This window comes from Gymnoscopelus braueri, assembly GCF_963280865.1.
Source record: "Gymnoscopelus braueri genome assembly, chromosome: 15".
Taxonomy (NCBI): Eukaryota; Metazoa; Chordata; class Actinopteri; order Myctophiformes; family Myctophidae; genus Gymnoscopelus; species Gymnoscopelus braueri.
In genome coordinates this window covers 39,951,848-40,023,936 of record NC_137620.1, presented here as the reverse complement: position 1 = coordinate 40,023,936, position 72,089 = coordinate 39,951,848, and the positions used below count along the sequence as shown (strand labels likewise).

The 72,089-nt window shown below is 39.3% G+C and overlaps 2 protein-coding genes and 1 long non-coding RNA gene across 5 annotated transcripts; 1 reads left to right on the top strand and 2 right to left on the bottom strand.

The window, feature by feature from the left end:
* The first annotated feature begins 10,307 nt into the window (after positions 1–10,307).
* On the top strand, positions 10,308–11,044 carry LOC308101691. The gene is made up of 3 exons (XR_013934537.1): positions 10,308–10,414; positions 10,568–10,615; positions 10,948–11,044. It is a non-coding gene; the product is annotated as an uncharacterized lncRNA (long non-coding RNA).
* A 10,705-nt stretch (positions 11,045–21,749) lies between these two features.
* Positions 21,750–29,211, bottom strand: LOC308101999 (molybdopterin synthase catalytic subunit-like). 3 transcript variants are annotated; one of them, XR_013934598.1, is made up of 7 exons: positions 29,064–29,211; positions 26,537–26,658; positions 25,834–25,974; positions 24,467–24,696; positions 24,193–24,312; positions 23,601–23,724; positions 21,750–22,688 (listed from the first exon to the last, which is right to left on the bottom strand). XR_013934598.1 is itself a non-coding variant. In XM_080451573.1 (7 exons), exons 4-7 carry the CDS (start codon positions 24,660–24,662, stop codon positions 22,614–22,616), a joined length of 549 nt encoding a protein of 182 aa, XP_080307699.1. In that variant the 5' UTR covers positions 24,663–24,696; positions 25,834–25,974; positions 26,537–26,658; positions 29,064–29,211; the 3' UTR covers positions 21,750–22,613. The 3 variants fall into 3 exon arrangements, 2 of the variants coding, with proteins under 2 accessions (XP_080307699.1, XP_080307700.1); XM_080451573.1 differs by having other exon boundaries at positions 24,159–24,312; XM_080451574.1 differs by having other exon boundaries at positions 24,159–24,312; positions 26,537–27,056; positions 29,064–29,153.
* A 1,331-nt stretch (positions 29,212–30,542) lies between these two features.
* cnpy3 (canopy FGF signaling regulator 3) lies at positions 30,543–42,069 on the bottom strand. Its single transcript, XM_080450727.1, has 6 exons — positions 41,834–42,069; positions 38,033–38,162; positions 35,937–36,033; positions 34,905–35,027; positions 33,513–33,630; positions 30,543–32,648 (listed from the first exon to the last, which is right to left on the bottom strand). The coding sequence occupies exons 1-6, from the start codon at positions 41,955–41,957 to the stop codon at positions 32,356–32,358; spliced, it is 885 nt and encodes a 294-aa protein (XP_080306853.1). The 5' UTR covers positions 41,958–42,069; the 3' UTR covers positions 30,543–32,355.
* Positions 42,070–72,089: the final 30,020 nt, after the last annotated feature.

Below are 72,089 nucleotides of genomic sequence, written 5' to 3'. Positions count from 1 at the left end.
GGAAAACAATTGAAAATCTTTGAATAGAGTATATATATATATTTTAACCCAAATCTTTGCTTCTGGGGGTCCCTGGAACAACATATTTTGAGATGGGTTCGGCGGCCAAATACATATCATTTTGGGGGTCCTTGACATTAAAAAGGTTTGAGCAGATAGCAACATACATTTTACAGAAAACAAAGACATTTGTAGAATCGGCCTCTGGTCTTAATGGTTTAATACGATACAACTTACATATACAATTGTGCAGTGGTGGAAAGTAACCAAGTACATTTACTTAAGTACTGTACTTAAGTACAATTTTGAGGTGTTTGTACTTTACTTGAGTATTTCCAATTTCCAATACTTTTACTTCTACTCCTTCTACATCTCAGAGGCAAATATTGTACTTTTACTCCACTACATTTACTTGAAAACTTCAGTTACTAGTTACTTTTCAGATATAAATTATGATATGATGAAACATACATGAACCACTTTAAACCTATTTTAAACCTAGGCTATTTGAAAATAGCAGATCTACAAGCTCACAACGCGTCGCATCGCGACGCATTGTGAGCTTGTAGATCGGCTATTTTCAAATATTTAGTACTTTTACTTTTGGTACTTTAAGTACATTTTGATGCCAATACTTTTACTCAAGTAAATTTGTAATTCTGGACTTTTACTTGTAAGGGCGCGCTCCCACCAAGAGTTGGCTGGCCGCTGTTTGCAGAATCTGCCAATGCATTGTCAATGCAAATGCGTTGATTCACGCAAGAGCAGATTTTTCCGCTAGTCGCGCAGACCTTGCGTTTATCTGCTCTCCGCGACTAAGCATAAAACTGCTGGAGGCAGGCGCTGATTTTCTCCCTCTGTCCAATCGGGTGAGTCGAAGGCGGACCGTCTCAAGACTCAGGAAGCACCATGGTGCTCAAGGCAGCAGGCACAGGCGGTGCGGTCTACGGGGAGGCTCCTGAAAGTGAGTGACAGGCGCGACACTCCCGTTTTTTAGAATCCTCTGGCTGCAAAAAACTGTGGCCGCGCACAACCTGCGTTTAACAGCGGCCAGCCAACTCTTGGTGGGAGCGCGCCCTAACAGAGTATTTTTATATTGCAGTATTGGTACTTTTACTTAAGTAAAGAATTTGAGTACTTTTTCCACCACTGCAACTGTGGTGGTTGTATTTGGTCTCCCTGCTCTTCTATTGAGACATTAGATCCTGTGTCTGGTTTGACCTGACTGGTTGACAAGTACTTCTTGTAAATATACATTTATTATGTATTTATTGAGCTCTATTAGCTCAGTGGAAATTAAGTTCCCGTAAAGTCCCACTTTTATTTACTTTTTATTAAGGAGCAAAGTATAAAACTGCCTCTCAGCGCTCCCACTGTTGGTACAAGTAAATAAAAGGAGATCATTTATTAATAATTTATTAGGCCTGTGCTTCCTTCTCTCCTACAATCAAAGTATGATGCTGTTGTTTACTGTACCTCTCTATCTGTCTCTGTCTGTCTTACAGTGGTGTAAAGTAACTAAGTACATTTACTCAAGTACTGTAAATGTAAAGTAAAAGAGATATTTTTACTTAATGGAGTATTTCCAATATCCAATACTTTTACTTCTACTGCACTACATCTCAGAGGCAAATATTATACTTTTACTCCACTACAATTATTTGAAAACTTTAGTTACTAGTTACTTTGTAGATTTTGATTATTATTACAAAACATGCACTAACCACTTGTCAGCCTTATATATATTTTGGCCATTTGAAAATAGCAGATCTACAAGCTCACAATGCACATTGTGAGCTTGTAGATCTGCTTTTTTCAAATGATTTGTTTTGGAAAACGTGTGAAATGGGACATTCTGCATAATGAGTACTTTTACTTTTGGTAATTTAAGTAAAAAAAATTATGCCAATACTTTTGTACTTTTACTCAAGTGGATTTGTAATTCCGGAACTTTACTTGTAATGGAGTATTTCTAAATTGCAGTATTGATACTTTTACTTAAAGGGGTAGTTCACCCCCCAAATAACTTTTTTTCTATTGATTACTCACCCCATGGAGCCTTGAATTCATGGATATTTTTTAGTTTTTGTCGCATTCCTTCCTTTATTATTTGATTATAATAAATTTAGCCCCATTGATTCCGGTAGGAGACACAAATGCATTTGTGTCTCCTACCGGAATCAATGGGGACACATTTATTATAATCAAATTATTGGCTTAGGAATGTGACAAAAAAAAAATCTATGAATTCAAGGCTCCAGATGGTCAGTAATCAATAGAAAAAAAGTTATTTTGGGGGTGAATTACCCCTTTAAGTAAAAAATGTAGAGTACTTTTTCCACCACTGCTTATCACAAATCTAGATTGTGACCTCCTCCATTGGTAAGAAAGAGGAAGTAAAGACAACACAACAGCCGTGGAGACTCCAGTGTGTCTCTAATGACTCTGTGAGCCACCATACTGCCAAGAGAGATGAAGAATCCTACCATCACCAGTCTCCTCTTCATCCCACTGACTTTCACAATCTGTTATGTCACTTCTCAAAGTAAGAATTTTGCTGCTAACAATAATAATAATAATACATTATATACAATAATATAAAAGCAGTGCATATGCATATACAACAATGGACAGAGGTGGGAAGTAATTTGAATAATTCAAATTGGTGTGTGAATGACTACTTTGACTTCTATTCATTATTTCAAAGTAACAATACTTTTACTTGAGTTGAGTTTTTGGCTGCTCTATACCCACCTCTGTCAACCCGAGAGAAATACATGTACAAGTAAAGAAGATAACACTGAGAAAGGTTTAAAAATAAAACTGATTTCAAATGCAAGGAAATTAATCTGCCTTGCATGGTGATATTAATGGCAAAGGTACAATACGTGTAAGGGTAACAGGATAGGCTCCAAAAATATTTGGAAATTGTTTTTAAGTTAAGTAAAGTATACAGGATTAGAACATGCTTAAACATTCGACAAGTAAGGTCTATTATTTCTACAATTGCTACAAATTGCTACAAAACTTGTATATCCAGTCATTTTGGGGGATAAACAAGAAGTTGAAGGATAAAATTAAATCTAATAATGATGTACCGTGCATGTTCACATCAAGTATACTTCACATTATTAAAGGGATTTTCACTGTATGGGGTCATGTTAATGTCTAGGCTTTTGTGAATACCCCAGACAGTTTTTAAGTTGCTAGATTCAGTATTTAGATATTTGATATTCATTTTATCAGACACACCCCCTTCCTATATAAACCCATTGTAACTTCAAACTCCATTTTAACCATGTTAGATTCATTGAAAACACCTGTCCTTGGTTCTGGTGACTGATATTGTCCTTCTAATACGTTTAGATAAAATGAATGAAAAATGTAATTGTAAAAACACACGACCCCCTCACGTATTAGAAGCACAATATCAGTCATCAGAACCAAGAACTGGTATTTTTTAATGAATCTAACATGGTTATAATTGAGTTACAATGGGTTTGTATCGGGTTTGTCTGATAAAATGAATATCAAAAGTCTACTGAATCAAGCAACTTCAAAACTGTCGGGGGTGCTCCCAACAGCCTGAATAGACATTAAAATAACCACAAACATGTTTAGTGAAATATCCTTTTAAGACAATTTTTCAATTTTTAATTTTTTTTAACATTTTGGACATACATTTTCATCAAGGTGCCCAGATGTCCCTTTTGCCCACCTATCACGTATCCCTATTGTAAGTAGGTGAACCCATGCAAAGTGTGGGGATCTTTTGCTGTGGTCGTCCGCAGTCTCCTCACGTTACATTGAAAACGCTGGAATGTGATATGCAATTAATACATAATTGTAATTTCTGTATAACTTTTTTCCAGTTCGCCATGATGTTCAGTATTTTGTGGGCTGCTCTAGTATGAACATCACTGATACAGACGTACATCTACAGCTAGCCATTGATGGCGACGAGGCATTTTATGTGGACTTCCAAAGACAAGAGGTCGTGTTCACTGCTCCCCCATTCCTTGACACCTTTGTACGTTCAATCTTTGATGTTCACCATACGCTTGTCAATGCTATGAAAAGCAAGAACGCGTGCAAGAAATGTATGGAATTAATAAACAAACTGGAGAAGAATCCACCCGAAGAACAAGGTACATTTTCAGTTTTGTTTATTTCATTACATAGCCTACTTATTTGGTTGGTTGGTTGTTTAGAGTTTCCTCCGAGGTGGAAAGACTGGTGACGCGAGGTTAGTTTAGAGTATAGCCAACTGTGGTGGACGAAGTACTCAACCCCAGTACTTGAGTAAAAGTACAGATACTAATGGTCAACTCTGCTCCACTACAAGTAAAAGTAGCTCAGTAAAAATTATTAGTACAAGCTTTTAAAAAATACTTAAGTACAAGTACAAGTAAAAGTAGGAGTACATTTTAATCAATGCATTGCTGTAATGTTTTCACAATGAATTTATAGAACCTTGTAAGCAGAGATGAAATTTGTCTTCGGTAAACATAGTAAGCATTTGAAAATGTATGTTTTTTTTTGTCTGTGTGTGCGTTTTTCATCCCTGAAATCTCAAACATGGATTTCAGATAAGGCCATGGGTGTTCTTGGAGGTTTGTCAGGCTGATTCAGCTGCTGATCAAAACTGGGTTTGGCAAAAAGTTTGATTTGTTCAGATTCTGCGGCTGCTCTGGTGGCTTTGAGAGGGGGGGGGGAATCAAAGGCACAATCTGACGTGATCTGGGAGGTTATGTGCTGTATGTGCAGGATAGAGAGAATGGGCTGCCAGGTGGTTTTTCTGTGGGTACCTGGGCACTCTGGGGTCAAGGCAGGGTAATGAAATATCTGACGGCGTGGCCAAGAAAGCGCTAAAAAATAGAAACTATAGATCTGAAGGTCCAACTAGGAAAACTTGAGTGCTTTAGCATTTGTAGAGAACAGCTAGGGATTCCAGTGGCAAAAAGAGTAGACAGAAGAGGGAAGGGGTAGGCTGTATTTTTCCGTACTACAGCCATCTATTTAAAAAAAGATGTGTGCAATGAACTCTGGGAGAAGGGATGACATTGTAATAGCCAGGCTGAGACTGGGAGGGACACTGTGGGCTAGCCAGCAGCTTAAAAATCATATAGGCAAACACCCAGACGGGCTCTGTCAGTGTGGACAGTTGGAGACAAAACAGCATGTCTTGTTCTAATATGAGAAGTACAGTAATGAGAGGAAGCATCTGTATGAGAAACTGGCAGACCAGGGGCTTAGAGTCTTCTCCTTTAAGACTATTTTTTGGTGAACTCTCAGCAAATTGGAAGAGCAGTCCTGAGCTTTCTCCACTACTACTGATCTGTATTCTAAAGTGCAGGGGAAAACAGTAAAACCCCTCGCCTGTGGAGGGCAGCATTGATAGTGTACAGCCTGCCGGAAACCAAAAAGAAGAAGAAAAAGAGGTCCTCCTGCGTGAAGATAACACCATAGATATAGAAACCTAGATACCTCATTGGCCTCTGCATTTCATTGGAGCGACATGCTTGGTATGGTGGCCACCATATTTCCGGGGGGAACGGGCACTGGCCAATCACAGCGTGTTGACTACTGGCCAACCACAGCGCGTCTTTTCCAGGACTTGTCAGAATCTAGTTGTCCCGCCCCCACCTGCGTCTGATTGGCCTACTGAACGCCCCCTTCTGTGACGCACACGGAAATTTCCAGCTGCCCCCCGGAAGCATAGAGGAAGCAGAAGTGCGTCCGAGATGCCGACGCTTCAGAGCCAGAGGAGGCGTCTACCTTTATATGTCTATGGATAACACTCTCACAGCTAGAGACATTTCATGCCAGTGCTCACGATTTCATCACCATGAAGTTTAATTATTTAAATGGCAATACGACTAAAGAGGTGAGTGTTCTTTGCTTATTGATTTTAAAACGTTTCTTAGGGCGCTTTCAAGCTTATAACTGCTAAAAGTAGCTGCTAGCTAGCCACCTGTTTCCTAGGCTGTGTGTTTTCCACTTCCTGTCGGATTTCATTGGATATCATTAGTCATCTGACCAGTTTCATTGGATTTCATTGGATCAAATCTACAGGAAGTGGAAAACACACAGGAAGTGGAAAGCCTAGGAAACAGGTGCAGCTAACTTTACCAGTCTGTGAAGAATGCCGATTTACAAGTTCACAGCGCTTTGCATCTGCATCACGGTGTGAGCTTCTAGATCCACTACTTTATTGTAGATCCACTACTTTATTGCAAGGACCAAGGAGTCAAACCACCATCATAAATTGTGTATAATATTTAAATTTGTTCTAATTGGAGTGAACCTTGGCTGCTAAAACATGAAACAGAACTTTACTCAACAGTGTTGAATTATGGTAGCCCACAGTGTAATAAATTATTGCTTTTTAACACTTTGCAGGCTATGTACCAGCATGTTGAAGATGTACTGAAAGGTAGGCCTAATACTTTGTTTCTTTACCCTTTTTAACTATTTTGAATTGAAATAAAGTGACTTTCCATTAATTTGTAGATATCTTCTGTTCTTTAGAGTGACACCAGAACCACCAAATTAATGTCACTACTGGTGATTTCCAATGTTAATCCTATCACCTCTTGTGAGGACTACATGTGATATATTAGGCCATAAACTGTCTTGTTTTGTCAATCGTGTTACAGGAACTCAAATGGCAAAGGGTGATGGACAGTTTGGTCAACACCCCCTGAGAAAAGATGTGAGTTTGGCTATATTATATTATAACCACGCTGTCATGTCCTGGATGTGGTGGATTTCAAATCATTGTGTGATAGGAACTATTTTCTTTACATTAACCACTTGAACCCTATAGCGTCCCAATTCTAAGGACAACTCAAGCCGAAAATAGCGGAGCTACAAGCTCTTGTAGATCGGCTATTTTTGGCAAAGAGAGGGGGGGAAAAAGAGCAGACTAAGTACAGAGTGATAGTTTACTAAGTATCGACGGTTTAAGTGGTTAAATGTCTGAAAATACACAGCAACATGAATCCAACGTTTATGAAAAAGCTTTTATCTGCAACACAGTTTTATGCAATATAATGGTGGGGGTCCCTGCTTCATCTCTCTCTCAGAGAGGGGGTCCTTGGGCTGAACACGTTGAAGACCCCTGGTTTAGACAGTTATACAACTAAACTCTACGGCTGTAAACACCACAAAGGTGTTTAAAACAAACATGTTATGTCTCCTTGGTAGATCAGCAAAATTGTACATTTGAATTAAACCGCTATTATAATTGTGTTTTGTGTTACATCTCAATAGTTGAGATGTAACACATTCCTACAAAGTTGGCTCATGCCAATCAGCAAGCTAATGTGCTCACAGTAACAATCAGAAATTTGTCAGTGCTAAAATTATTGTCTCATGGCGCGAGAGTATGTTTTGCACCCTGTCCATCCATCCGTCCGTCCGTGTGTGTCCATCCGTCCTTCTGTGAACAGCTAATCTCGCACACCGCTGGCTTGATCGCAGCGATCGCAGCACTCCCTGGATGCCAATTCAGAATCTCTGCCCCACATTTTTCACATGGGCCTGTTATAGCGCCACCAGGAGGCCGCCTTTTGCAAAACCAATTTTTTGACAGTACTCCTACAGATTTTGTCCAAATGTCATGCGGTACACAGTATCTCTATAGTCATTAAATTAAACCAAGCAGGTCTTTCAGATTTTTCATATTCCATCCTGATTGGCTAAGAATGGCTTCCAAAGTTTGCAGGAGTGCTCCGTTTTGAACAAAATGCCTCAAATCATGAACACAGCATGCAATGAAGAAATGCCACTTGAACATTTTCAAATCAGGCTCATGGTGGCGCTATAACAGGCCCATTTGTGTTTTTACCTGTAACTGCACTGATCTGTGTAAAACTTTGTATGTGCACTCCGTAGAGGCCAAGGAAAAACCTTTGCCCTGCATTTTTCACATCTGCTTTTTATAGCGCTTTTTGGATATTACTCTGTTAGATTTATCCAAATTTCACGCGAAATACACATGATATCTATAGTCATGTGATCAAGACGGATCTGTTTGATTTTTCACATTCCATCCTGATTGGCTAAGATTGATATCTAAAGTTTGCAGTAGTGGCCTGTGTTGAACAAAATGCCGCAAATCCGATTGCGGTGAAACTTTGCTCGCACATTCGCACTACGTTGAGGAACAAATGCCACCCTTTCAACATTGCCCTATCATAGCGCCACCAGGAGGCCCATTACTGCTAACAATTATTTTTTATATTACTCCTACAAATGTTGTCCAAACATCCCGCAAATCGGTACATAAATTCTCTTTAGTCAAGTGAGCAAGACGGATCCGTCCGATCTGTCAGTTTTTTCACATTCCAGCCTGATTGGCGAATTTCGAACATTGTTGGCCCACACTAACCACCTGACCTGGCGGAGACCTGTGCTCCGAGGAGCACTTTTTATTTCATTTTCAAGCTGTACCGTGTACACTCTAGATTACATCACCTCTGCTATTGATACTCCCAATCTTATAATTAATTAATTTGTTTATTATGTTCATTGCAGAAGCCGTTTAGACTTTGTTTGGCCAGGCTACGGAGGAACAGGGCTGTTGTGGATCCATTTACAGTGGAGTCAGTACTGCTATATGGGGCTGAGACAAGCTGTGAGAATGCTAATGACATGGTTTTCAAACAGATCACAGCAATACACTGCTTGCTCAAGTTGCCCGGAATGGACTGAGGACACAGAGATCACAAGGTATGTGGAGATGGGTTAGGAGATGACATTGAAAACATTAAGTTGGATGTGTAATTTCATTGTCTTCCACCCCCCAATAGTGAATTGTGGCTTCCGTCCGGTGCAAGCAAGAGTCAGGACTACACAATGTAGAATTTGATTTGCCATAACTGTGAGCACAATAGTTATGGTGTTAATTAAGACGTGTAATTTACTTTGTTTTCTCCTCAACAGTGTATCATAGGCGTACTCTGAGCCAAAGCACTGCCAGTACTCCACAACCACAAGGTACAACTTTATTGAGTTTCGCAGTGATATAAATGGTGAATTTGTAAGGGCAGGTACACACTATACGACTTTTAAAGTGGTCGGGGGGGTCATCTGATCGTTAAGCATTTCACACTACAGGAGTCTATTTCTTGGAATCGGCTGTCATATATCGTTGTGGCTTTCACACTATAGGTTGGTCGCCGACAAGGGATAACACACTGTTAGGATAGTTCACCAGGATGTGATCCAGACCCGATACATACATTTGTTTTTATTCCAATGCATACATTGCTTTAACCGACGTCTCATGAAAACGTGTAATAAGGCTCCCGTGATATGCACGAGACCGAGACAGGACGCTATTGATTGTTGACATTAAATAATTAGTTATCTATTTCTCTGTATGTCTCTCTGAAACAAGTCAACCAGCTTCTGCAAATATGTGCCATATTTGTGTGGATTTGAAAAATATTCCACAATTTTCAAATTCTTTCAAGACTTTTTTTTTTAAATAGCTGCGACGCATTGTGAGCTTGTAGATGGGCTATTTTCAAATATGCAATGTATGTATAGGTTTAAAGTGCTCATGTGGCCTATAGTTGCTTTTGTTGGGATTGTTTCCATAGATCTGGTTGCTTATTTCTCTCGCAAAATATGGCAACATTTCAGTCAGGCTGCTCAACACAGACGTGCGCCAGCGGCGCCACACAGACGCATACAACTCTCTCTCTCGCTCTCGCTCTCTCTCTCTCTCTGTGTGTGCAATTCATCTCAAATAAACATCCCACTTTGAGCATGCACGCTCACTCTCATTCTGTTTTATAATAATGTTTAACTTAATACAGGACTGGACGGTAATATTGCGGTAGGGACTGTTTGTTGTGGTCACGTTCAGCGACCCTACCCTACAGCCACGGTGACTCTAATGTGCTCTCATTGGCTGTAGTGTGGATCTCCTCGCAGACTCCGTTCATACTGTATATTATCTCATGTCCAGTCTGCGACAGAGCCGAATATCTAACCTGCTAGATATTTGAAACGGTCGGGAAGGCCATCGCCGAGCGTAATTATCGTGACTGTATCCTCTCGCAGAGCCTTTCACACACAGCGACCAAAACCTCGCCGATCACATTCCGATCTGCGTCAGATCGGGCGTTTTGTCGGCGAGCCCCAAAAAAGGTCCCCGACAGCATAATTGGACCAAATATCCTACAGTGTGTACGTGCCTTAAGTGAGATGAGTAAGTCCCCCCACCAAACAGAGAATCTTAGCCTTACTCCAAGATGAATTGGAGCAAAGACTACCTACACAAGGTAGATTTTGAGTCTAGGAGTGATCATAACGGTGACGATGTCTCATTTATTTCCTTTACCCCCAACAGTGAATCGAAGCCTTACTCCAGGCCTCAATGAAGACATAACGCCACAAGGTAAATTTAAATTGACTGTAGCAGTGAGCACAATGGGTTGCAATGGTGCAAGTAAGATGTTTAATTTCATTTCCTCCCCCCAACAGTATAGCAGTAATCCTCAATGGTGATGTTGCAAGTATGACATGTAATTGCCTTGTCTTTCACCAACAGGAAATCTTACCAGAACTCAGAGGAGACACAGTCACAGGATTCCAAAAGGTACATTTTGGTACAAGTTTGGACGTCATCTTACTGTGGCAATGATTTAATTGGGGAATTGATGACGTTGAACTTGTAAAACAAGTAATGTTATTTATTGAGATCTGCACCAGCCAAAGTATTGCCTCACATCCTAAATCACAGGCAGACTGTCACTAGGTTTGTTTATTTCAGTTTCTCATGTCGGAGAAAAGTCAGAATGGAAGTATTATCACTTTCCACTGTGTTAGTGTATTATATTATATTAGTCTCATATCAACATAATTGGCTTCATTGCAGGTGGGCAGAGTATGTCGTTGACAATTTAGCGTCACGTTTTCTTTTTGTTTCAGACTTTTCACCAACGGCCTGATGAGTCATTTCTACTTGCATGGTGCCGGACAGCAGAAGAGAGCTTTCAAAAGCACTGCCTTCTATCTGTCATCAATGGTAAAAAAAAAAAAAACTTTGTCAGTGCTAGTTATTTGTTGATTGCTTATTCACGTTGTACACGTGTGACTGACATACTAGATAACCTCTGTAATGTCTACTGTCAGTCTGAGAGTTATTGTCTCCGCCAGGCCGTAAGGCAGTGTAGTATGTTTTGCACCCTGTCCGTCCGTCTGTCTGTCTGTCCGTCTGTGACCAGCTAATCTCTGGCTCCGTTGGCTTGATCGCAGTGAAACTGTGCACACACACTCCCTGGATGCCAATTCAAAACCTCTGCCCCAATTTTTTTACATGGGCCTGTTATAGCGCCACCAGGAGGCCGCTTTTTGCAAAACTTTTTTTGACAGTACTCTTATAGATTTTGTCCAAACGTCACGCGAATCGGTACACAGTATCTCTATAGTCATTAAACGAAACAGGTTTTTCAGATTTTTCATATTCCATCCTGATTGGCTAAAAATGGCTTCCAAAGTTTGCAGGAGTGCTCCGTTTTGAACAAAATGCCTCAAATTATGAACACAGCATGCAATGAAGAAATGCCACTTGAACATTTTCAAATCAGGCTCATGGTTGGCGCTATGACAGGCCCATTTGTGTTTTTACCTGTAACTGCACTGATCTGTGTAAAACTTAGTATGTGCACTCCTTAGAGGCCAGGGAAAAACCTTTGCCCTGCAATTTTCACATCTGCCTTTTGTAGCGCCATCAGGAGGCCAACTTATATAAAACACTTTTTTGGATATTACTCCTTCAGATTTTATCCATATGTCACGCCAATCGGTACACATGCTCTCTATAGTCATGTGATCAAGACGGATCTGTTAGATTTTTCATATTCCATCCTCATTGACATTGACAGTTTGCAGGAGTGGCCTGTTTTGAACAAAATCTTGCAAATCATGAACGCAGCGTCCGATTGCGGTGAAACTTTGCACGCACATTTGCACTACGTTGAGGAACAAATGCCACCCTTTTAACATTGGCCTGTTATAGCGCCACCAGGAGGTCTAATATAGCAAAACAATGTTTTTGAACAAAATGCCTCAAATCATAAATGCAGTGGCCGATTGCCGTGCAAGGCCTAAGAAGAAATGCCACCCTTTTCACATTGGCCTATTGTAGCGCAACCAGGAGACCACAATAACCTACCTGACCTGGCGGAGACCTGTGCTCCGAGGAGCACTTTTTCTAGTTTTAACCACTGAACCACTGATGTGTGTACACATGTGTGTATTAGAGAAGATTCGTTTTAGTCTAATGTCATAAAATGCATACCAGTTTTTGTCATATATTAGTTATTTTTTACATGACCAAAACTATAGCAGGTTTAATCAACCAGAAGAACTATAGAAGTGTTTTGTGTAATTAAGTACACTGGCTTTCGATCGATAGATTAAAATAATTGGTGGCTATAAAGTTTCCAACTAGTTTCCCAAACGGTGTTGTATTATGACCACAGTTCCTCTTTGATAGCTGATTTAAGTTTGAGAAAATACCACTGTACGCTCATGGGATGCAGCATATCAAATCAGTGATTAATAACAGGTAGAGCCCCATACTAAATTGCATAGATTTGTTTTGTGCTATTCTAGTGACTCGGATAACAAATTAAGTAAACTGAACCCAACCACTTCCATTTTATGTAGCAATGAAGATCAATTAATTACAAAAACGGATCACAATTTAGGGCTAACGGGAACAAAGTATCAGCCTATGACATAATGTATGACTCTTAATGACATTTCTTTTTTTTACTACAGTATTGTATGACTTAATTTTTCCTGACATGATATGGTTTGGCTTTAACTACTATTCCCATGTTAATGTAGGAACTGAACTAAAATAAGCTGAATTACTTTTTGCATCAAACAGACAATTAGACAAATAAGCATACATTAATAATCATAATCTTTACAAGAAACCAAGTTTAAGTATATACATGATTATGTTTCATCTTACAAGTATAGGTACAGTAAATAGGTGTATGTTAATATTTTATCATGCTTTTGTAACGGGAGTTATTTTACATTTATTTTATTTGATGAAGTTCAGAAGAATGTACCCTAGATATTGTAGTTCATGCTATTTTCTCAATACGTTTTATGAACAACACCGCCCTCCTCTGGTGGAACTGAGCAACGGTATGCTGGTGTTTGTTACAACTCCACTCCTTGTACTCTGTTGAAAGGTGACGAATCGATGTTTGTCAAGACTCATTATGCACAAACCTTAAGACGATTTATACATAATAAAAACCCATTGTCCTCAACATATGGTGCACCACAGTTTTCATTCTTGCCTGAAGAAAAACAAAACAACGATACAAAGAAGAGGGGGGAAACTTTGAACAGTATTAGCATAATTTGTCTGGTTTGTTAATGTGCTGTTTCTTGTATAGATGTTTGAATGTTTATGAACAACAATGGAAACAAGCCTCTGGCTTTTCTGTCATTAACAATTTGGCTTTTCGCACACAGCAAAGTACAGTGGCTCACTGGGTTAAGAGCCCGCCTGGGAACTAGGAGGTTGCAGGTTTGAATCCTGGCCCTGTCAAAGTCTCCTCAACATCTTGACAAAACTGGAATACTTTGTTTTTAAAGCTCTGGCTTTTGTGTCATCATACATTTGGCTTTCAGTACCCAATATGTATGGTGGCTCACTGGGTTAAAAGCCAGTCTGAATACCAAGAGGTCGCAGGTTTGGTTCCCAGTTATTTCAAGTTATGCATGATATTTAAAGAATCTTGACAAATTTTTAATTTATTTTTAAAAGTTTTAAATAGAAATCTTTCTTATGGGAGCCCATAGGCACTACATTTCAGATTTGGGTATGCGGTCAAATTCATATCAATTTAAGGGTCCTTCTGCTCCTTCCTTCACATGAAAATGTTTGAGAACCACCGTATGATTTCAAGGGGCAGCCATAGCTCAATGGATAGAGCAGCGACATGACATTCAGAAGATCACAGATTCAACTCCCATCCTCACCAGTGTTAAAAACTTTATATTTGAAATCCTAACATTCATGTAGATGAACGGTCAAAAATGGATAAAGTGCAAACACCATGGGTTGAAGTTCATCCAGATCCAGACTGCACTATAGCGGTTTGTTTACATTCGACCACATGGATTATTTGCATAAGACGTTACCATATTGATTTTATCCCACTGTTGAGGGTTAGGGTTGTGTTTTATATATTTTGTTTAAGACTTACAGTAGGCTGCCTTGCCCCACTACAGTGACTGAATTAATAATATACTGGACCATACGTAAAATGAAGAATACCTTGTGATGTCAGTGACATTTTATTACAAATGAAAATAAAAATAAGAAACAGTGCAGTAACAATACGTTTTCGTATAGCAGCAATTTTGCATGTACAATATAAATATAAATATATATTGTCTGGCCTCATTATGGCCAAAACTGCTACTTTTCAGCATAAACATTCTGTTTATGTACATTCTGTTTTATGTACATTCTGTATGTATGTATATGTATGTATGTATGTATGTATGTATGTATGTATGTATGTATGTATGTATGTGTATATATATATATATATATATATATATATATATATATATATATATATATATATATATATATATATATATATATATATATATATATGTATGTCAGACATTTTTTATAATCTAAAAAAACCGAATATATTATCAAACATCTACAAACTATAGTGTTAACAGAGTGACAATGACATATCACATGAGTCATTGTGAAACTATTATGATTCATGGTCAAACACTATTTCAGTAATATAATTACATTGATTCTATCTTATTGTATTGATTTCATTTTATTTGAATGCAGGGTCATTCAAATGAGTCCATATACTATGCAGTAATTCAACACGTGTTGAAGTTGAATTAACTGTGGGAAAAAAAACATAGTCATGTGACTCATGAATAATAATAATAGTAATAATAATAATAATAATAATAATAATAATAATAATAATAATAATAATAATAATAATACCAGCTAACATTTTGTTGACATATTTATTTTAGCCTACTTTACATTATGTTCTTTATGGTAGTTAGTTAATAACAATCATATTTGATTTATTGAAGTGAAGGAATATATTCAACGCACTACCCCCACTGTGCGCACAACCATATGACGTCCATACAACGTTAGGTCCATTATAGTTACGATACCCATAATTCAATGTTGCTCAAATACGGCAATCTGGGAACCCATGTAAAATTTAAAAAAAGGGGAAACAGCGCCCCCTGCGACGTCGTCTGGACGTCCAAAACGGACGTCCATACGACGTCCCAGTCGGACCTCAGTCAGTCTCAGCTACTTACTGACTGAGGTCCTGACTCAGACGTCGTTTGGACGTCCGTTTTGGACGTCCATACGACGTTGCAGGGGGCGCTGTTTCCCCCTTTTTTTTATTTGTGCAACGTTGAATTATGGGTTTCGTATTGAACTTTTAAGTGTTTACATGGCTTTTCCCAACCTGTAGCCTAAGTAACTCATTTCTTCTGTATCTGTGATGCCAAAAAAAAGGTCATTACAGTGAGGTGACAAAATCCAGCCCTGAAAAAATTTAATCAATGCCAACGCACGCAATAGTTATACAACAAATTATAAAGAACACTTAGTTGTTCTTTACCTTCAGTATCGGGGTCGCCGTTACCCGCGGGGGTAACGAGGGTCCGGCCGCCAAAAGGTATAGCCTACATTTTTTTCAGGCTTGTAGATCTTCGATTTTCCGCATAATATAATATGTGTGTGTGTGTATATATATATATATATATATATATATATATATATATATATATATATATAATATATATATGTGTGTATGTATGTACAGTATGTATGTATGTATGTATATATATATATATATATATATATATATATATATATATATATATATATATATATATATATATATATATATATATGTATGTCAGAATTTTTTAATAATCTAAAAAATGTATTATCAAACATCTACAATATGAACTATAGTGTTAACAGAGTGACAATGATATATCACATGAGTAATTGTGAAACAATTATGATTCATGGTCACACACTATTTCAGTAATATAATTACATAGATTATATCTTATTGTATTGATTTCATTTTATTTGAATGCAGGGTCATTAAAATAGTCCATATACAAACACATGTGTTGAATTAACTGTGGAAAAACTTGAAGAACAAGGCACTGGATTAAGTAAGCTTGGCTGTTAGCCTGCTCCTGACCAGGCTAACTTCACAGCTAAATTGCCATGGTAACTAAGGTAGGCTTCCTTCAATTCTCTTTTGTGAAATCTAGTCATGGCTAAACTTAGCCAGGGTGAACTGGCTAAACTAATCTTCAAGATAATTCAGCTTTCATGAAACCGATTCATCCCTAATCCTGGCTAAATTAAGCCAGGATAGGTGTTAAAGCCAGGCTTTAGCTCTAATTCACCTTTCGTGAAATAGGGCCCTGTTGCTAAAGTAATTCATGAACAGCATTTATGTGATGCCAAAAAATAAGGTAATTACAGTGAGGTGACAAAACCCAGCCATTAAAATAGACACCAACACAACAATTTATTAAAAACACTTTAATAGTTGATTATGAATCTTATCTTTTGACATTGTATAATCATACACTGACTGAGCTGGCAGTGTGGCCATACAACCACATTTGACACACATTTGTTCACATTTGTTCACATTTGTTTATGTGTAAGGCCTTACACAACCTTTACAAGAAACCAAGTTTAGCTAAACTGAATTGTTGTCAAATGGATTCATTGAGCAACGGTATGCTGGTGTTTACAACTCCGCTCCTTCTACTCTCTGTTGAAAGCTGACGATGTTTGTCATTACGCACAAACTGGAAAAAAATCTCCTGTTATCGGAAGGTCTGAGGTTGGCAGGTATGCCATACAACGTTACGTCCATACGCCGTGCATAGGCCGTCCGAGTCGGACCTCACTAGTTGCAAAAACACATAAAAAAGACGTCCATACAACGTTGCGTCCATACGCTGTGCATACGCCGTCCGAGTCGTGTAGACGTCGTATGGACGGCGTGTCGGCGTTGTATAAAATGTCAAGTGTTTTTTTTTTTTTTTTTTGGTGGTTACTGAGGTCTGACCCAGCCCTATTCCACGAAAGGTGAATTAAATAAGCCTGGCCTTAAGTCAAATCCAGGCTTGACAAAGTCGGGTCCGTATAGCCTGGTTTATTCCGTTCCATGAATGCCAAGCCAGGCTGTAAAGGAGCGACTTTGTCGAGCTACACCTTGTAAAGCCAGGCTGTGTCGAGCCAGGATGGTAAAGCCAGGCTTCACGTATTCCTATAAAAGACCATGAAAGTCGATAGCAGAATCCTTGAACTTGACCAATAATGGAGCCCAAAACCAGAGCGGCGTTCTTCTCTGTGGCTGAACAGCAGCACTGCAGCAGCTCATGGAACAGTGGCGTTCCATGAGCTCAAGGCTCAAGCTGCTCTCAGAGCCCCTTTTATGCCAGGTGAGTACAGGTGATGGCCCAGACCCCCACCCCTGGCACTCCTGGTACCCCATGAATAAAGCGTCATGTCTCTCATTTTCTACAATGTATTTTATATTACCTTTATATTATTTAATAAATTATGCATTTCATCCTCTATATATTGTCCAGCAACCTTTATGATTAAGGCGAAAAAAGATAGTAGACCCGTAGGAGCCAGATTGCTCAGATGCCAAGGATCCTATGCTGGGATCCGATCCCATGACCTTGTGGTCTGAAGTCAAGAGCTCTTCCAACAGAGCTAACCAAGCACACTGACCTTTGTACATTGACATTACATGAACGTGACCAAATTAATTAAAGGCATTTGGCTCATGCACTTTACAAGTGGGCTTATTGTCAGCAACAGCCAAGAACAAGTCTATCCCTATTACAGCACTAGTAGACCCCAGGGAGACAGACACATGCTGATTTGCCATTTCCAGGATTTGAGTCTTGAGTCCCAAGACTCAAGACCCAAAAGAGTCTCGAGTCGAACGAATTACTCCCGCGGAGACATCAAATTTCTCTTTTGGGCCTTGAGTCCCAAGACTCAAGGACCAAAAGAGAAATTTGATGTCTCCGCGGGAGTAATTCGTTCGACTCAAGACCTTGAGTCTTGGGACTCAAGGCCCAAAAGAGAATGCTTGCAGTATTTATACTTTTTCCACCAAGACGTCATACTCATATTAACATCTTTGTGCAACATTGGAATTATGGTGTTTTTTTAAATGAAAATTTCCCAACCTGTTGCTAAAGTAACTCATGAACAGCATTTATGTGATGCCAAAAAATAAGGTAATTACAGCGAGGTGACAAAATCCAGCCCTGAAAAATAAAATCGACACAACAGTTACACAACAATTTATAAGAGCACTTTAATAGTTTATTATGAATCTTATCTTTTGACATGGTATAATCGTACACTGACTGAGCTGGCAGTGTGCCCAGTATTAACAGAACAGTATAATTCAAAGGTGAATGCTTTGCCAACTGAACTACCCAAGCACACTGCAATACATATACTGGTTACTGGTTTAGTGTGCTACATGGATTTAGTGAGACATTTTATTCTGTTTGTGTAGTAGGCCGGTGCTTCTCGAAGTGAGGTCCGGGGCCCCAAGGGTTCCTTTGGGGGGTTCCAGGGGGTTCCCACCAAAATATGTTAATTCTTTGTCCAGCTGAAATTTTGCTAAATCTAAAACAAATAATTATGTCAAAAGGCAATCCCAATCTTTGGTTAAAACAAATCATTCCTCTACTAGCATTGATTGGCTGGCACAGAGTTTACATGTCAAAGTACAAGAAGTATGGATGCAGCCTATTAAACTTCAGCTAGACAGAGTTCTTTCAGACATAATCCCACCTTTAGTTCTCAGGACACGGAGAGGGATCCAGTTCCCCCCCCCAATGGTCCTGCAGTAGCCTACCTTGATGGCATTGGACTTGATCCATGTGAACTGTCTGTAGCAGAGGCAATTGATCAAGCACAACACACCATTGCGCCAAGGCACCTTCTGGGCTCTCAAGCAGGTTTATTGTATTTATTTACAGCCTTAAAAATGTCACAGTACTGAACAATGAACTAACTATAAGAGGACAGGGATTTGAACATGGAACCTCTATGCTGAGTCTTATCATTACACCATCACTTACTCACTTACAACATGTCTCTTAGTACAGTTTCTTACCCATTCTTTTGTATGTTAGCCTTCAGTTAGTAGTTATAAGTTGAAATACCACAGCATTGAACTATAGAACAGGGACTTGAACATGGAATCTCCGTGCTGAGTCACTACACCATCAGTCAGTCACTCATAACAGAAGTCTCTATTGTTGAAGCGTTCTTTTGTATGTTAGCCTTCATTTAGTCAAGTTTGAAATACTCCAGAATTGAGCTATAGGAGGACTCAGTGGTGGAAAAAGTACTCAAATGTTTTACTTAAGTAAAAGTATCAATACTGTACTCAGTTACAAGTAAAAGTCCGAAATTCAAAAATAACAAAAGTATTGGTATCAAAATAAAAATATACTTAAAAGTACCAAAAGTAAAAGTACTAAAATGTTCGAAAATAGCAGATCTACAAGCTCACAACGCGTCGCGATGCGACGTGTTGTGGGCTTGTACATCGGCTACTCTACATTGTGGTATTGATACTTTTACTTAAAGAAATGTTAGTACTTTTTCCACCACTGATTTCTACATTGCAGTATTGACACTTTTACTAAAGTAATGCAAGTACTTTTTCCCACCACTGACCCCGCCTCTCCATCCAACAGAAGCTCCTGACAGTGTCCTGTATCCATCAGAGGAGGTGGAGCTGGGGAAGGAGAACAGACTCATCTGCTACGTCAGACACTTCTACCCTCCATCCATCCAGGTCAGCAGAGGTGGACACAAGTACTCAAACCAAGTACTTGACTTACTTGAGTCAAAGTATAATGTTTCATGTCAAGGACCCCCAAAATGATATGTATTTGGCCGCGGACCCCCATCTCAAAATATTTTGTTCCAGGGACCCCCCCCCCCCCAGTAGTAAAGATATTATATATATATATATATATATATATATATATATATATATATATATATATATATATATATATATATATATATATATATATATATATATTCAAAGGTTTGCAAAGATTTTTTCAAAAATAGCAGATCTACAAGCTCGTAGCGCAGCACTCGGTGCCACGCCATGAGCTTGTATATCTGCTATTTTTGAATAGCCAAAGGATAAAAGGTTAATGTGGTTAAAATTATTGTGATGCTATATTAACACATTGTGCTGGGGACGCACTTTGAGACCAATGCTGTAAGTGTGGTGAAGTAAAAGTCATCAAAAAAAGTCACCAAAAATACAAACGCTCAAGTAAATGTAATCAAAAACCACCTAAGTGGAAAAAGCGGCACTAAATAAATACTGCAAGACAGTGGCTCAGTTTCTCATTTTATCTCGCAATAAAATGAGAAACTGAGCCACGGTCTTGCAGTATTTACTTTGGAGTGCCGCTTTTTCCACTTAGGTGGTTTTTGATTTGATTTGTACACATAGCTGAGCACCCACTGACTAAACTAAGAAGGCATCCGGAGGAAGCGCACCAGTTTTTCCTTTCTTGCTCAAGTAAATGTACTTTGTTCCTCCACTGCAGGTCAGCTGGACCAGGAATGGTGAAGCGGTGAACCGCGGAGCGTCTCTGAGCCGCTACTTCCCTGACGAGGACGGAACCTTCCACCAGTTCTCCTCACTGGACTTCGTCCCCCATGAGGGAGACGAGTACAGCTGCAGCGTGACGCACCCTGCCCTGGAGAAGCCCACGGTCAGGTTCTGGGGTCAGTAGTACCAGTGGTGTGAAGTAACTAAGTACATTTACTCAAGTACTGTACTTTTAAGTACAATTTGGAGGTACTTTTACTTTACTGGAGTATTTCGAATTGTCTATACTTTTACTTCTACTCCACTACATCTCAGAGGCAAATGTTGAACTTTTACTCCACTACACTTATTTGAAAACTTTAGTTACTAGTTACTTTGCTGATATAAATTATTACATGATAAAACATCCATTAACCACTTTAGCCCTATTTCATACCGAGGCTATTTGAAAATAGCCGATCTACAAGCTCACAGCGCGTCGTGATGCGACGCGTTGTGAGCTTGTAGATCGGCTATTTTCAAACATTTTAGTACTTTTACTTTTGGTACTCTAAGTACATTTTGATACCAATACTTTTGTACTTTTACTCAAGTGAATTTTGAATTACGGGCCATTACTTGTAACGGAGTACTCCTACATTGCAGTATTGATACTTTAACTTAGGTAAAACATTTGAGTACTTTTCCGACCACTGGTCAGTACTCTGCTTTCAACATAGTATCTTATGGTCCCAAATGGACCCATTACCGCCACCACCACTCCGTGGTCTAATGCAGTGGTTCTCACCCTGTGGGTCGGGACCCCCACATGATTTTGGGGGCGGGGGGGGGGGGTCCCCAGATGGCAGTGAAGTGACAATTTAAGAACCTTTAAGACCTTTTCAATACCTAAAAAAAAGAAAGAAAGAAAAAAAGACTGCATCAAAAGTAATCAATAAACTATACTACAGTATAATATAAGAAAGAGGCAAACATTGTGAAAATAGCTGATCTGTTGTGAGCTTGTAGATCTGCTATACTCACAATATTTATCTGTGGAACCGAGTCAAACAAAATGTAACGCCTTCACTCCTACATTCCAAGTGCTTAAATATGATTATTTCGGGGGGGGTTACGACCTGAAAAGGTTGAGAACCACTGGTCTAATGCATACCAAACTGAGGGTCCTTGAAATCGACAACTTTGAGAATAACTAAACGAAACAAAGCTAGATTTAACTAATACTAAAGCAAAGTGATAGACTAAAGAAAGCACTCAAAGCAACAACAGCTCTTTCAGCCTTTTGTTGTGTGATTTGTCGTTCCTCTGCAGACGCTGAGCAGGTGGCGAGGCCCAGTTCTGGCGTGGACGTGTTCTGTGGAGTGGGCCTGACTCTGGGCACTCTGGCCGTGGTGGCAGGGGGGACGTTCCTCCTCGTCAAGAGTGGCCGCGTGTGTCCAGCAGCATCAGGGGTGTTGTGATGAGGAAGCTGTGCTGATTTTGACAGCGAGTTTTTATTCAGTTTTAGTCATAGTCTTTTGAATAAAATTCCATTTAGTTTTAGTCATATTTTAGTCATCTGAAATGTTGTAGTTTTTGTCTAGCTTTAGTCGACTAAATATCATAAGATTATTAGTCGACTAAAACGACAGTTGATTTAGTCGACTATAATGTATTTTGGCGGTGCCTTGATGGCTGATTTTACACCTGGTTGCATGCTGAAAATAGCCGATCTACAAGCTCACAACGCGTCGCAGCGCGACATTACTGTTTAAAGTATAATATTAATAGCAATAGAGATAATAGTATAATAAATTATTAAGATTATAAAATTGTAACGATAAGATGTATTGTTATTATAAGCATTGTTTTAATAATAATAATGGATCCAGATTGGATTCAGGTTCGTTTAGAGCGACCCCATGGACATTCCTGATTCTCCTTCCAGCTCGAACCATCGTCCTCATATACCTCCTGTAACACACACACACACACACACACACACACACACACACACACACACACACACACACACACACACACACACACACACACACACACACACACACACACACACACACACACACACACACACACACACACACGCTAAATTCAGTGTAGAAAAACATGATATTACTATACTATTTACCGTACATTAATACTACAACTACTGCTGTACTACTATATTACTAGCAATTATCTTCTTAGTAAATTAGTCTATCAATAACTTTTTCGATTAATAGAATAATCAAGACGTTTTGTTAATACAAATTGCTGCCAAAAATTCTAATTCATAATTATTTTCCCCTTTGTCAATAGTTTCACATTGAAGTAGTGAAAATAGCCGATCTACAAGCTCACAATGAGTAACATCGCAACGCGTTGTGAACTTGTAGATCGGCCATTTAAAAAAAATATATATATAATTTAGATGATCGATTATTAGATTATTATTATAAACTGATTATTTTGTATAATAGTTCCAATCGCTTATATCAGGGGTCCTCAGAGTTACTACAAGGGGTCCGCCAAATCTTTGTGTGAGATGATTTTTCTTTTTACCTTAACCACTTGAACCTTAGCATCCCTTTTCTGAGGAGAACTTTAGCCAAAAATATAGATCTACTATATATCTACAAGCCTCGCGCTTGTAGATCGGCTATTTTTGGCATAGAGTTATAGGTGTAGAGGGAAAAAAAGCAGACCAAGTAAACAAAAAAAGTATAATCTGAAACACAATTTTATACAATATAGAGGGGGTCCCTGCTTCATCTCTCTCTCAGCTAGGGGGTCCTTGGCCTGAAAATGTTGAAGACCCCTGGCTTATATTAAGTGTTGCTCCACTATCACTGTACTACTAGTACATTACAAGTACACTAGTAGTACCTTTTTCCAGATGGGGACAGTGGTTTTCAGTGTGTTGATGCAGTACTGGACGGCCTGAAGGGAGTCCTGACGATGGGGTGACGATATCGCTATGACAACGCTGGCCTCGCCCACTGGCACAATGCTGGACACACACACACACGGACACACAAAACGTTTTTTAGACATTAGTGCTGTCAAACAATTCAAATCATTCGCCAGTGCATGATTTTGATTAGTTAATCACAAATAATCAGTTTTCTTTATTGGCTCAAACTTGAATGATGATGAACTGAAAAACATTGCATTATGAATGGAAAATATAAGCATGTATTATTGTATAATTTATCGCAGTAATCCAATAAAAAATGTTTTATAAAACCAAAGTTATTTATTTTACTTCACACATGTGTGTGTTTATTTCACACACACACACACACACACACACACACACACACACACACACACACACACACACACACACACACACACACACACACACACACACACACACACACACACACACACACACACACACACACACACACACACACACACACACACACACACACAGAATACCCCAGTCTGTGATGGATGCAGATGTGTCTCACACCTGGCCACGCCTCTCTGGCACCACGGCAGACCTTCCTAAGCTCCGATTGGGCCATGGCCTCGTACGCCTCGTACTCCAGGCGAATCACACGCCTCCCCTCGAACGTGTCCCGTGTTGTGCCTGGACACACACACACACACACACACACACGTCTGAGTCCAAATTTTTAAAATATATTACAAAATCCCAAATGTTGTTCAGTTGCCTCTAATCATATACATTATACATCCCCCACCCCCCACACACACACACACACACACACACAGTGTAGTACCTATAAACATAGCGATGGCTCCACAGCCTTCATCGCCGACGAGGCGCGTGGCGTCGTCCACCGATAGCGGCTCGCACGTCAGTTTCAGCCAATCACTGCCCTTCCCTTCCTCCATCGCTCCTTCTGCACCTCCGTTCTCATCCCTTCGTTTGGCGTTCTTCTTCTCCTCCTCCTCCACCTCTTTGGCCGAGTTCATCAGCAATATGATGGTCCTGATGAAACCCTGTGTGCTGGACAGTGGTGGAAAAAGTACTCGCATGTTTTACTTAAGTGAAAGTATCAATACTGCATTGTAGACAAGTGAAAGTGGAGAAATCTAAATTTACTTGAGTAAAAGTACAAAAGTATTGGTATCAAAATATATATTTAAAGCACAAAAGTAAAAGTACTCATTGTGCACCATTTCACAAGTTCAAAATGGTACTTAAGTACAGTACTCGTAAATGTACTTAGTTACTTTAGTTACTGGATTATGGTGAATGCCCCGAAACTGTCATCATTGTATTTAGCCCTTATGTATAACAAACCTTTTCATGTCAAGGACACCCAAATTAATACGGATTTGGCCGCAGATACCCATCTGAAAAACATTGTGTGCCAGGGACCCCTCACAATGCATCGCAAAAAAATAGCCTGATTTTAATGCTATTATTAACTAATTTAGCTCGGGACCCCCTGGAACCCCCTCAAAGACGAGAGAAGTAAAATTACGTTAAAAATTAAATGAAAAATGTTTGACATCAACTGAACAGAGGATTTAAACCACACCACATGTGGAAAGGGACTTTAACCCTTTTAGACCGGGGACGCATCTGTGTCATTTTAAGATTTATTTGGCTATTCAAAAATAGCAGATCTACAAGCTCATAGCGCGCGGCACCGAGTGCCGCGCGCTATGAGCTTGTAGATCTGCTATTTTTGAAAGAAAATTGTCAAAATGTGTGCAAATCTTTGAATATAATATACATTTTCTACATACTGTACATACTGTACATCTTTGCTTCTGGGGTCCCTGGAACAACATATTTTTGGGAGGTCCTTGAAAAAGGTTTGAGAACCACTGATATAGCGACATACGTAAAAAAAATAAATAAATTAGGATTTAGAAGACATTTGTAGAATCCCCCATAAGCAAAGATTGGAGTTAAAAATGTTTGCTTTAAAAAACATATATAGTCAAAGATTTGCAAAAATGTTCACGATTAAAACAAACAAGATAGCAGATCTACAAGCTCGTAGCGCGGCACTCGGTACCGCGCTACGAGCTTGTAGATCTGCTATTTTTGAATAGCCAAATAAATCAAAAAAATGACACAAAGATGCTTTACCCGTCTTAATGAGTTAAATTTGAAAACAAAGAGTCCCACCTTCGGTTAACCCTCTAGCCCCCACTGACGGGAGTGATGACCGCGACCTCCTGGCCCTCCGACAGCGTTACCGTCTGGTCGCCCAGCTCCACGTACTGCTGGCCCACTGCCAGAACCACCTGGTCACTCAGAACGTCCAGTCTAGAAGAACAGAGAGAAAGAGAGACAAATTAGAGAGAGAGAGAGAAGGGTGAGGAGAACCTAGATCAGTGGTTCTCAACATTTTCAGAACGCGACCCCTCAAAATAATCATATTTTGAACTGGGGACCCCCCCACCCTGTCAAGCACTTGGAATTGTAGTCCAGGCATTACAATTAGTTTGACTCGGTCCCACAGATAAATAGCCGATCTAGCTTGTAGATCTGCTATTTTCACAATTTTTTCTTAGGTCATTTTGTACTATTTGGCCAATGTTTGACCATTTTTTTAATCGTATAGTTCAGGGGTACTCAACAGGCGGACCGCGGTCCAGCACCGGACCGCTGGACATAATATTTCATTATTTATTTCCATGTCATACATGCTTTGGCAATATTGTTTTTGGTACATTCATGCCAATGAACTATCTTGAATTGAATATGAGAGAGTGGGAGAGGGAGAGAAGAGCAAAACATGTTTTGTAGTTTGATGCCAATAATCACATCTATAATAACACCAATAATAATACAATATATATTAATAATATTCATTATATATCTATACCGTGGGTGCCGCAGTACCAGCTCTTGCCACAGGAGGCTACTGGTGAGCTGTGCCGGCAGAGTCAAGGTTTCTGACCTGAGTCCAGCTGCCTCTGCACCCCGAGCGAAATACAACACTAACACCTAGAGAGAGAAGAGACATACAGAGAGATGGAGAGAATAAGAGAGAGATGAAATACAACATTAACACCTAGAGAGAGAAGAGACATACAGAGAGACGGAGAGAAGAAGAGAGAGATGAAATACAACATTAACACCTAGAGAGAGAAGAGACATACAGAGAGACGGAGAGAAGAAGAGAGAGATGAAATACAACATTAACACCTAGAGAGAGAAGAGACATACAGAGAGACGGAGAGAAGAAGAGAGAGATGAAATACAACATTAACACCTAGAGAGGAGAGACATACAGAGAGATGGAGAGAAGAAGAGAGATGAAATACAACATTAACACCTAGAGAGAGAAGAGACATACAGAGAGATGGAGAGAAGAAGAGAGAGATGAAATACAACATTAACACCTAGAGAGAGAAGAGACAGAGAGAGAGAGGGGTGGAGGGAAGAAGAGAGAGATTTCATTCATAACTTAATGGTTGAATTTAGTTTTTCATTTATTTACGTCAAAACAAGACATTGATAATAGTGTCATTGTGATAACTGATAATAATCTCAATTGTTACAGAGGAAAACAATGAATTTCCAGGATAAACCATGGATGACAGGGGGAACTTAGAATGGCTAAAAAGAGGCAGAGGATATTTCATAGATATGGGAAAAATTGTGAAATGGTGGGAAGCTAGAAATACAGTGCATACTGGCTAGCGGTAGGCCTGTCACAATTATTACATTATCTTCTAATCGCAATTATTTCAGATAATCGCTTTTTAAAAAAATTGCATAATCGTCATAATCGTTTCCATGTTGAAAAATGTTCATACATTTTCAAATATCAAAAAAGTCAGAAATAGCAGATCTACAAGCTTCGTTTCTGCACATTTTTCCACGTATAAAAATATTAAAGGTCAATAATTTCTTTGTATATTTAATTATTTGTCATATCTGCCCAGACTGCCCTGTGCAATGTTTTATTACGAAGCCTAAAAGGCAAACAGAAATAAAAAATTGTATTCATATGTTCCAATGTGTTCAAAGCCAAACACACAATTAAAATCGTTAATCGTAATTATTCGAGTGACAATAAATGGTCAACTTAAATGTGTAATGGTGACAGCCCTCGCTAGAGGCTACTGTTCACATTTATATTTACATTTGTTTAGCTTGACCACAATGTCATTTAGATGGCTTGTTGTTTAAACAGGTGCTATAGGTTTGAGTTCACCTGGTCTAGTTATTTGTGAGTTTATTTATATATACTTTTTTATATATTTTTACACCTGTAAACCTGTGATGTGACAATAATACAGCTGATTCTGCTACTACTATACTACTGTTAGTAAAACTATTACTACAGCTCTTACTATAACCACTAGCCTACTATTACAATTATTAGTATTACTACTAGTAATACTATTACTACAAATCTTAGTTTGTAGTAATAGTTGTAGCCTACTACTGTTAATAGTACTACTATTACTACTACTGATAGTATTACAGTAATACTATTACTATAGTATAGTAGCTACAAAACAGTAGTATACAACTATTAGCCAGTCACCAGTGGTGTAAAGTAACTAAGTACTTTTACTCAAGTACTGTGCTATAGGTACCATTTTGAGGTATTTTTTTTACTTTACTTTTACTTCTACTCCACTACATCTCAGAGGCAAATATTATACTTTTACTCCACTACAATTATTTTAAGATCAAGACTCTCGTAGATAGTATTTGATCGATGTTTGACATTAATTTATCTCTACGAGAGTCTTAGCGAGCACCCCAAGAATGCCCTGGAATGTCAGCTCCAAAGCCCGTACTTCTCCAAACATAAACAAAGGCAAAATATAAGGTGTTTACCCGCTTGCCCCAAATGTTAACTAGGTGTCCAGTGTGTTTGTGCAATGTATTAGTCCATATTTTTCAATATAGAAGTGTTTTAATCCCGTCTGTGGCCGATTCTGTCAGAAGTTCCCAATGGGCGGTAGAGGCGGGGCGCATCCGGTGAAAGCCAGAATTACACTCAATGTAAACAGGAAGTAAACGAGGGGGAATTAATGGCGTTCGGTCACAGACGGGATTAAAACACTTCTTTATTGAAAAATATGGACTAATATATTGCACAAATACTCCGGACACCTAGTTAACATTTGGGGCAAGCGGGTAAGTACCTTATATTTTGCATTTGTACATAATAACCCATAGAAGTACGGGCTTTGCTGGTGACATTCCAGGGCATTCTGAGGGGGTGTGGTCGCTAAGACTATCGTAGAGATTTAAAAAAAAAATGGTAAAAATCAATATATCTAGAGTCTTTATCTAAGGCTACTACTATTAGTATTGGTACTGTCTTCCACTGTCAGACAGTGCTAGTGCTGATACACCACACAGTTATGAATATTCACATGTCTTACCTGCGCCGTCATTAATAAACTCTATGAAGTTTTAGTAGAAATGTTTTCCTTCTTATTGGAACTTTCTACGACGTTCAGTCTACTTCTTCCGGGGTCGTTTACAGGCCGTTCTCTCATTGGCTGTACGTCGTCACCTACGTCCGTGACGTACACCAACGACGCACTCCGATTGGTGCAAAGGGAGAGGAGCGTCGCTTGCTGCAAGTGGTCCACAGTGTTGCCAGGTTTTGCGAAAGAAACAAGCAACCAGGTCTAGGAAAACAAGCCCAAAAGAAGCAACTTAGGCCACGACGACGACGAGCACTTATAAACCTATATGCATCGGATATTTGAAAATAGCAGGTCTATGTGAGCTTGTAGATCTGCTATTTTCAAAGAAAAATCTTGAAAAAAAAGTCATACTTTATTCAAATCCACAAAATATTGTATGGGGGTCTCTAGCACAAAATACTTTCAGACGGTTGAGTCTGAAAATATTGGAAAATATTGGACAAATTAATTTGGGGGTTCTTGAATCTTAAGAATCACTGGTTTAAACAACATAGGAAACAAGCCCAAATAAGCAACTACACTTCAGAAACTAGGCCAAATAACTGCAACCACTAATATTTAAAAGCAACTTACCAGAAAAACAAGCCTAAAGTCGCTTATAATAAGCCGACATGGCAACACCGGTAGTACGTCGGAATGTACCCCGGCCCGCACCGTGATTTATGCTGGTCACGGTTTGAGGGTCATGTGAGCGCGCGCACACACACGCACGCACACACACACACACACACACACACACACACACACACACACACACACACACACACACACACACACACACACACACACGCACACGCACACGCACACACGCGCACACACACACACACACACACACACACACACACACACACACACACACACACACACACACACACAGCTCCATCCTCCATATCATGATCTCTAATCAACATTAAAATGTATATCAGCATACCATACTGACTGACAAAATATACCGTGACTTGACAAAAACTGGAAAAGTCAATAAACTATAACATTAACTTCTAAAGTATACCCGTTATATAGCTTACTATGACCTAAAAAAAAGTCAACATGACTACTATTATGAATACCGTGACTTAAAGATAAGACATATATGCTCAAACCTAAAAAGAAATGTACACACTATAATATGACCTACTTTTATTGTTAAGGTCAACATACTGACTTCCATAAAATGAAAAAGTTGACTTACTATGAATTTCACAAACTGAAAACACATACAGTACTATACTGACTCAATTTTTTACAAAGTATAATGCCTTCAGAAACTCAACATTTTATACCATGATGATTATGTACTTTTTTGCAAACTGTTAATTAAGTATTCAATCAATCAATGACTTCCAAATATTGACTTGATAGTCATACCATAACATATGCTAAAGAAAGAAAAATACATTTAAACTTGAATAAACAAAACACCAAGGCTTAAAAATAATGTCACAATGTTTAATGAAAATAAAAAACCACACAAACAAAAGGCAAGAGACAAATCGAGACCAAAATGAGCAAAACAAAACATCAAAACAAATTATGCAAAACGATAAGAAAGTTAACAAGGAAATCTAACACATTTTTTGATAAGCAATACATTTAATAATGCATACAATTTTTATTTCATGTCCCTTAAGATTGCAAAAAGCAGTTTTGTAGAACAGCTTTATCCTCTTCAAGTTAAAAAATCTGTTGAATTTGTAAAAGGCAGACATGCAGTAACAGCAGCAGCTGATCGATCACTCAGACAAGCACTCAAAACCACACACACACACACACACACACACACACTTAAATAGCAGCACACAACCAGCAAAATGACAATACAGGAAAATAGGGCTGGGACCAAATCAAATATCATATTTTTGACCAATTACCTCAATATCGATTATTGTGACGATAATATTGTATTGTGACGAAAATATATATATTTTTGAAACATTTTCAAAAATAGCAGATCTACAATTGCTATTTTCGCACATTTTTGCAAGTATAAAATAGGGTGCAAGTAATTAAAACCAGGAAAAGACAACACCCACGTCATGGCACGATATTACGATATTCAGTCTCAATCTAGTTTCATATCACGATATCAATATACTGCACAGCCCTACATGAAAATGTTTTGTATTTCAAAAGACAGGCCCCAGTAATACTTAAACAAGTTGTAAAGTTGCTGAACTCCAATTTTATAAATGCATCAATCTTGAATATTATTGGTCAAGTTTCCGTTTAAAACTTAAAACTACTGTAGTATATAATCAAATTAAATTATTGATTGGTAAAAAACACTGGACCTCAGACAGGAATGCAAAGGAAACATACAAAATAGACATGATTGTAACAAAGCATAGACTGAACAACACTTCACATTATGAAAAGGGATAAATGAACATTAACCGGTACTGTCATTCCTTTTTTTATGATAACTAAACAACGGGTCCAAATAAAAACAAAACAAGGGGACAGATATTTACAGATGCACGAGCAACAGCAATCATTTCCTTCATGATTTCAGCTCCAGTCTTGAGGACCCATATAGCCTGGTAAACCAGGCTAGTCTTGCATAGTCAGACAATCAGAGATGTAACCACCATTAAAACAAGGACGAGAATTGAATTACCTTACGTGCGTGTTCACAACTTTTGTTTATATACTATGTAGGGTGTTGTGTGTCAAAAATAATAGATAGATCAACAAGCTAAGAATGTAAGAATGTGTCGCGGTGCGTTGTCGTCTCCTCTTTCCATCCAATTATAGAAAAGTAACACATGAGTAGAAAAGGACCTGGTTCGTTAAGCAGTACACATAATGGTATCAATATGAATACAAATTAACAATCCCCTACTTATCAGTAAGTGGAGGTCTCTGAAAGTGTGGCTACAAGACTAAAACTAAGTGAAAGCCAGTAGACGCACCAGCTAAGCAGCTTCTTTCAAAGCCTAGATCTCTGAAATGTAAAAGCAAGGAGCCTGGGGACTCTCTGGGACCGGAGCTTTATACAACCACGTTGCTAAAGGGGTCGTGTGTCTGATTCCTCTGACGGGACGGGACGGGACGGGCTAAACGTTTACCAACAGCTTCTTCAAGCTCTGATTGGATAATACTGGTAAACAAAGACAATCTCAGTGCCATGTGTAGGAAACTGGGACATTTTCATACATCTGAAACGGGCTATTCTGGTCCTCCTGAGTACAGATTAAAAAAACCTGAACTATTGGTTTTGTTGCACGGTCTGTCCAGGGGATCACAGCTCTGTCTTCTTCCCAGGAAGAGAGACCTTCCCCTGGATGTCTTCATCCGAGGACAAACCCCCTCCTCCTCCTCCTCCTCCTCCCTCCGTCTTATGCACGGGGTGTTTGCTCTTTTTCTTCTTCTTTGCCTTCTTTTCCTTCTTCTTCTTGCTCGTCTTCTCTCCGTCCGTGCTGCCCTCCTCTCCGCCTTTTCCCTTCTTCCCTCCCTTCTTCTTTTTCTTCTTGTCTTCCGACAGCGCGGCCGGGTCTCCTTTCTTCTCTGGCTTCCAGTCCTCGCTCAGACAGGCTGGATGGAGGGAATACAAAGTGATTCCATTATAGGCCCAATGTGCCATCTATGCATCCTCCTGTCTAATTAGTGTTTCTAATTAGTGTTCTTTGTTCCAGTGAATGGACGTCTTAAAAACATCAGTGGTGGAAAAAGTACTCACATTTGTTACTTAAGTGAAAGTATCAATACTGCAATGTAGAAATACTCTTGTTACGAGTAAAAGTCCGGAATTCAAAATGTACTTGAGTAAAAGTACAAAAGTATTGGTATCAAAATGTACTGAAAGTACCAAAAGTAGAAAGTACTCATGCAAATGTATAATATGTCAAAATCATCTTTTGACAAATCATCGCGACACGTTGTGAGCTTGTAGATCTGCTATTTTCAAACATTTTAGCACTTTTACTTTTGGTACTTTAAGTATATTTTGATGCCAATACTTTTGTACTTTTACTCAAGTAACATTTTGAACACGGAACACCTTTTACTTTTAACAGAGTATTTCTACGTTGCAGTATTGATACTTTTACTTAAGTAGAAAAATGTGAGTACTTTTTCCACCACTGCCGTCACTCGTGTCTCTCATCTCAGCATATCTTTGTCTGTATGGGGAAGACCCGGTTCCCGTTTCATGACAATGACAATCCCCCCTGATTGTCATTCTGAAACAGGAAACGGCCTTCTGCAAACCGTTGGAACAAAATTGGAAGCACAGGCGTGACTAGAATGTCATCGCAGCTGCAGCAATAAGATGTCCATTCAATGGAACAATGGGCAGTAATTAGAAACACCAACCAAAAAAGGTATCCACTGGTTTTTGGTCATACAGTGGATTATTATATCCTGAAAAATGACAGAAGCTGTGTGTGTGTGTGTTACCTGTGTCCTTTCCTTTGAGAACGTGTTTCTCACACAGATAGGTGGTGAGGTCCTCTTCTTGGCTGCCCTTGTACCAGTCCTCTATCACTTCCTCATACCGTTCCACCAGAGTGTCACACTGTCGCACGCGCGCACGCACACGCACACACACACACACACACACACACACACACACACACACGTTAGGGCTGGGCAATACGGCTACGAGTACAAGAATATAAGAATATATTTTTGACCAAATAACCTCAAGATATTGTGACGATATTGTGTAGATGTTGCTTTCACAAAATCGTCAGTAATACCACCTATAATAACTAAGTGGGTGAAAGCAAAAAATGTAAGAGTCAGGTTAAAATCACAAAATCACTTAATTACTACAAACAATGCAACCTTTAAAACCAGGAAAAGACTAAACTTATGCCCTATCATCATATTGCGATATACCATACCTAGTTTCACATCGCGATATTAACTCTCTCAGTGCCACGCCCCGACATATCCCGAGTTTTTCCCGAGTACCCTCAGTGCCAGCACGAGAAATCCCGAGTTTTTACTTTTGACTGTGGTCGCGCTATTCTGTATATTTTTCATGATCACTTTCGCTTCCTGACTACATCAGACTCACCCGGAGCCGGATGTAAAAAAAAAAAATTCATTTCCGGGTCACGTTGTTTTTCTCCGGTGATTTTCGGCCAGAATAGGGAAAGTCACGGTTTTTCACACGGTATAAAAAGCGAACGGAGAGGTCCACGTCTACTCTCTTTGGTCTGGGTGACGATCAGTCATCGTAGTCGTGTATCGCATCGTAATTTAGCGCGATCAACGATTGTCGAAAATGTCAACATCCGGTTCTGACCGGATATGACGTGAGCCTGTTTGGGAGGGGGCGAGTGAGCCAGCGAGATCATCAATGTGTCGATTTGTTGCTCTCTACTGGTAGAACTGTATTATGGGTTTAAAACCCCAATCAGATCATTTATTTGAATGAAAAATTACAAAATTACAAAATAAAAAAAAACGCAAATTCCTGGCAGTTTGGGAGTACTTTATGAAAATACTCTTGGCACTGAAAGAGTTAAGACCGGGAACGCATCTGTGCCATTTTAGATTTCTTTGGCTATTCAAGAATAGCAGATCTATATACAAGCTCTATACGAGTGCCGCGTTATGAGCTTGTAGATCTGCCATTTTTAAAAAATCGTGTAAACAGTTGTAACTCAAATCTTTGCTTCTGGGGGGGGGGGGGGGGGGGCAGATATAAATAAATATATTTTTTTCAAAAAACTGTAAGGATTTAGAAAACATATTTAGAATCGGCCTCAGGTCTTTATGGGTTAATATAATATCTATATTTTACCCAGCCCTAGTAGAAGTTACCATCGCATTATTTACCTGCTTTTTTAGGTCAGCCACCTCAGCAGACGTCTCGTTCCACAGCTCATAGGGAATGTCCATGACTACCTTCACTCCTTTGTTCACCAGACCATGGAGGGTGGAGAATGTCTCTGACATGCCCTACAGAGAGAGACAGACACAGACGTGTACTTTTATTTAGGGGTGCGCACAGCCAGTCAATTAGTGTAGTAACTAGGGATGGGATGATAATCGTTATTATCGTTTATCGTGGTAAGAAAACTCTCACAATAATCGTATCGCCGAATACTTTCATTTATCGTGAAATTGTCCTCCGTCATACGCTAGGAAGAATTAGCTTTTGTTGAGCTGCAAATTCAGTACCACTGAAACCCTCTATGCTTTACAAGGCAGACCTGTAAAGAGTGCATTTGGTTATTTCAATCTACACAAATCGAGTCGGAAAAAATAGCAGATCTACAAGCTCACAACGCGTTGCAACGCGTTGTGAGCTTGTAGATCCGACTATTTTTGGCGAAACGTTCCCCCGAGAATAGGGGTGCTGGGGGTCCAAGTGGTTAAACAAAAGTTTAAAAGGGGGGGGGGGGTGTCTATCCCCATTTCAATAAAATCGACCAATGGGAGATGGGCTGCTGAGGTGGAGCGCAGCGCCTACAGCAGTGGTTCTCAACCTGTGGGTCGGGACCCCACGTTTTTTTTTGGGGGGGGGGGTCCCCCGATGACAGTAAAGTGACAATTTAAGGACTTTTAAGACCTTTTTAAAACCTAAGATGGGCCAAATTGTCAAATAATATAAGAAAGAGGCAACATTTTGGAACTGTACTGTACTGTATAAGGTCACAATGCCTCGCAAGCTTGTAGATCGGTTATTTTCACAATATGTATCTGTGGAATCAGGGTGCGGGGGGGGGTCCCCAGTTCAAATATGATTATGTTGGGGGGTCGCGGCCTGAAAAGGTTGAGAACCACTGGCACTGGCAGAACCACTGGCCATTGTGAGGTGAGACATTCCTCTCCCTCTCCTAGTCTCCTACTCTCACACACACTTGCCTTGGCGAAGCGGTTGCTGCCCGTCCTCTCCTTGTGGAGGTTGTACTCTGTCAGTCTCTGACACACGTTCTCCACAACCTCAATAAACCTCAGGTCTCTATGGGGGAGGGAGGGAGGGAGGAAGAGGGAGAGAGAGACAGAGAGAGAGAGACAGAGTTCTTTAGTTAAACATTCACAGCAGAAAGCAGAAGTGAAAACCTTGAACAATTCGCACTCACATGGATGGTAGGGGATGAAGGGTGAGAAAGCAGGAAGTAGTGTGCAAACTATTTCCCCACATGAATGGATGGATGAATGAATGACGCAGCCATGAGATAAACATTTGAAACAGAAAAGTTGACGTTTTCATGTTATTTTTCAGTTGGGTGTGTGTGGTTATAGACATGACAAAATAAAATAAAGAAATCCTCACTAAACTAGAAACGTGTGCTCCTCCGAGCACAGATCTTCGCCAGGCCGGGTTGCCTGCCTGCAAACATTGGAAGGCAGTCTTTAGCCAATTGGAAAGGGATCTGAGATTTAAAAAATTGGGGATTGAGGTTCTTCTTTGGCTTAGTGGCAATGTGTGTGCAAAGTTTCCCAGCCATCGGGTTGCATTGCGTGGCATTTTATGCAAAACGGGCCCATTTTATTAAAAACACGACATCTTCTACAAATACTAAAACACCTGCTTTCTCTCTCCGTGCACGCACGCACGCGCGCAGACACACACACACACACACACACACACACACACACGCACACACGCACGCACTATCTCTCTCATATGCACAGTAGAACTTCTCTATTCTATAAAAAGACTGTCCCAGAGGAAGTTGAACATGTTCTGTATTTGAGACACAAATAGTACACACCTATCTATCCATCTATCTATCAATCTAATTTGATAGTATCAAGCCATTCATCTATCTCTTTTCATGTTGAATGTGCTAGTCACAAGATATCTTCCTGGTTTATTTTTAGCAACGGGCACCTTTGCAAGCACCGAGGGATGTTATTTTTAAATTAAATATGTCAGTAATTTTTTTGGTCATTTGTATATATGTCCTGTGCAAATTCAAAGCCTAAAAGCCAGACAGAAATCTCATTTTTATGTTCCAGTGCTCAACAACAAAGCACTGCACAAAGCAAAAAATAATAATAAAAATTTGCAATTATTAGTGTGACAATTAATCGCCATGTAAAATGGCATAATCGTGACAGCCCTAACAGGTGCTCAAGTGGGCAGAAGTCAACAGAACTGGCACTCTGTAAGAGCGGACGTACTGACCCAAATCAAGCAACAACTTCAACTACTATTTGTTCATGAATAGTCCAATTTCCAGACATAGCCTCAATGAAAGAAACATTTGAAAAATGGAATCAGTCATTCATCTAAAATGCAAAATGAGGAATCCCCCAAGATCAGAAATGTATCTCTTTAGACTGAAGCTAAGACCTGACGTCACAGAATACAATCACAGTAGCGTATAGCTTCATTAGTTACTAAAATGTGTGTTTTGTAATGTAGGCTGATCTTAATATTGTCTTGCTCCCTTATGGTTGTAAAAGCTACAGTGTGTGGTTAAAATCTGCGGTGGCTGGTAAAATGTGGGTACATCTATCTACCACACAATGTGACTGGTGGGTCAAAACAGACAAGCGGACACCTCTTTAACCCATTAAGACCTGAGGCGACTCTTAAAAAATGTTTTCTAAATCCTAACAGTTTTTTGAAAAAAATATTTTTTCACGATTTTTCAAAAATAGCAGATCTACAAGCTCATAGCGCGGCACTCGGTGCCGCGCTATGAGCTTGTATATCTGCTATTTTTTAATAGCCAAAGAAATCTAAAGTGACACAGATGCGTTCCAGGTCCTAACGGGTTAATATCCAGCCCAGCCAAATATATGTGTCTATTTTTGATTTGATTGAATACTTTTACTACGGTAGTCAGACATGTAAACGGCATGTGGTACAGTGAATACATTAAGGCTAAATAAAAGGATAACACCAAAAAAGTCCTGGGTTTCCTATGCATTCATTTCATCAACATAGCATCTATCCACCTCTCAATCCATCACCCACCCAACCATCATCATCACAAACAACTTACGACTTGACATATTTGATCGGCGGCGTTCCCTTGTTGTCGTCTATGAAGTTATAGTTTGTCGCCAGCACCTCCTTGGTCTTCCCCGTCTCATCGAACGCCGACTTCATCTCTATGGAAACAAACTTGCACACTGGACACACACACGGACACACGGACACAGACACACACACACACACACACACACACACACACACACACACACACACACACACACACACACACACACACACACACACACACACACACACACACACACACACACACACACACACACACACACTTTGTGTTAATCTTTTGAATATATAATTTTTTTTTAACTCAAATCTTTGCTTCTGGGGATTCTCCAAATGTCTTCTAAATCCTACATTTTTTTTTTTTAAACGTATGTTTCTATATCAGTGGTTCTCAAACTTTTTCATGTCAGAACTCCCAAAATGATATGCATTTGGCCGCGCACCCCCATCTCAAAATATTGTGTTCCAGGGACCCCCAGAGGCAAAGATTTGAGTTACAAATGTTCGCTTTAAAAAATATATATATTCAAAGATTTGCACAAATCTTCACAAATAGCAGATCTACAAGCTTGTAGCGCGGCACAGAGCTTGTAAATATGCTATTTTTGAATAGCTAAAGAAATCTTAAAATGACACAGATGCTTTTCCTGGTCTTAATGGAGTAAGTAAAGTAAAGTATACATGATTAGAACACGATTGAACATTTGACAATTAAAAGGTCTAATAATGTTTCTACAATTGCAACACATTGCTACAAAACCTGTTTATCCAATCATTGTGGGCATAAACAAGAAGTTGAAGGATAAATGTAGGTCTGATAATGATGTACCCACCGTGTACGTTCACATCATGCATACTTGAGGACATTTTCCAAATATATATATTTTTTTACATTTTGGACAAAATAGCCAATTTTACATCGAGGTGCCCTCTGCTCGTATCCACATGAGCTCAGTGCCAAAAGATTCACACCGTCCTCTTTGACTAATAGCTACAGTATGTATCAATTGATACTTATACTGATTTTACTTACTTATTTAGGCCTTTGTATTCCTTTCGGAACATATACTGTATGCCTAGGCCTAGGGCAATATAATACAGTACAGTACAGTACATGACTAGGCCATCATGCCCTTTTAACTGGGACAGATTCTATGAAGGACCAGAGCAGAAATAGTTGTTGTACTGGCTAATAGAAAGATAACCAAGCCAAGGGAAATAACTGGAGTCAGGAGATAGTACGATGGTCCCATCACAACTTGTTTAGAGTTGGTCAAATCTTTGGTTAAGAAGGGTCTGTCAAGCGATTCTCTCTTTCTCTCTCTGTCTGTCTCTCAGTTTCAAGTTATACTTATTAGCACATAAAGAGTTAAAAACAGAAGAAAGAAATATATAAATATAACCATATTGTGCAGGAGAAGTTTAGAAGCCTAGGGGCTTATGGAGAACTTCCCCAATTTTGCAGAATCAGACATATACAAAATAATACTTTTTTTCTTTTTAAATATACCATACTCTCTCTATAGCCAGTCAGGAATAACATACTGTATATGAAAATCGCCTGTGATGGCCCCGGGTTTCCTCCAAGTAATATGAGGATGTCTATTATAGGGATACCAGTGGTGGAAAGTAATTAAGTACATTTACTCAAGTACAGTGCAGTACAATTGTTTGGTATTTTTTACGTTGCTGGTATTTCCAATTTTCAGTACTTTTACTTCTACTCCAATACATCTCAGAGGCAAATATTGTACTTTTACTCCACTACAATTATTTAGTTATTAGTTCATTACTAATTACTTTGTAGATTTTCATTATTATTACAAAACACACCACTTCAGCCTTATAAACATTTCGGCCATTTGAAGCAGATCTACAAGCTTGTAGATCTGCGAATTTCAAAAGATTTCTCTATACATTTTGAACTTGTGTAATGGGACATTCTGCACAATGAGTACTTTTACTTTTGGTGCCTTAAGTATATTTTTGATGCTGATACTTTTTGTACTTTTACTCAAGTACATTTTGAATACCGGGACTTGCACTTGCAACAGAGTATTTCTACATTGCTGTATTGATACTTTAACTTAAGTAAAAAAAAAAAAAAAGATTGAGTACCACCGAGGGATACAGTGTAAGGCCCGCCTCAGAGAGGCTGCCCTATGCGGTACATTTGACCTAGATTATCATCAGCATCATCACACCAGACCAAGTTAGAAACCATCCTGTGTCTCAGTTGTAACTGTATGTTGTGATGATCTGCACCGGGCTGTAAGGTTGTGAATGTTGAACCTACATGTTAATAAACGTGTTTGAGCGGGCGTGACATGAGCAGATCTACAAGTGACATGAGCAGATCCACAAGTGACATGAGCAGATCCACAAGTGACATGAGCAGATCCACAAGTGACATGAGCAGATCCACAAGTGACATGAGCAGATCCACAAGTGACACGAGCAGCAGATCTACAAGCTCACAACGCGTTGCACATGCCATTGGATGTTGGTTCCCAAACGTTTTATAGCTCGAGAGAAAAGAAAGAGAAACAAATTATGTAATGTCGCCCCGTGACCCAAACTAGTGAAAATAGCAGATGTACAAGCTCACAACACATCGCGTGTAGATCCACTATTTTCACTACTAACTAACTAAACATTTTGTTTTAAATTTTATGGAATTTCTTGGATTTTTGGCATTTAATTTACGTATAATAAAGCCTGTAGATCTGCTCATGTCATGTCACTTGTAGATCTGCTATTTTCGTATAATAAAGCTTGTAGATCTGCTCATGTCATGTCACTTAGTAGATCAGCTATTTTCAAATAATTAAGCTTGTAAATCTGCTATTTTCGTTTTAGAAAGCGTGTAGATCTGCTCATGTCATGTCACTTGTAGATTTACTATTATCGTATAATGAAGCTTTGTAGATCTGCAGCTCATGTCATGTCCCTTGTAGATCTGCTATTTTTGTATAATAAAGCGTGTAGATCTGCAGGTCACGTCATGTCACTTGTAGATCTACTATTTTTGAATAATAAAGCTTGTAGATCTGCAGCTCACGTCACTTGTAGATCTGCTATTTTCGTAGACTGCAGCTCATGTCATGTCCCTTGTAGATCAGCTATTATCGTATAATAAAGCTTGTAGATCATCTGCTCATGTCACTAGATCTGCTATTTTCGTATAATAAAGCTTTTAGATCCGCAGCTCGTGTCATGTCACTTGTAGATCTGCTATTTTCGTATAATAACACTCTATATCAGAGGTCTTCAACAGGGGGCCCGGGACCCCTAGGGGGTCCTCAGAGTTACTACAGGGGGTCCGCCAAATCTTTGTGATTTTTACATTAACCACTTCAACCAAGAATCCCTATTCTGAGGAAAATAGGGATGAGAATAGGGATGAGAATAGGGATGAAAAATAGCAGATCTACAAGCACACAACGCCTCGCGCTGCGAGGCGTTGTGCGCTTGTAGATCTGCTATTTTCCGCAAAGTGGTTCGGTATAGGGGGGAAAAAGAGTGAAAGTACAGAAAGTACAGAGTGAAAGGTCAGGTTTACTAAGTATTGTTTTTAGAGCATGGTTAAATGTCTGGAAATACACATTAACATGAATCCAACATGATAGTGCTGTGAAACTAATAGTCTATGAAGCTGCCTATGAAATCTATGGAGATAAAAAATACTTTATACAATATATTATGGGGGTCCCTGCTTTCGCTCTCTCTCAGCCAAGGGGTCCTTGGCCTGAACACGTTGAAGACCCCTGCTCTGACTATATAATACCTTCGCATCGGTTGGGCAGGTGGACCCACTCATCGTCAGCTCCAGCTCCGTCCTTCTTCCCAGCATCAGCCGCTCCGACCGCGCCGATCAGCGGCCACAGCGTCAACAACACCGCGGCGATCATGTCGTCGAGCACATGAACAAAAAAAAACACACTAACTAATGCTCTAAATGTGCCGTTTATTTGGTCTGATCTTCGTACGTCTCTCTCCTCCGTCTTCCCTCCATTCACTAGAGATTTGTTTTAGCCGAGCGCTCGCTTCCGTGTTGTTGGGGGCGTGTCGTCCAGCGTGGACCAATCGGCGAGGGAGAAGTGGCAAGCTCTCTGTCGCGCGAGCTCCTGACTGGTGGGATGTGGGGTAGCTGTAGAATACAACTGACGTATTTATGATTCTGACGTTTTCAATCTACGAGAGTTGTATGGTTCACGCCCCATGGACACAGGGACTTTCTGCACTATGCCCCGTAGACACTCCAAACATGTAAACATTGAAAATAAAGGTGCTTACTTCCAAGCCCCAAATGTTAACTGTCTCTACGCGGTAGTAGTTAATGTAATAATTCATATCTTTCAATAAAGAAGTGTTTTAATGCCGTCTGTGAACGATTCTGTCGGAAGTTCCCAAAGGGCGGTAGTGACGGGTAGTGACGGGGCGCATCCGGTAAAACCCGGAATTACACTAAATGTAAACGGGAAGTAAACGAGGGTGACAAAATGAGGTTCGGCCACAGACGGCATTAAAACACTTCTTTATTGAAAGATATGGATTATTACATTAAACTACTACCACGTATAGACAGTTAACATTTGGGGCCTAGGGGTAAGCACCTTTATTTTCAATTCGGACACGTTTGGAGTGTCTACGGGGCATAGTGCAGAAAGTCCCTGTCTCCATGGGGCGTGAACCATACAGCTCTCGTAGATTGAAAACGTCAGAATCATAAATACGTCTACGAGAGTTGTATTCTACAGCTAGGGATGTGGGATCGATTTGGCAGCTGTGTTCCGCTATCAAATATAAGCCGTCAAATGTAAGTTTTCCGGTGGACGATCTCTTCAGAATAAGAGTACCCTCCAGAGTGTTTGATTGATGTACTTTATTTAGTAAGACATGAGAACAACAGTACATGGAAGTACAAAATTCACAATACAAGGTCTACTAAACTGGAAGGCTCATAAAGCACTAAGCTTGTTTAAAATGAGATCCCCAGTTCCCACGCACTCAAATCATGATGACATAAGAGACATAGATATACACACTACTATACAGAACGTCGTACAATCAGCTTACAGGTTTTATGAAAAGTAAAAAATATGTACAAGAGAAAAAAAGGAAAGGGGGGGGGGTAAAAAACGATTCATGTGCACATTAAAACTAAATAAATTAAGCATTAAAACGAAGCTAGACAGCACAAATTATGTTTCTGTGTAACAAAAACAGTTTTGAACTGTTTTAATAACATTAAGAATGTATCTAAATGGATAAATGCTGTTCACTGGAGTGCATATGCCTTTACAAATTGGACGCTGGACAGGAGACAGCTCTTCATGTCAGCATTTTTGACATACTCACACGTTCGGGGAGACCTCCTCTACCACATTACACTCTCAGCTAAGCTGGAGAGGTGTAAAAAAAAAAAAAAAAAAATGTGGCGGGCCGTCCAGTGAGGTCAGAGGTCAGACAAGTGCCTCTGGCCAGAAACGGCTAATTATTGTTAGTCTGCAGATCTCAGCAAAAGGTTTGCATTTAATTATGGATATTACTTACTTCCAATTATAACAATCTGTTTTTGCTTACAATTGACCACTCATGCATTCAGGCTACAGTCACAATTTAACACAACAAATGTGCCATCCCACATAGCCAAATCTGTTGCTGTGTGGCATTTACTTTTTAACTTCAGCTTATTTGAGAACAAAGTATTATGTTTAAGTGGTATATAAACCAGTTGACAATAAATGCCTAATAGTTTGTAGCATTTTAGAATAGCTACATTGTTGTGAGTGTTATAAAGGGTTAAATCTTAGAACTGCCACTTCTGAGACAAAAAGCAATATTAATTTTGTATAGGTTACGTCTGGGTTGGAGTATCTGCGGCAAAATACTAAGTTTCAGAATTGTCCTCTTAAAAATATGATTGCAATAGGCACAATACTGACTAACAACTCAGAATGTCAAGCGGAAACCGGAAGGTCCCTGGTTCAACCCACAAGACGGGGTCTAACAGCATGGCATTTTGATTTAATTTTTATCTTTTGAATTTCGTTTAGTTTTAGTCATATTTTAGTCATCTGAAATGTTTGTTTTTGTCTAGTTTTAGTCAACTAAATATCATAAGATTTTAGTCGACTAAATCTACAGTTGATTTTATCGGCAAAAAAGTATTTTGGCGCTGCCTTGATGGCGTCGTAATGCCAGATTTTACACTTGGTTGCATGCTGAAAATAGCCGATCTACTGCTGTGACTTCATATTGACTTCTTAATATGGAGTTTGCCTCCCCATCTCCACACACACACGCACGCACGCACGCACACACGCGCACACGCACGCGCACGCGCACGCACACACACACACACACACACACACACACACACACACACACACACACACACACACACACACACACACAGCACCTGGTATAGTATGACTTGTCATTTCTTTCTTGTTTCTATCTAGAGCAAATATCATAGTGTAAAATATTTAGTTTGAGGACACCATCAACCCAATAGAATAGTGTTTGATTAAAGGAGGAGTTCACCCAAAAAAATGACTTATTTTCTATCAATTACACACCCCATGAAGCCTTGATTTCATGGATTTATTTTGGTTTTTGTGGCATTCCTAAGACAATAATTTGATGGCCGTGTGTATTTCCGGTAGGAGACACAAATAATCTAATTTGTGTCTCCTACCGGATACATTAGCCGGTAGGAGACAGGAATCAAATTATTAGCTTAGGAATGCGACCAAAACAAAAAAGAATCCATGGATTCAAGACTTCATAGGGTGTGCAATTGATAGAAAATAAGTAATTTTTTGGGTGAACTCCTCCTTTAATCTCTTGGTTAATAACAATAGAGGTTCGCTGCTCTTGAAAAGAACTATGGCACGAGAAGTACATCATATTATGAATAAGTTTTATTGGATAAAATTAGGCTTGTTCACAATTGTACAAGTGCACACACACAATTAATCTGATATTGGTCTTGTCCTCTCAGTCCTCACACTGTTCTAACATCAAAATTCACATCTAAGATCAAAATTCACATCCTGTATAAAACATCATCTAAACATGGAGACAACTTTCACAGAGAGACAGAAACAGAAACATTCTTCAAATCAGACTAAAACACACTGTTAGAGGTTGCAGTCTAACATTTATTTAGAAAAAAATAAGTCAGTGTAAATTAAGTAAAGTTAATGAAAATATTATGATCACCTGACAGTCTCAAACTCCTTTATATGAATTGAAACATAATTTTGTCATTTTACCAGATAGGTTGTGAGCTTGCATATCGGATATTAAAGAAGTTACAGAAGCTTTGTCCCCCTCTTTTGTTTTTAACATGGCAAGTTTTAAGTGTGTAACAGTAATGTCTCATTTTATTTTTCCTTTTAGAGGTATTCAATAGGTCTTAAAACAAGTCCTTTCACTTTAGAAATGTGCAGATACCCTGTATACACTATACATACTGTATGTTGGTTTGTTTACTGTTGAGTGAGAAAACAATGTTGCACATTAAACAAAAAAATCATCATTTGGGGACCCCCTGGGGGTCCTGACCCACAGTTTGAAAACCACTACATTAAGTATAACCAATCTACACAGACTGACATAGGGCTCTGTAGTAATATCAACAAGATAACAGGGCATACTGTATAATGATTGTCTGCAGCAAGCTTATTAAAGAAATGCAATGAGCGGAACACAATGGATTGATTGATCACATCATTCTTACACATGCTTTATCTAGAAGAGAAAATCTGTTGAATCAATTGAAGAAAACTAAGTTTTCAACTGAATATCATCATCAGTATTCTTAACATGTCTACCATGTCTTACACAGCTCTGCTGTATCTCCACAGCACCAAAGCATTATCCCTGGATAGAGAGGTTGTGTGAACGTGGTTTGAACTGTGTGTAGGAGCTGGGTCATTGTGTCAGAAACACTGTAGAAGGACAGAGTACCTGCCTTGTGATCCAGGTACACCCCCACTTTGGAGGAGAAAGCTGCAGGGCCTGACACTTTAGTCTCAACATTGTTGTGTTTGAAACTGTACTTTTTATCAAAGCACTGTAAACCCCAGGATTTAACATTGTCTCCAAAGCGTGTTTGTTTGCTGACGTCTTTATAACTGACTGCTATACGAACCCCTCCACCAGTCCACTCTACTTCCCAGTAACAACGTTCAGACAGACCCTCTGTACACAACGCCTGAGAGTACATAGTAAATCTCTCTGCATGATGAGGGTAAGGTTGTTGTTTTGTTCTAGTCATCTTCCTCTTCTCCTCTGACAGGGAGAGATTTGTGTTTATTGTGTTCATGTCCAGAGACAGAGGAGAGGAATCTGTGAGAACACACGAGAAAAGAAAAATCAAACCTCATGAACCTTATTGTGTTTAGAGTTAGTCTCTCAGATCAAACTCATTAGAGCTTTAAATAACAACATATCAGAATGAAACTTCAACGTTCAGAACCTGCATCAACATGGACTCACATTGTAAAAAGTCCTTTCTGGTCTGAGGCTCCGCTGGATGTAAAACATCAACTGGAGACACAAGAAAACAGTAAAGGTCATCATGACATTGTAAAGGATTTCTATGTCCACACAAAGGGTCAAATCCAATAGACTTTACTGCTGACTTCAGGCATGTAAAACATACAGCATGAGACTACGGGAGGTCACAACATACGGCTGACATAAAAGACAACAACAGACCTGCTTTAAGGCAGTGTCGTAACGAAGCTCTCTTAAAGGCACAGTCACAGTGACATTGGAGTTCCTCAGGGATCAATACTGGGCCCTATCTTGTTCAGTTTGTATATTAATGATCTGCCTTCTGTCTGTCCATCTGTCTCCATACAGATGTATGCTGATGACACAGTTCTCTATATACATGCTGAAAACAAACAACTAGCAGCAGAGAAACTAACTGCAGCCATGGTCCATGTATCTGATTGGTTGAGGAACTCATGTCTACACCTGAACACAAGCAAAACTGTTTGTATGTTTTATTCACGCAAACCCACAGACAATATTTATCCTGACATTATCGTCAATGGTAACATTATTAAGGTATATCTGAATTTAAATATCTTGGAATCACACTAGACTCAAACTTGACATTTAAAAAACATGTAAAAAATGTAGCCAACACAATCAAATTCAATCTGTCTAATTTCAGGCACATAAGACCATATCTAACAACAGACGCAGCTAAACTCTTCATGCATGCTATGATTTTCTCACACATCACATACTGCTTCACAACCTGGTCACAGACAAATCAAACAACTCTCAAACCCATAGAATCACTTTACAAACAGGCATTAAAAACACTTGATCAAAAACCCAACCGTTACCACCATTGCCGTATAGTTCAAAAGTATAATTTATTTAATTTTGATGGCTTTAAACATTTTGCAGATGCTTGTCTCATTTTTAAGGTTTTAAATGGGCTTGCACCTCCACCACTAAAACAGTTCATAGAGCGAAGAGAAAGTGGTGACAGAACAACAAGGGCAACTACCAGAGGAGACTGTGAGGTACCATTCAGACAGAGTGTGTTTGGTAAAACAGTCTTCTCTGTTAGAGCCTCCCATCACTGGAACAGTCTTCCTACCGAAGTAAGAGAGACCACCAACTATCTAACTTTCAAATTCAACCTCAAAAGATGGCTTAAAGCTAACCAAATTTGTAATCATGAGTAAATTTAGGACCCATTAATCACTGTCTTCTCATATTTTACTGTATTGTTTTGTCTGTACTACGTCTGCTTGTTTGTATTGTTGACAATGTCTCTTTTTGTATCGACAATTATACCACTTTTTTAACAGCCTGCTCAGGGACTACAGATGAAAATTAGCCAACTCTGGCTAACTCTGGCTCATTTACATGGACGTGAATAACTGACATGTTGATTAATGTGCATTGTCCCTGTTAAATAAATAAATAAATAAATAAATAAATAAATAAATAAATAAATAAATATAGCATATATGACAGACATCATACTGAAGAATGGATTAAACTGAAGTTCCAAGGGTTTTGTAAAGGAGTTCAAGCTATTATAGCTTGATAGTAATTGCTATTATATAGTGTTTGTTCAGTAACAGCTGTCTCTCCAGCTCTTCAGTAAAACAGAAAATACATTTTCAGGTGGGTTACACATTTCATCCAATCAATATTTGAAGAAAGAAAGAAAGAAAGAAAGAAAGAAAGAAAGAAAGAAAGAAAGAAAGAAAGAAAGAAAGAAAGAAAGAAAGAAAGAAAGAAAGAAAGAAAGAAGAATTGGTGGCCTGGATTCTTTCTTTACTGTCATTCTGGGTACTTTAGTGCAGTGGTTCCCCAGGGGGTTCCAAGGGGTCCCCAGCAAAATGTGTTAATATAGCCTTAAAATTAGTTTAACCAACCATAATCCTATATTCATCAGCTATTTGAAAATAGCCGTTCTACAATTTCACAACACATCGAAAGAATCACGACACGTTGTGAGCTTGTTGATTTGCTCAGTACAAAAGAATCTTAGGAGAATTGACATTTTGCACAACACAAATATTATATGTGGGTTGCTGGCACACAAGTATTTTCAAATGGGGGTCCACAGCCAAATACATATTAATTGGGGGTCCTTGACATGAAAAGGTTTGAGAACCACTGCTTTAGTGCTTCTGATGACACTGTCTCATCCATATAGCATCACAGTAAACACAAGAACAAGAACTATTATCATAATATCAGCTCACGTTCAGGGCCTCCATAACCTGTCTCAGGTCTTTCAGCTCCTTCTTTTTCTCCTGGATCTTCTGCTGGACTTCCTCCTGAATTGTCACCAGCTGTTTCTGCAAGAAACAGGAAGAGACAGTTTGGCTTGTAAACAAAGTACATTTTCAAGTCGGGATACCAATTATATCCAGTGGTGTAAAGTAACTAAGTACATTTACTCAAGTACTGTACTTAAGTACAATTTTGAGATGTTTATACTTTATTTGAGTATTTCCAGTTTTCAGTACTTTTACTTCTAATCCACTACATCTCAGAGGCAAATATTGTACTTTTACTCCACTACAATTATGTGAGAACTTTAGTTACTAGTCACTTTGTAGACTTAAGTAAAACATTTGATTACTTTTTCCACCACTGATTCTATCCAATCAGGAGAAAGAGAACTCATATAGGATACAGGGTAAAAACTAGTGAGATTTGAGACAGTTTAGTTTGGATCCAATCATCTTAAATCAACTTTTGCCTCCCATACTACAGTTTTTAGTAGCCTTCCCAGACATACTTCCACCTGTACAAACTGTTTCAACACTTAGAAATGTACTGTACAGTATAGGGGCCGGTTAAAACACAATAAAGACATTTAAATCTAACCCTAACCTCTCCTTTGAGAAATATTCTTAGATTCTTCAATGTTTCTGTCCAATCTGACAGACATCAATCCATGTTTACTATGATGGCTGGTTAGAAAAACAAGAAACAAATTTAAATCTCACCTCTCTTTGATATCTCTGGCCAAGTTGTCTTCAGGATGTTGTCTAGTTGGTCTCTCAGACCAGACACCACATCAATCACATCTGTGAAGGAATTCAGAGGACAGATGACCACACTGGGTGAGACTGGAGATCCACTGGAACTGGAGAGAGACTGGAAACTCTGGAGAGAGACAAGTAAACCAGTATAGACAGGGATGGAAGAACATTAAACCAAGAGATCACAATTGGTGGAGCTGATGTCCCTGTTGATCAACCAGACAGACACACACACACACACACACACACACACACACACACACACACACACACACACACACACACACACACACACACACACACACACACACACACACACACACACACACACACACACACACACACACACACACACACACACACACACACACACACACACACATGATTTAATTTGTCTCTAATTCTCATACAAACAAGGGAACCAGGAGACCTGGTACTGCCAGACCCCTAGTGCTTGAAATCTGAATGGCCGGGCTTCGCATGACGTGTGTCCCTTCTATCCCCATGTATGGACAGACTTTTTTTGGGGACAGACTTTTTTTGGCTGGGGCCGGAGGACAAAGTGACAGACTTTTTTTTGGCTGGGGCCGGAGGACAAAGTGACCATGCCATGTATGGACGAAACAGGTACTAAGCCTCATGTAAGCCCGGTGATTGTGTTTTTGGCATTGAATATATCAATAAACAAGACCAGGAGACCTGGTTCTGCCAGACCCAGAATAAGTACTTTATAAGATCAGAGCACTACGTCACGGCTAAGCCGGACTTCACATGACGTGTCAGCCTGTGTCCCTTTTCAGAGGTCCCTTCTATGCCCATGTATGGACGAAAGGGGGACAGACTTTTATGGCTGAGGCCTGAGGGAAAAGGGGACATGCCCATGTATGGACGAAAGAGGGACAAAGCCTCATGTAGGCCGACCCTCTGGGTCTGGCAAACAAGGGAACCAGGAGAGCTGGTACTGCCAGACCCCTAGTGGTTGAAAGATCAGAGCACTACGTCACGCTAAGCTTGGCCAATCAAAAAGAGGACAGAAGACAGACCTCTTTTATGCCCATGTATGTAGATGTATGTTTGGAGAGGGGGACAGACAAAGCCACATGTAGGCCCGACCCCCTGGGTCTGGCAAATATATTTGTCTCCGCCAGAGGTGGAGAGTATGTTTTCGTTCTTGTCCTTCCGTGTGTCCCCCCGTCTCAGCCAAGCTAACATTGGTCAAGCTTCACGTGACACGTGACAATATTGTTGTCACCAATGCTCTGATTGGCTAGCGAGACGCATGATGACATAGAAACCTATAAATAGCAAATGTGCTTCAAAAAATCATTTATATTTTTTGAAGTGAGCTTCCATCAGCCAAGCTAACATTGGTCAAGTGACATGTGACAATATGTAATATAAATAGGTAAGACAGGATTAATCAGGAACAGTACTGGCGGAGACCTGTGCTCCGAGGAGCACATTTTCTAGTTCTATATATATTTCTGTTCCATTATACAAACACAAATTGTACAGGGCAGATATTGAATAATTTTATACTTTCAAAATTTTAAATAGACAATCTACAAGCTCAGAAGCTGATCTTGTAGATCTGCCATTTTTGAGAAATATTTACAATTATTACAATTATAGAAAATAATTGTGATTATCTCAAATAATTGTGATTAGGCAATTATGTAATAATTGTGACAGGCCTAATTCTGACATTGTTATTCTGGTCTGTACAACTACTGTATACTAGAACTATATTAGTATTAGTAACTACCAACATTAATAATGTCATGTTATGTTATGTAATATACTATGATGTAATAATAAAATGACATGATGGAAAGAGATGAAATATGAAGACGATTTCTCCTAAATGAGTCAAAACCAAACAGTAAAATGCCATGTGTGGAACCTGAATGAAAGTAATGATGTCATCAGTGTTGGACAGCTCCTCCAGGTCAGCATGTCTCCTCTCCAGCTGCTCCATGTGGTCCTCCAGCTGCCTCAGGAGAGCCTCCGAGCTCTGCTTCACACACACACACACACACACACACACACACACACACACACACACACACACACACACACACACACACACACACACACACACACACACACACACACACACACACACACACACACACACACACACACACACACACAGAGTGTGTTGTTAAAATGTTTCAAAAACAATCCATAATGTTGTTCACATTTATTTTGATTTTATCATCAAAGATCAAAACCATCCCAACCACAGACTGTTTGAGATGTTGCCGCATGGAAAACACCTACGCAGTCTCACAAATATTATGTAGGTTGCTGGCACACAAGTATTTTCAAATGGGGGTCCACAGCCAAATACATATTAATTGGGGGTCCTTGACATGAAAAGGTTTGAGAACCACTGCTTTAGTGCTTCTGATGACACAAGGCACTGTCTCATCCATGTAGCATCACAGTTAAGTTAACACAAGAACAAGAACTATTATCATAATATCAGCTCACGTTCAGGGCCTCCATGACCTGTCTCAGGTCTTTCAGCTCCTTCTTTTTCTCCTGGATCTTCTGTTGGACTTCCTCCTGAATTGTCACCAGCTGTTTCTGCAAGAAACAGGAAGAGACAGTTTGGCTTGTAAACAAAGCACATTTTCAAGTCGGGATACCAATTCTATCCAGTGGTGTAAAGTAACAAAGTACATTTACTCAAGTACTGTACTTAAGTACAATTTTGAGATGTTTTTACTTTATTTGACTATTTCCAGTTTTCAGTACTTTTACTTCTAATCCACTACATCTCAGAGGCAAATATTGTACTTTTACTCCACTTCAATTATGTGAAAACTTTAGTTACTAGTCACTTTGTAGATTTCAGTAAAACATATGATTACTTTTTCCACCACTGATTCTATCCAATCAGGAGAAAGAGAACTCATATAGGATACAGGGTAAAAACTAGTGAGATTTGAGACAGTTTAGTTTGGATCCAATCATCTTAAATCAACTTTGTAACTTCCTCAAAATACAATTTTGCAGGGGCAAGATTAATGGACATTAAATACCATTCATGAAAAGTTATCAATCGCCTCTGTTTTTCGTCCAAAATGAGTGTACTTCATCCTTTTAATACTTTTTATTACACCCTGATTTGTGCTTTTTATGTCTCTGACATGGTCATTTAGTTCTGCTTCTATCTTGAACTCTATCTTATATTTGTCTTCAAGTGATGGTGGTCCTACCTGTTTCTCGGCCTTCTCTGCATCAGCTGACACCATGTCATGGCCCTTATGTTCATCCAAGAGGCACTGATAGCAGATATACTGGCGGTCTGTGCGACAGAACACCTCCTTCAGCTTGCCATGACTGGAGCACATCTTCTCCTGCAGTTTGTTGGTGGCTGGGACCAGCTTGTGGCTCTTCAACGCAGGAACATTGTTGTGAGGCTGGAGGTGATTCTCACAGCAAGATACCAGACACACCAGACAAGACATGAGAGCTTTTTGAGGTCTGGCTCCGGTGCAGAAATCACAGGCCACGTCTGCCGAGCACATCTTCTCCTGCAGTTTGTTGGTGGCTGGGACCAGCTTGTGCCTCTTCAACACAGGAACATTGTAGTGAGGCTGGAGGTGAGTCTCACAGTAAGAGGCCAGACACACCAGACAAGACATGAGAGCTTTGTAAGGTCTGGCTCCGGTGCAGAAATCACAGGCCACGTCTGCTGGACCGGCGTACAGCAGAGCAGCAGGGGCAGAAGGATGCTGACCTCCTGTACTGCTCAGCTTCATCACACCCTGGAAGTAAAGAGAAGAGTTAACACAAACAACAACACAACGACAAATTACTGACATGAGATATACACACACAACTATAAAACATATCAGAAATATAAACATTTATTGCTGTGTAAACACGCTCTCAATTCTTACCAGTCCCTCGGCGCTCATAATGGAAAATGACAAACACAGCAATAACACCCTGGTCACAAGTAACACTGATGCATGCAGAACACACTCCTGTTCAGCAAGCATCCACTCTATTTATATGGGTTGGTCTACCCATGTGGGTGAAACCTTCGGATGATTAATCATGTGACTTGTGTATTGTCTTAAATGTGGAAACACAGGCTTTAGCACTATTCTATAACAATGGCCACTGTACCCCAGCTCCTTATCTGACCTAATCAATCAACCCTCTCAACACTCTCATGTGACTCTCATGTGACATGTGCAAAGTCCCCTGATTTCAACACTGTAGGTCAGAGCTGTAGTTTTTAGAATTGTATATATTTGTACTTATTATTATGACTAAATATCCTTCTTAAAATAAGATACAGGAAGGCGCTAGAAGGCCACATGTGCAGGTAATGTCAATACAAACGCCACCGTTACATCATAATAATAGATTATTCTACAGACACGCTGTGAACTTGTAGATCGGCTATTTACGACATGCCCAGAAAGGGGACGCTAGGGTGTGGTTAATATAATGTTTCTGAGGGCAAATGTTAGACTTTTCCTTCTCCTTCCTTTTTGTCTTTCTCTTCACTTATAGATTATAAGTGAAGAGAAACTTCACTCAGTTCCCAATTTAGAAAAAATGAAAAAAATAGCAGATCTACAAGCTTATAGCGCGGCACTCGGTGCCGCGCTATGAGCTTGTATGTCTGCTATTTTTGAATAGCCAAAGAAATCTAAAATGACACAGATACTTTCCTGGCTATGGGTTAAATGGCTTTTTAAAAAAGCCATTTAAGCTATAACTAGGCTAAGTTTGAACTTAGTACGAGGTGGTGCAACTGGCCCCTGGAGCATTAAGAGTTTAACACTCAGGATTACAAAGACATGACTGGGCCAATCAGTGACTGCGTTCCATCTGCTCTCCGTAAAACAGTGAAAAGCAGCCCCCTGATTGGCCCGCTCATTTTCTGATTTCTCATACTCTCTGCCTATGGGCCGAAGTCCAGACTGATACCGTGGAGGAACGTGTGAGTGAGGCCACATCATCAGTCTGTCAATGCCAGGCTAGGTGAACCCGATCATAATGATATAATAAAAAAACATCTGGTGGCCAATTCAGTAATGCCTTATTGCTGTTGTGTCATTGCTTGTCATCTGCATTCTCTTTTGTTTTGTCCTCTCACTTCAGGTTCAGCTGGAGTTGAACCTGAAGTGTTCATGGATTTATTCATTTCATTGTGTGTTATTTCAGGAAACAAGATTAAGTACCTACAGATTAAGTGAGAGAAAAGCCAGTCAAATTGAAGGATGATGAATGAATTCCGTTCAGTATTGTGACCTCAGTGGACAGGACAGTGGTAGAGTCGACTGGACCTTTGGTTTAACAGCTTTAACTGTCAGGGGACACGTGATCTCATGGACACATATGAACATGTAACCTAGTGTTCAGTACACTTGTCAATGGAAGCAAACTGGATTTTGCTCAAATTCATCTTCTGAGTTGTATTTCATCTCATCAAGTGTAGCCTATAGTTGATACTGTTAATGTAATTGTTGTACTTTGCAAAACATTTTTTTAACAAGCATGATGCGTCTGCCATAATTTTGAAATATGTATTTCCCAGGGAATCCGTTTTTTCTAAATCGCATACATAATGTCACATTCTGAGACATTATGGTTGAATGATGGACAAAATATGTTTCCCCCCAGATTTCTTTGGTTATTTAGGTCTTGACTTCACTGTAAAAAAAAACCATCTGTGACATTGTGTGCTATAAAACCTCTCCTACTGTAATTCATAGCTGTGTTATGTACATGGTCCAGATGAAAAAGCTCAGAACACACAAGTTTCAAATTATACACACTTTTAGCATTGGCTGTTGGTTTACATGGAATAGAAAAGCATATAGGTGTAGAGACCAAATTATAGGCCTATAATCTTGTATTGTAATTAAAATACGCTAGAAGGTAGACTGACAGACAGACAACTTATGATGAAGAAAAGGTCAGCATTAAAAGGGGAAATGGAATATAGTAAATCTCTGTTCAACAACGGAACGGTCAACACCTCATGTTCTTTCACAGCAAAGCAATAGACACTATGCAAGCATAGGCTACTGTATTCTGGAAGGAAAACAAGGAACCATTCATTAAAAACACTCTCAGACCTCTGAATAGGACCTCATAATAATCACTAGCTTTCCCTTTCCAAGCCTCACTGTGTCAATCTTTTCCAGTGAGAATTGAATGTACGTATTTGTTAAACTTGTGGAATTCTAAAAACAAAACAAAAACAAACAATACTGTGAATGCAAAGTTACATTAAATGAGATTCTGTTTCAGGTTATGTTTCACTTTGGACACAAGGGGGCAGCGTTCACCACTCGTTTGCTTATAGCCATGCAGGATTTTGCTGTCAATACAAATGAAACTAATTTTTTCTTGAGCAAATATCAGAGTAAAGGCATAATGATTTTGTACAATATTTAGTTTGAGGACACTAGTATCAACCCAACAGAGTAGTGTTTCATTCATCTCTTGGTTAAGGTCCACTGCTCTTGAAAAGGACTATGACATGAAAACTATACAGCTTAATATATTAATGATTTATTGGATAAACTTAGGCTTGTTCAAGCTCACATTCAAACTATCAGAAATACTGTATTGTCGCTGTTATGCAGAAAACCTTTATCTCCATATTTCAACTTTATATGATTTTTTTCTTAAAATAAATAATACTTTGTGGTGTGACACTGTTGCACAAAAGTAGTGAAAATAACACATTTTGTTAAACATAGCAAAATATAAATCATATTTTTGGTTAATGGCCAAAATAGGGACAGCAGAACTATTTGGAGCGTACGCACATGAGAAGATATAGTCACACAGGACTCCAGCTGATATTAGTATAGTTCCGACTGGAACTACAGTATACAGGAAAAACTGTAGTCCCAAGTAGTCTATAGGAGGAACTGAGGTTCACCCTGTGATGTCACAGAGTAAACATTCCAAATTCCAAATAAAAACATAGAAGCACTGCCAAATCATCTTTATTTTGTCCTCGACTTCATGAAAACAGGATTTGGGTTCAAAATCAGGGAAGTGGCCCTTTAAGTCTGTCTGTGATTTTCATAAATGTTTAACTGATGAAAAGCATTAAATAGAGCTTGTGACTAAATGAACAAAACAAAATGATACAGCAAATGTACTTAGGACTTCTATATTCAATATTATTTTTAACCACTTAAAAACCCCAGCATCCGTATTGTGGTCACAGAAAATATCAGATCGACAAGCTCACAACGCGTCGCGCTGCGACGCGTTGTGAGCTTGTCGATCGGCTATTTTCAGCGAAAGCTTTCCCCACAATAACCCAAAACAGAAAAGACACTAGTATTGAGCCCTGAGGGACTCTGGTTACCCATATGGGGTTTAAGTGGTTAATAAACATGATATGCGTCTGCCATCATTTTGAAATATGTATTTCCCATGGAATCAGTTTCTGAAATATAATCATTAGTCTACTGTGCATGCATAATATGTCACATTCTGAGATATTATGATTGAATTATGTTTTTAGAAAAACTATCATTTTTTCCCCAGATGATTTGGTTTTGTGGGTCTTGACTTCACTGGACATAAAACACTTTTTTTGGGGGGCCAAACTGACTTTGATAAAGTGAGTGAAGGGCCACACATTGGATTTTTTTATTGAAACTTGAAACACATAGTGGTGAATTATGTTAACTGCATGAATTTGATAGACACGATACACTCATTTATAATAGGGTCAAGTATTTTATTTTATTTTTAGCTGTGCAGTCTGTATCACTCACTTTATCAAACATATTCTCTATTTTGCACGACATCTTATGACTTATCTTATTTTTTATTTTGAAAAAAGATCAGCTACCGTATTTTGTAATGTGCAGTTTTAAAGCTTTGCTAAATTAACCAATTTAAAGGCCTATAATCTTTCATTCTACAGTCTGTTACCAGTTCAATTATGATTATTTTTGGGGGTCACGGCCTGAATAGGTTGAGAACCACTGGGTTATAGATAAACAACAGCCTATTGACTGACTTAGTGACTATTAATTCTCCACTACATCTCAGAGGCAATTAACGGGTATTTGAGTGATGGGATGTAGTTTTAAGATAGTCAAAGGGTCAATTCCCCCAGTACCTAGGACCCCAATGGAAACAAGACCGCAAGGACTTTTGTGGTGTTATCCTTTTAGACAAAGTGTTTGACTGTACTTGTGCGGTTTTTACATTTCTGTCCAATAAAATGTTAAAGGTTTCATGACGTTCAGTTTTACCACACATTAAAAGTCTTTGTCATGGTCCTTCAAACGTGTATAGAAAGTTTTAACAAAAAATTCCACTCCATTGATCCATGGCAGGTGTTTTTCTCTCACATTTCTAAAGCCTTTTCAACTGCTATGAAAAAAGAAATCTTTGCCTGCGGGTGTCGCTGGTGAGGGATTTTGCCTGTCAATCATCGCCTCTGCTCCGCTCCCCCCCCCCCCCCCCCGAAGGAAAGGATAGGGCTAGGGGAGGGGAGGGGCGAGGAGGAGAGTGGGCGGGATTAATCGGCTGTGACCTCACTGCCGAAGGGCCAAGCTCAGATTACTTTTCAGCCTAATTATTCAAAAAACCCCAGACCACAGAAAATCCACTGAATGTTCAAAGTTCAGATTTTTTGGGTGTAATTGAGGTCATAAAACCCCCCAAAAAACATAAAAAATTAAAAAAGTGAAAATGAATGTCATAGGGGAAGTACTACAGTAAAGTAAAAATAACTCTTTTTGTACTTAAGTACAGTACTTGAGTACATGTACTTAGTTACTTTACACCACTGGTCTATTGCACTATTGAGGAAGTGATGTGAACTTGAAAACGTCTTCTATTTGCTGAAGAAGTTCTAATAAACTGACTGAAGAAAAGAGACTGTTCATTCATCATTGTGCAATGGGAAAATAAGTAATAAATGATACAAAGTCCAGTTGTAATCCAAAGTTAATGAGTCATTAACCCATGATATGTCATGTCAATGATGTCATTCATTATGAATCTATGTGTGGAAGCCTCTGATGGAAAGTAATTACATGTATATAAAAAATGTATTGAAGATTACTGGCAAAATTGTTTAAGTGTACAGTTAGTAAAACTAGATAAAAGCAAACTCAGAATTATATTTACACTATGTTTAGTATTTAATTATTATCATTGTCCAGGGACCAATGTAGCATAGACACAAGTTTGACTTTTTACACACAAACACACACACACACACACACACACACACACACACACACACACACACACAGGTTGCAGACTAACATTTATTTTGAAAAAACAAGTCAGTGTAAATGAAGTAAAGTTAATGAAAAAATAATGATTACCTGACGGTCTCAAACTCCTTTATATGAATTGAAACATAATTTTGTCATTTTCACAGATAAGTTGTGAGCTTGTAGATCGGATAAAGAAGTTACAGAAGCTTTTTCCGCTTCTTCTTTTTTTTAACATGGCAAGTTATAAGTTTGTAACTGTTTCATGGAATCCAAGGTGTCTACTGTATTTACAAACTGGGAGGAGAAAAAAAGGAAAAAAGTACCTTGTTCATCACATATGTTTTTAAAAGCGACTAAATCGATTAACTGTTGACACACAATACCCTATTGACACATTGAGGAGTAAGGGCGCGCTCCCACCAAGCGTTGGCTGGCCGCTGTTTGCAGAATCTGCCAATGCATTGTCAATGCAAATGCGTTGATTCACGCAAGAGCAGATTTTTCCGCTAGTCGCGCAGACCTTGCGTTTATCTGCTCTCCGCGACTAAGCATAAAACTGCTGGAGGCAGGCGCTGATTTTCCCCCTCTGTCCAATCGGGTGAGTCGAAGGCGGACCGTCTCAAGACTCAGGAAGCAACATGGTGCTCAAGGCTCAAGGCAGCAGCCGATGCGGGCTACGGGGAGGCTCCTGAAAGTGAGTGACAGGCGCGACACTCCCGTTTTTTAGAATCCGCTGGCTGCAAAAAACTGTGGCCGCGCACAACCTGCGTTTAACAGCGGCCAGCCAACTCTTGGTGGGAGCGCGCCCTAAGACATTACACCAGTGGTTCTCCAACTTTTCAGGCAGAGACTCCCCAAAATAATCGTATTTGAACTGGGGACCCCCAAAATAATCATATATTTGAACTGAGCACTCCCCAAAATGTTCACATTTGAACTGGGGACCCCCCACCCTGACAGGCAATTGGAATTGCAGGAGTTGAGGCATTACATTTAGTTTGACTTTAATATTATGAAAATAGCAGCTCACAACGCCCAAAACACAATTTCTGGCTCTTTGTCAGGTAATATTTGACCATTTTATATACAGTAGTATAGTTTGTTGATTACTTTTGACGCAGTAATGTCTCATTTTATTTTTCGTTTTAGAGTTATTCAATAGGTCTTTAAAGTCCTTAAATTGTCACTTTAGAAATGTGCAGATACCCTGTATAAACTACACATACTGTATGTTGGTTTGTTTACTGTTGAGTGAGATAACAATGTTAAACATTAAGCATATCATCATCATTTGGGGACCTCCTGGGGGTCCAGACCCACAGTTTGAGAACCACTACATTTAGTAGAACCATGAATCTACACTGACTGACAGAGGGCTCTGTAGTAATATCAACAAGATAACAGGGCATACTGTATAATGATTGTCTGCTGCAGGCTTATTAAAGAAATGCAATGAGCGGAACACAATGGATCGATTGATCATGATGGTGTAGTATACTGTACACATCATTCTTACACATGCTTTATCTAGAAGGGAAAATCTATTATCAAATGAAGAAAACTAAGTTTTCAACTGAATATCATCATCAGTATTCTTAACGTGTCTACCATGTGTGTGGTGGATAAAATTCATATAACAGTCATTGTGGTATTGATTAATTGAATGTATTAGTAGATGCAACAATCATCACCTGTTCTTCCTTGTTAAACTCCTCTCCCTGACAAAACTCCTTTAGGAACAGTCGACTCATGCAAACCTATTTCAAACATACCGACTATGTGTGAGTCAGTTATAGAATAAAGCCCATGTAAGGAATGACCATCTGTTGTTACCTCATGTGTACTTCTCCTGATATAAATGTATGTAAGAGAGTGGTGTTGGGGGTTCTGGGGGAAGCTCTGGAGGGAGACACTAGTCTCTCTCTGCTGTGATGAGATCTACAATAAAGCATGGAGTTTGGTTCCTGACAACTGAGTCCTGCATCTTCCTGATCTGTTTAACTTACATAAAGTAACATGTAAAAGCTTCCATAATACATGTCTTACACAGCTCTGCTGTATCTCCATAGTAACAAGGCCTTATTCCTGGATAGAGAGGTTGTGTGAACGTGGTTTGAACTGTGTGTAGGAGGGTCATTGTGTCAGAAATACAGTAGAAGGACAGAGTACCTGCCTTGTGATCCAGGTACACCCCCAATCTGGAGGAGAGAGGACCTGACACTTTAGTCTCAACACTGTTGTGTCTGAACCAATAGTCTTTACCAATGCACCGTAAACACCAGGATTTAACATCGTTTCCAAAGCCGGCTTGTCTGCCGAGGTCTTTATAACAGACTGCTATATCAACCCCTCCACCACTCCACTCTACTTCCCAGTAACAACGTTCAGACAGACCCTCTGTACACAACACCTGAAAGTACGAAGTAAATCTCTTTGCATGATCAGTGTAAGGTTGTTGTTGTCGTGTTAAAGTCACCTTCCTCTTCTCCTCTGACAGGGAGAGACGTGTGTTTATTGTGTTCATGTCCAGAGACAGAGGAGAGAAATCTGTGAGAACACACGACAAAAGAAAAATCAAACATCATGAACCTTATTGTGTTTAGAGTTAGTCTCTCAGATCAAACGCATTAGAGCTTTAAATAACAACATATCAGAATGAAACTTCAACGTTCAGAACCTGCATCAACATGGACTCACATTGTAAAAAGTCCTTTCTGGTCTGAGGCTCCGCTGGATGTAAAACATCAACTGGAGACACAAGAAAACAGTAAAGGTCATCATGACATTGTAAAGGATTTCTATGTCCAAACAAAGGGTCAAATCCAACAGACTTTACTGCTGACTTCGGGGCGGGCACGTAAAACATACAGCGTGAGCTTACAGAAGGTCCCAACATACGGCTGACGTAAAAGACAACAACAGACCTGCTTTACGACAGTGTCGTAACCAGGGGCGTGCTGGGACCAAAATTAAGCTCTGGGATTTTCCGAACCGGCCCACCGTTTTGTTTTGTCAACGGGGGGGGGGGGGGGGGGGGTTTAACCCAGCAACCCTATGTAAATTGCGCCACTGCTGATAAACGTCCCAGCCCAACAGTAATGTAACTAATAATTGGGCCGCGCGACCCGGAAATTACCGTAATAAATTATTATTTTTTTGGGTGGCCCACCGGCCGTCTGGCGGCCCGTAAATGGCGCGGCCGTTCTGGAATTTTCCCGAATTTCCCAGTGGCCAGCACGTCCCTGGTCGTAACGAAGCTCTCTTAAAGGCACAGTCACATATATAGCATAAATGACAGACATCATACTGAAGAATGGATTAAACTGAAGTTCCAAGGGTTTTGTCAAAAAGTTCAAGCTATTATAGCTTGATAGTAATTGGTATTATATACAGCTGTCTCTCCAGCTCTTCAGTAAAACAGAAAATACATTTTCAGGTGGGGTTGTTTACTATGATGGCTGGTTAGAAAAACAAGAAACACATTTAAATCTCACCTCTCTTTGATATATCTGGGCAAGTTGTCTTCAGGTTGTTGTCTAGTTGGTCTCTCAGACCAGACACCACATCAATCACATCTGTGAAGGAATTCAGAGGACAGATGACCACACTGGGTGAGACTGGAGATCCACTGGAACTGGAGAGAGACTGGAAACTCTGGAGAGAGACAAGTAAACCAGTATAGACAGGGATGGAAGAACGTTAAACCAAGAGATCACAATTGGTGGAGGTGAGCTGATGTCCCTGTTGTTCACACACACACACACACACACACACACACACACACACACACACACACACACACACACACACACACACACACACACACACACACACACACACACACACACACACACACACACACACACACACACACACACACACACACACACACACACAGGATTGAATTTGTCTGTAATTCTCATACAAATAATTGTGATTAACAATGTGATTGTGTTTTTGGCATTGAATATATCAATAGAATATTCCATTATACAAACACAAATTGTACAGGGCAGATATTGAATAATTTTATACTTTCAAAATATTAAATAGACAATCTACAAGCTCAGAAGCTGATCTTGTAGATCTGCTATTTTTGAAAAATATTTACAATTATTACAATTACCTCAAATAATTGTGATTAGGCAATTATGTAATAATTGTGACAGGCCTAATTCTGTATACTGTATACTAGAACTATATTAGTATTAGTAACTACCAGCATTAATAATGTCATGTTATGTTATGTAATATACTAGTATGATGTAATAATAATATGACATGATGGAATGAGATGAAAGAGATGAAATATGAAGCTGATTTCTCCTAAATGAGTCAAAACCAAACAGTAAAATGCCATGTGTGGAACCTGAATGAAAGTGATGATGTCATCAGTGTTGGACAGCTCCTCCAGGTCAGCATGTCTCCTCTCCAGCTGCTCCATGTGGTCCTCCAGCTGCCTCAGGAGAGCCTCAGTCTGAGCCACTGCAGTCTGCTGCTGATCTCTGATCAGTTCTTTAAGCTCACTGCGTCTTCTCTCAATGGAGACCATCATCTCACTGAAGATCCTGTCACTGGCCTCCACTGCTGCTTCTGCAGAGCTCTGCTTCACACACACACACACACACACACACACACACACACACACACACACACACACACACACACACACACACACACACACACACACACACACACACACACACACACACACACACACACACACACACACACACACACACACAGAGTGTGTTGTTAAAATGTTTCAAAAACTATCCATAATGTTGTTCACTTTTTTTTTTGAAAATAGCAGATCTATAGACAGATCTCCTATTTTCAAATCATAAAAGGGGGTCCACAGCCAAATACATATTAATTGGGGGTCCTTGACATGAAAAGGTTTTAGAACCACTGCTTTAGTGCTTCTGATGACACAAGGCACTGTCTCATCCATATAGCATCACAGTAAACACAAGAACAAGAACTATTATCATAATATCAGCTCACGTTCAGGGCCTCCATGACCTGTCTCAGGTCTTTCAGCTCCTTCTTTTTCTCCTGGATCTTCTGCTGGACTTCCTCCTGAATTCTCACCAGCTGTTTCTGCAAGAAACAGGAAGAGACAGTTTGGCTTGTAAACAAAGTACATTTTCAAGTCGGGATACCACTTCTATCCAGTGGTGTAAAGTAACTAAGTACATTTACTCAAGTACTGTACTTAAGTACAATTTTGAGATGTTTTTACTTTATTTGAGTATTTCCAGTTTTCAGTACTTTTACTTCTAATCCACTACATCTCAGAGGCAAATATTGTACTTTTACTCCACTACAATTATGTGAAAACTTTTGTTACTGGTCACTTTGTAGATTTAAGTAAAACATTTGATTACTTTTTCCACCACTGATTCTATCCAATCAGGAGAAAGAGAACTCATATAGGATACAGGGTAAAAACTAGTGAGATTTGAGACAGTTTAGTTTGGATCCAATCATCTTAAATCAACTTTGTAACTTCCTCAAAATACACTTTTGTAGGGGCAAGATTAATGGACATTAAATACCATTCATGAAAAGTTATACATCACCTCTGTTTTTCATTGGGTCCAAAATGAGTGTACTTCATCCTTTAATACTTTTTATTACACCCTGATTTGTGCTTTTTATGTCTCTGACATGGTCATTTAGTTCTGCTTCTATCTTGAAAACATGTTCTATCTTATGATTTTTCTTCAAGTGATGGTGGTCCTACCTGTTTCTCGGCCTTCTCTGCATCAGCTGACACCGTGTCATGGCCCTTATGTTCATACATGAGGCAAAGATAGCAGATATACTGGTGGTCTGTAAGACAGAACACCTCCATCAGCTTGTCATGACTGGAGCACATCTTCTCCTGCAGTTTGTTAGTGGCTGGGACCAGCTTGTGCTTCTTCAACACAGGAACATTGTAGTGAGGCTGGAGGTGAGTCTCACAGCAAGATACCAGACACACCAGACAAGACATGAGAGCTTTGTGAGGTCTGGCTCCGGTGCAGAAATCACAGGCCACGTCTGTTGGACCGGCGTACAGCAGAGCAGCAGAGACAGAAGACTGCTGACCTCCTGTACTGGGCAAATTCATCACAACCTGGAAGTAAAGAGAAGAGGTAACACAAACAACAACACAACGACAAATTACTGACATGAGATATACACACACACAACTATAAAACATATCAGAAATATATACATTTATCGCTGTGTAAACACGCTCTCAATTCTTACCGTCAGTCCCTCGGCGCTCATAATGGAAAATGACAAACACAGCAATAACACCCTGGTCACAAGTAACACTGATGCATGCAGAACACACTCCTGTTCAGCAAGCATCCACTATATTTATATGGGTTGGTCTACCCATGTGGGTGAAACCTTCCGTTGATTAATCATGTGACTTGTGTGTTGTCTTAAATGTGGAAACACAGGCTTTAGCACTATTCTATGACAATGGCCACTGTACCCCAGCTCCTTATCTGACCTAATCAATCAACCCTCTCAACACTCTCATGTGACTCTCATGTGACATGTGCAAAGTCCCCTGATTTCAACACAGTAGGTCAGAGCTGTAGTTTTTAGAATTGTATATATTTGTACTTATTATTATGACTAAATATCCTTCTGAAAATAAGATACAGGAAGGTGCTAGAAGGCCACATGTGCAGGTAACATGTCAATACAAACGCCACCGTTACATCATAATAATAGATTATTCTACAGACACGCTGTGAACTTGTAGATCGGCTATTTACGACATGCCCAGAAAGGGCTCATGTGGTTAATATAATGTTTCTGAGGGCAAATGTTAGACTTCTCCTTCTCCTTCCTTTTCGTCTTTATTATATGTGAAGAGAAACTTCACTCAGTTCCCAATTTCTTTTCCACAAGTCAACGCACACGCACGCACGCAGGCGCGCGCACACACACACACACACACACACACACACACACACACACACACACACACACACACACACACACACACACACACACACACACACACACACACACACACACACACACACACACACACACACACACACACACACACACAAGAATTAATCAGATATTGGTCTTGTCCTCTCAGTCCTCAGACTGTTTTAACATCTATCTTCACATCCTGTATAAAACGTCATCTAAACATGGAGACAACTTTCACAGAGAGACAGAAACAGAAACATTCTTCAAATCAGACTAAAACACACTGTTAGAGGTTGCAGACTGACATTTATTTTGAAGTCAGTGTGAATTAAATAAAGTTAATGAAAAAAATATGATTACCTGACTGTGTCAAACAACAATATGAATTGAAACATAATTTTGTCATTTTGCCACATCAGTTGTGAGCTTGTATATAAATAAATTACCGAAGCTTTCCCCCCCTCTTTTGTTTTTAACATGGCTTCATAAGTGTGTAACTGTTTGAAGGACTCTTCAAACAGTTTCTACTGTATTTACAAAATGGGGTAAAAAAAACTTGTTCATCACATTAAAATATGTTTTTATAAGCGATTAAATCGATTCACTGTTGACACACAATACCCTATTGAAGCATTGAGGAGGATGACATTACACCAGTGGTTCTCAAACTTTTCAGGCAGAGACCCAAAATACTCGTATTTGAACTGGGGACCAGCCACCCTGACAAGCACTTGGAATTGCCAGAGTTGAGGCATTACATTTAGTTTGACTTCATAATATATATATATATATATATATATATATATATATATATATATATATATATATATATATTGTGAAAACAGCAGATCTACAAGCTCACAGTGAGCTTGTAGATCTGCTATTTTCACAATTTCTGTCTCTTTGTCAGGTAATATTTGGCCAATGTTTGACCATTTTCTATAGTATAGTTTGTTAATTACTTTTGACACAGTAATGTCTCATTAAATTTTTCATTTAAGAGGTATTCAATAGGTCTTAAAAAGTCCTTAAATTGTCACTTTAGAAATGTGCAGATACTCTGTTTTCACTACATACACTATATGTACTGTGTGTTTGTGTTTGTAGGTTTGTTTACTGTTGAGTGAGAAAACAATGTTGCACATTAAGCAAAACATCATTTGGGGACCCCCTGGAGGTCCAGACCCACAGTTTGAGAACCACTACATTTAGTATAACCAATCTACACAGACTGACAGAGGGCTCTGTAGTAATATCAACAAGATAACAGGGCATACTGTATAATGATTGTCTGCAGCAGGCTTATTAAAGAAATGCAATGAGCGTAACACAATGGATTGATTGATCATGATTGATTGATTGATTGATTGATTGATTGATTGATTGATTGATTGATTGATTGATTGATTGATTGATTGATTGATGTACTTTATTTAGTAAGACATGAGAACAACAGTACATGGAAGTACAAAATTCACAATACAGGGTCTACTAAACTGGAAGGCTCATAAAGCACTAAGCTTGTTTACAATGAGGTCCCCACCCACACAAATCATGATGACATATAAGAGACATAGATGTACACACTACTATACAGAACGTCGTACAATCAGCTTACAGGTTACTGGTATGAAAAGTGAAAAATATGTACAAGAGAAAAAAAGGAAAGGGGGGGTGTAAATAGAAGCCGTTGAAAAATGATTCATGTGCACATTAAATAAATTAAGCATTTAAACGAAGCTAGACAGCACAAATTATGTTTCTGTGTAACAAAAACTGTTTTGAACTGTTTTAATAACATTAAGAATTTATCTAAATGGATAAATGCTGTTCACTGGAGTGCATAGCCTTTACAAATTGGACGCTGGACAGGAGACAGCTCTTCATGTCAGCACTTTTGACATACTCACACGTTCAGGGAGACCTCCTCTACCACATTACACTCTCAGCTAAGCTGGAGAGGTGTAAAAAAAAAAAAAAAAAAAAATGTGGCGGGCCGTCCAGTGAGGTCAGAGGTCAGACAAGTGCCTCTGGCCAGAAACGGCTAATTATTGTTAGTCTGCAGATCTCAGCAAAAGGTTTGCATTCAATTATGGATAATACTTACTTCCAATTACAACAATCTGTTTTTGCTTACAATTGACCACTGATGCATTCAGGCTACAGTCACAATTTAACACAAAAAATGTGCCATCCCACACAGCGAAATCTGTTGCTGTGTGGGATGGCATTTACTTTTTAACTTCAGCTTATTTGTGAACAAAGTATTATGTTTAAGTGGTATATAAACCAGTTGACAATAAATGCCTAATAGTTTGTAGCAGCATAGAATAGCTACATTGTTTTGAGTGTTATAAAGGGTTATATGATTGCAATAGGCACAATACTGACTAACAGCTCAGAATGTCAAGCGGAAACCGGAAGGTCCCTGGTTCGAGACGGGGTCTAACAGCATGGCTTGTCATGTCACTGTGACGCAGTGTTCATTTTGACACCAAATGTTGATTTAATTTTTATCTTTTGAATTTCATTTAGTTTTAGTCATATTTTAGTCATCTGAAATGTTTGTTTTTGTCTAGTTTTAGTCAACTAAATATCATAAGATTTTAGTCAACTAAATCTACAGTTGATTTTATCGGCAAAAAAGTATTTTGACGGTGCCTTGATGGCGTCGTAATGCCAGATTTTGCACTTGGTTAAATGCTGAAAATAGCCAATCTACTGCTGTGACTTCATATTGACTTCTTAATATGGAGTTTGCCTCCCCATCTCCACACACGCACGCATACACACACACACACACACACACACACACACACACACACACACACACACACACACACACACACACACACACACACACACACACACACACACACACACACACACACACACACACACACACACACACACACACACACACACACACACACACACAGCACCTGGTATAGTATGACTTGTCATTTCTTTCTTGTTTCTAGAGCAAATATCATAGTGTAAAATATTTAGTTTGAGGACACCATCAACCCAATAGAATAGTGTTTGATTAATCTCTTGGTTAATAACAATAGAGGTCCGCTGCTCTTGAAAAGAACTATGGCACGAGAAGTACATCATATTATGAATATGTTTTATTGGATAAAATTAGGCTTGTTCACAATTGTACAAGTGCACACACACAATTAATCAGATATTGGTCTTGTCCTCTCAGTCCTCAGACTGTTCTAGCATAAAAATTCAGATCCTGTATAAAACGTCATCTAAACATGGAGACAACTTTCACAGAGAGACAGAAACAGAAACATTCTTCAAATCAGACTAAAACACAGTTTTGTTAGAGGTTGCAGTCTAACATTTATTTAGAAAAAAATAAGTCAGTGTTAATTAAGTAAAGTTAATGAAAATATTATGATCACCTGGCGGTCTCAAACTCCTTTATATGAATTGAAACATAATTTTGTCATTTTACCAGATAGGTTGTGAGCTTGCATATCGGATATTAAAGTTACAGAAGCTTTTTACCCCTCTTTTGTTTTCAACATGGCAAGTTATAAGTGTGTAACAGTTTGAAGGACTCCAAGGTTTCCACTGTATTTACAAAATGGGAGAAAATAAAAGGGAACTTGTTCATCAAATTAAAATATGTTTTTATAAGCGATTAAATTGATCAACTGTTGACACACAATAGACCGCCGAAGTCTGACGTCATTTACACATCCTTTGTTTGTCTACCTGGTTCGCAGTTTTCCACCCCCGTTCTGAATCCCATAGACGTATTTAATATCGCGTCAAATAAGAACTGTGTTCCAAAAATAAACAAATGACCCCGGCGTGTTGACTCTTATGGATATGAAGCATCAACTGACGGTGAGAAAACGCTAATGTTACTTCCGCCGAATTAGTTACATTTTCGCCAGAAACAGACTGTATCAAATATAAGTGACTGACTATCATAAACGATACAGAACCCCCTCCCTGACAATAACGCCGACACGCGGTGTTTATTTTTGGACCACAATTCTTATATGAGACGATTCTAAGATGACCCAATGTTATTCTCCATAGAGAAATTACTTCCGCAAACCTGGGGATGAACGAGTCACGTCAGGACTTCGGTGCTCTATACCCTATTGACACATTGAGGAGACATTACACCAGTGGTTCTCAAATTTTTCAGGCCGCGCCGACCCCCCAAAATAATCATATTTGAACTGGGAATCACCCACCCACACTGACAAGCACTTGGAATTGCAGGAGTTGAGGCATTACATTTAGTTTGACTTCATTAATATTGTGAAAACAGCAGATCTACGAGCTCACAGTGAGCTTGTAGACCTGTTTTCACAATGTTGGTCTCTTTGTCAGGTAATATTTGGCCATTTTATATAGTAAAGTTTGTTATTTTGGCAGTAATGTCTCATTTTTTTTTCCTTTTAGGTATTCAATAGGTCTTAAAAGTCCTTTCACTTTAGAAATGTGCAGATACCCTGTATACACTATACATACTGTATGTTGTTTACTGTTGAGTGAGAAAACAATGTCGCACATTAAGCATATCATCATCATTTGGGGACCTCCTGGGGGTCCAGACCCACAGTTTGAGAACCACTACATTTAGTATAACCAATCTACACTGACTGACAGAGGGCTCTGTAGTAATATCAACAAGATAACAGGGCATACTGTATAATGATTGTCTGCAGCAGGCTTATTAAAGAAATGCAATGAGATTGATTGCAATGAGACACAATGGATTGATTGATCATGATGGTGTAGTATACTGTACACATCATTCTTACACATGCTTTATCTATGATAAAAAAAATAAAAATAAAAGTTTTCAACTGAATATCATCATCAGTATTCTTAACATGTCTACCATGTCTTACACAGCTCTGCTGTATCTCCAAAGCTATACCAAAGCCTTATTCCTGGATAGAGAGGTTGTGTGAACGTGGTTTGAACTGTGTGTAGGAGGGTCATTGTGTCAGAAACACTGTAGAAGGACAGAGTACCTGCCTTGTGGTCCAGGTACACCCCCACTATGGTGGAGAGAGGCCCTGACACTTTAGTGTCAACATTGTTGTGAATGAAACTGTAGTTTTTATCAATGCACTGTAAACACCAGGATTTATCATTGGATCCAAAGTAGGTTTGTCTGCTGACGTCTTTATAACTGACTGCTATACCAACCCCTAGACCACTCCACTCTACTTCCCAGTAACAACGTTCAGACAGACCCTCTGTACACAACACCTGAGAGTACATAGTAAATCTCTCTGCATGATGAGGGTACGGTTGTTGTTGTGTTCTAGTCATCTTCCTCTTCTCCTTTGACAGGGAGAGCATTCTGTGTATTGTGTTCATGTCCAGAGACAGAGGAGAGGAATCTGTGAGAACACATGATAAAAGAAAAATCAAACCTCATGAACCTTATTGTGTTTAGAGTTAGTCTCTCAGATCAAACTCATTAGAGCTTTAAATAACAACATATCAGAATGAAACTTCAACGTTCAGAACCTGCATCAACATGGACTCACATTGTAAAAAGTCCTTTCTGGTCTGAGGCTCCGCTGGATGTAAAACATCAACTGGAGACACAAGAAAACAGTAAAGGTCATCATGACATTGTAAAGGATTTCTATGTCCACACAAAGGGTCAAATCCAATAGACTTTACTGCTGACTTCAGGCATGTAAAACATACAGCGTGAGCCTACAGGAGGTCACAACATACGGCTGACATAAAAGACAACAACAGACCTGCTTTACGGCAGTGTCGTAACAAAGCTCTCTTAAAGGCACAGTCACATATATAGCATATATGACAGACATCATACTGAAGAATGGATTAAACTGAAGTTCCAAGGATTTTGTCAAGAAGTTCAAGCTATTATAGCTTGATAGTAATTGCTATTATATAGTGTTTGTTCAGTAACAGCTGTCTCCCCAGCTCTTCAGTAAAACAGAAAATACATTTTCAGGTGGGTTACACATTTCATCCAATCAATATTTGAAAAAATAAAGAAAGAAAGAAAGAAAGAAAGAAAGAAAGAAAGAAAGAAAGAAAGAAAGAAAGAAAGAAAGAAAGAAAGAAAGAAAGAAAGAAAGAAAGAAAGAAAGAAAGAAAGAAAGAAAGAAACTCTTGGTTCTTAGTTGTCATGTTTCTGTACAACTGTGTGGGGAATAAATTCAGTCACAACATAAGAATTGGTGGCCTGGATCTTCTGCTGGACTTCCTCCTAAACAAAGCACATTTTCAAGTCGGGATACCAAATCTATCCAGTGGTGTAAAG

What these genes read in the sequence shown, in the direction of transcription:
- LOC308101999 (XM_080451573.1), bottom strand. Translation starts at nt 24,662, where the DNA reads ATGAACTCGGCCAAAGAGGTGGAGGAGGAGGAGAAGAAGAACGCCAAA. An exon ending in AGCCATCGCTATGTTTATAG is followed by an intron (nt 24,313 to 24,466) that starts GTACTACACTGT and finishes GTGTGTGTCCAG; the next exon opens with GCACAACACGGGACACGTTC. An exon ending in CTGTCCCCATCTGGAAAAAG is followed by an intron (nt 22,689 to 23,600) that starts GTACTACTAGTG and finishes TGTGTGTTACAG; the next exon opens with GAGGTATATGAGGACGATGG.
- cnpy3 (XM_080450727.1), bottom strand. Translation starts at nt 41,957, where the DNA reads ATGATCGCCGCGGTGTTGTTGACGCTGTGGCCGCTGATCGGCGCGGTC. An exon ending in CCTGCCCAACCGATGCGAAG is followed by an intron (nt 38,163 to 41,833) that starts GTATTATATAGT and finishes GTGTGTGTCCAG; the next exon opens with TGTGCAAGTTTGTTTCCATA. An exon ending in CCGATCAAATATGTCAAGTC is followed by an intron (nt 36,034 to 38,032) that starts GTAAGTTGTTTG and finishes CCTCCCCCATAG; the next exon opens with AGACCTGAGGTTTATTGAGG.